This window comes from Suncus etruscus, chromosome 2 (assembly GCF_024139225.1).
Source record: "Suncus etruscus isolate mSunEtr1 chromosome 2, mSunEtr1.pri.cur, whole genome shotgun sequence".
NCBI classification, from domain to species: Eukaryota; Metazoa; Chordata; class Mammalia; order Eulipotyphla; family Soricidae; genus Suncus; species Suncus etruscus.
Genome location: NC_064849.1, coordinates 6,684,876 through 6,755,693, shown reverse-complemented (window position 1 = coordinate 6,755,693; position 70,818 = coordinate 6,684,876). Strand labels below are relative to the sequence as shown.

At 45.0% G+C, this 70,818-nt stretch overlaps 4 protein-coding genes, 4 non-coding genes and 1 pseudogene across 8 annotated transcripts in view; 1 reads left to right on the top strand and 8 right to left on the bottom strand.

The window, feature by feature from the left end:
• Positions 1 to 9,890, top strand: part of ZNF200 (zinc finger protein 200) — a 10,781-nt gene extending 891 nt beyond the window's left edge. Inside the window, exons 2-4 of the mRNA XM_049768492.1 lie at positions 1 to 89; positions 645 to 768; positions 8,614 to 9,890. The exon at positions 1 to 89 is cut by the window's left edge and continues 3 nt beyond it. Of these exons, the coding sequence (XP_049624449.1) occupies positions 1 to 89; positions 645 to 768; positions 8,614 to 9,326 (926 nt within the window). The 3' untranslated portion in view covers positions 9,327 to 9,890. The remainder of the gene's footprint in view (positions 90 to 644; positions 769 to 8,613) is intronic.
• A 9,001-nt stretch (positions 9,891 to 18,891) lies between these two features.
• LOC126001592 (olfactory receptor 1361-like) lies at positions 18,892 to 19,836 on the bottom strand. Its single transcript, XM_049768873.1, has one exon. The coding sequence runs from the start codon at positions 19,834 to 19,836 to the stop codon at positions 18,892 to 18,894; it is 945 nt and encodes a 314-aa protein (XP_049624830.1).
• A 7,857-nt stretch (positions 19,837 to 27,693) lies between these two features.
• On the bottom strand, positions 27,694 to 28,638 carry LOC126001591 (olfactory receptor 1361-like). The gene has a single exon (XM_049768872.1). It carries the CDS (start codon positions 28,636 to 28,638, stop codon positions 27,694 to 27,696), a length of 945 nt encoding a protein of 314 aa, XP_049624829.1.
• A 25,905-nt stretch (positions 28,639 to 54,543) lies between these two features.
• Positions 54,544 to 55,468, bottom strand: LOC126001269 (olfactory receptor 1F1-like; annotated as a pseudogene).
• A 4,314-nt stretch (positions 55,469 to 59,782) lies between these two features.
• TRNAK-CUU (transfer RNA lysine (anticodon CUU)) lies at positions 59,783 to 59,855 on the bottom strand. The gene has a single exon. It is a non-coding gene; the product is annotated as a tRNA-Lys (tRNA).
• A 482-nt stretch (positions 59,856 to 60,337) lies between these two features.
• On the bottom strand, positions 60,338 to 60,410 carry TRNAR-CCU (transfer RNA arginine (anticodon CCU)). The gene has a single exon. It is a non-coding gene; the product is annotated as a tRNA-Arg (tRNA).
• A 1,312-nt stretch (positions 60,411 to 61,722) lies between these two features.
• Positions 61,723 to 61,794, bottom strand: TRNAP-AGG (transfer RNA proline (anticodon AGG)). The gene has a single exon. It is a non-coding gene; the product is annotated as a tRNA-Pro (tRNA).
• Positions 61,795 to 65,436: 3,642 nt separating this feature from the next.
• TRNAR-CCG (transfer RNA arginine (anticodon CCG)) lies at positions 65,437 to 65,509 on the bottom strand. The gene has a single exon. It is a non-coding gene; the product is annotated as a tRNA-Arg (tRNA).
• Positions 65,510 to 68,732: 3,223 nt separating this feature from the next.
• The window catches only part of LOC126001590 (uncharacterized), a 19,283-nt gene continuing 17,197 nt past the window's right edge, over positions 68,733 to 70,818 (bottom strand). Inside the window, exons 11-13 of the mRNA XM_049768870.1 lie at positions 70,672 to 70,757; positions 70,405 to 70,528; positions 68,733 to 69,562 (exon numbers count right to left, since the gene is read on the bottom strand). Of these exons, the coding sequence (XP_049624827.1) occupies positions 68,862 to 69,562; positions 70,405 to 70,528; positions 70,672 to 70,757 (911 nt within the window). The 3' untranslated portion in view covers positions 68,733 to 68,861. The remainder of the gene's footprint in view (positions 69,563 to 70,404; positions 70,529 to 70,671; positions 70,758 to 70,818) is intronic.

The following is a 70,818-nucleotide window of genomic DNA, read 5'->3' as shown; positions in this document are numbered from 1 at the left end:
AATCTCAAACATTAGCGAATCTTGTTCCCAGTGGAGGAATACTAGAGGAACAGGACAAAGAGCCTCTAATACTGAAAGCTGAGTCTGAGGTGGGTTTTCTTTTCCCATTAATTGCTAGGATGCATCATCACCTTCTCTACTTATGATGCTTTCCTCCACTTTGCCAAACCGTGTATGGGAGCACACTCTTGAGATTCAGTTAGAAGAGCAGCCTTCAGGCCAGAGAATGCACCCCAGGTAGACCTTTGCCTTGCACACAGCCAACCCAAAACTTGGTCCTCAGTACCCCATACTGTCCTCATAGCTCACCAGGAGTGGTCCCCTAAGCACAGAGGAAGAAATTAACTCCGAACACAACCAGGTATAGCCCCAAAACCAAACAGAAAGAACATTGTGTGCAGGACAATGTGGTGGCCTGCCCATTACACTTGCACTTCTGCCCCAGAGCAGCCCGATCTTTGTTATGTCCATGGGTGTTTGTCTTCTGCTTCCTCTCACAACTGGCTTTCCTCTCTGCACTACAGGATCCTCCCTTTCTGCACTGCAGTATCATCCTACCCAACCTTTGGGTCTCAATCTTTCTTACCAGCAGGATGTCATAGATATTCTGTGATAAAGATGAAGGGGAACCCTTATTCTTTCAGGGACTAGCAGTCTTTGAGGATTTGAACATATATCATTCCCAAGAAGAATGTGTTAGCCTGGATTCTGCTCATGATCTCCCTGAAGAAAAGGAAGAAGAAAGTGTGGGGGAGATGATGCTTCTAGGTAAGAAATCTAGTCCAAAATATATCCTATTCTTAAAGCACCTACTAAGCCCTAGTGTGCTTTTTTTTTTTATCAAGGCATTGCTTTAAGTACTTTGCATTTATTATGTCAAGTAGTTCTCACAGTAATGTATAGAATATAGGAATTATTACATTTATACCAAAGCGCAGAAAAGTTAAGAAATTTGCCAAAGTTGGATTCTGAGAGAAATGGTCCATCAGGTTGAGTGCTTACTTTGCACATGGCTGACCTTGGTTCAGTCCCCAGTACTGGACATGGCCCCTCAAGGCTTGCCAGGCGTGATGCCTGAGTGTAAAGCCAGTGTAAGCCCTGAGCACCGTGGAGTGTGGCCCCCAAACTGAACACAATTGCAGATAACTGGAACTCGAACCTTGATAAAAGAGCACTACCATAAATATTTATTTATTCCTTAGGTACTTTGAATTCTAAAGTGAATATCCAGGTTCAATATTCTGTTTATTTGTTTGTTTTTGTTTTATTGGATTTTGTTTCTTGGGCCACACCCAGTGGTGCTTGGGTGTGGCCCTGGCAGGCCCTTGCTCCTGGCAGGCGAGGGGAACAGTTTGGGGTGCTGGGGATTGAACCCGGACCAGTCTGTGTGCAAGGTAAATGCTCTACCTCACTATACTATTGCTCTGGCACTAGCCAGAGTTAATATTTAATACAAAGATCCGTAGGGTTCATTTCTCTCCCCTTTTTGAGTTTTCAGTTTGATTTGTAAGACAAATTACGTTGAGAGGTGAGGAGTGTTAATGTAGTAATTAATATCGATCGCCTTAATAACATTCTTTTTAGGGGAACTATGGATTGTACCAGTTGTACTTAGAGCTTAATACTGGTTCTGTGCTTGGGAATCACTCCTGGCAGGGACAATATGGGGTGCTGGGATGAGACTAGATCAGTGAGTGCAAAAAAAAAACAAAAACTGTCTGACATTATGATAGCATAATTCTTGCAGTCGTCACCATCTGTAACATGAAACATGGGAGATTAATCCCACAGAAGTCAGGAATGTGACAGTGAAGTCCACCATCACTGCTGCTGTTTAATACTGTGATTCAGGAATTAGTGAATTAAATGAGGGGAAACTGAATAGATAAGAATTCAAGAGAAAGTCAAACTGTTTACATATGATATAACTATGTAGCCAGAGAACTCTACAGAATGTCTGAAAACTTAACATCATTTAGGAAATAAAATTAGTACGCTGAAAATTACTTTCCTGTATGTAATTAGCTCCATTAGTCATATTTACAAAGTAGAAAATATGAAAATGATTAAATTTCTAGAAATAAATCTAAGAAAGGAGTAAAACGTGGAAAAACACTTTTGGGGTTCACAATAGTATATTTAGATGAAGGAATACTGAGTAGATATCCCAAAGAACTAGAGCACATGCCTTGCATGACGGAGGTCAAGATTCAAGTCCTGGGCCCGGAGAGAAAGCACAGCGGCATTTGCCTTGAAAGCAGCTGATCCAGGACCAAAGGTGGTTGGTTCAAATCCCGATGTCCCATATGGTCCCCCGTGCCTGCCAGGAGTAACCCCTGAGCACCGCTGGGTGTGGCCCAAAAACCAAAAAAAAAAGATTCAATTCCTGCAATCCAGGAGCAGAGTTCTGCTGAGTATGTCCTATAAACAACATTGGCCAGCAGAAGATTTTTTGGGTTTTGTTTGGGTGGGGTCACACCCGCCAGTGCTCAGTGGTTACTCCTGGCTCTATGCTCAGAAATTGCCCCTGGCTGGCACCGGGGACCATATGGAATGCCAGGATACAAACCACCGTCCTTCTGCATGGAAGGCAAACGCCTTACCTTCATGCTATTTCGCCGGCCCCTGTTTCTTTGTTTTGTTATGGTTTTTTTGTTTGTTTTGGGGCCACACCTGATGACGTTCAGGGGTTACTTCTCGCTATGTGCTCAGAAATCTCTCCTGGCTTGGGGGACCATTTGGGATGCTGGGGATCAAACCAAGGTCTGTCCTGGGTCAGCCATGTGCAAGGCAAATGCCCTACTGCTGCGCTATCGCTCTGGCCCCACAAGAGGAGAATTTTAAGAGAAGAAATTCTGCAAGCATCCCTTATTTCTTATCCTTATACCTGCCTCTTGCCTATACTCGTTTATGTATATAATTTGTTTTAATTCAGTGTTATTTCCCTGGATTTTTTCCATTTTATTTTCCTTTTCATTATTTTTGTGGTAATAGGGATCAAACTGTCCTACCATTGAGCTATACTTTGGCTTCTTCTGAAGTGCTGTTTTACTGCCTCTTTAAAAAGTCAGTTCTCGGGCCCGGAGAGATAGCACAGCGGCGTTTGCCTTGCAAGCAGCCGATCCAGGACCAAAGGTGGTTGGTTCGAATCCCGGTGTCCCATATGGTCCCCCATGCCTGCCAGGAGCTATTTCTGAGCAGACAGCCAGGAGTAACCCCTGAGCAACGCTGGTGTGGCCCAAAAACTAAAAAAAAAAAAAAAAAAAAGTCAGTTCTCGTGCCGGAGAGACAGCACAGCGGTAAGGTGTTTGCATTAGATGCAGAAGGACGGTGGTTCGAATCCCAGCATCCCATATGGTCCTCTGAACCTGCCAGGAGCGATTTCTGAATGTAGAGCCAGGAGTGACCCCTGAGCGCTGCCAGGTGTGACCCAAAAACAAAAACAATAAAAAAACAAAATAAAACAAAAGTCAGTTCTCTTGGAATTACTTTATGAAATATTCAGTGTAATTTAACAATTTAATAATATAAATAGGTGGGCCCGGAGAGATAGCACAGCAGCGTTTGCCTTGCAAGCAGCCAATCCAGAACCAAAGGTGGTTGGTTCAAATCCTGGTGTCCCATATGGTCCCCTGTGCAGCCAGGAGCTATTTCTGAGCAGACAGCCAGGAGTAACCCCTGAGCACTGCCGGGTGTGGCCCAAAAACCAAAAAATAAAAAATAATAATAATAATAATATAAATAGGATTTTCTCTCCTAGACAATCAGATCTCAAATTTAAATGGAAAAGTAAGTAAGTAATAAGTTGGGAAATAAAAAAATGGATGGGATGGATTCTTATCCTATGAATGTTAAAGTACCCTGGTAGAGCTGCATCTTTGAAATGATATTGATATATGAGAAGATACACTCAGAGAACAGAGTTTAAAAAGTCCAGAAATAGCCTCAGATATAGGAAATAATAATTAACAAACTACTTTGCAGGGCTAAAATGGTACTATAGAGGGTGGGATATTTTCCTTGCATGCAGCTGATCCAAGTTTAATATCTACAACCACATTTGGTCTCCTGAACTCAGCAGGCGGGATCTCTGAATGTAGAACCAGAAGTAACCACTGAGCATCATCAGGTTTGGCCCAAAAGCCAAAAATAAAACTATCTTGAACTGGGCTGTCCTGGGTTTGATCCCTGACACTCCATTCGGTTCCCCAAATGCAGAGCCAGGACTCAGCCTGGAGCACTGCCAGGTATGGCAACAAACAAACCTATCTTGCTTCATTTTTTAAAACAATAGGGTCATTAAATAATATTTAAAAGCGCTAGAGCAGGGGTCCTCAAACTTTTTAAACAGGGGGCCAGTTCACTGTCCCTCAGACCATCGGAGGGTCTGACTCTAGTAAAAACAAAACTTAGGAACGAATTCTTATGCACACTGCATATATCTTATTTTGCAAGGAAGAAACAAAACAGATACAAATACAGTATGTGGCCCGCGGGCCATAGTTTGAGGACCACTGCTAGAGCAATAGTACAATGGATAGTTTTGCCTTGCACATGGTTAACCCAGGTTCAGTCCCTACATATAGTATGTTCCCCAAGCTCCACTAGGAGTGATTCCTGAACACAGAGCCAGGAGTAAGCTCAGAACACTGTTGGGTATGGCCCAAACACAAAAAGGAAAAGAATTTAAAAAGAGGGGAGGGCCGGAGAGATAGCATGGAGGTAAGGAGTTTTCCTTGCATGCAGAAGGATGGTGGTTCGAATCCTGGCATCCCACATGATCCCCTGTGCCTGCCAGGAGCGATTTCTGAGCATAGAGCCAGAAGTAACCCCTGAGCACTGCCAGGTGTGACCCAAAAACCAAAAAAAGAAAAAGAAAAGAAAAGAAACAATGCAGGACCAGAGAGATAGCACAGCAGTAGGGCGTTTATTTGCCTTGCACACAGCCAATCCAGGATAGTGGTTCAAACCCCAGCATCCTATATGGTCCCCCAAGCCAGCCAGGACCGATTTCTGAGTGCAGAGCCAGGAGTAACCCGAGTGCCGCCGGGTGTGACCCCCCCAAAAAAAAAACAAATAATGCAGTAGTAGGGGACAGAGATAGTACAGGGTTTAGGCCCTTGTATTGCATGTGTCCACACACCATTAAACTGATACCACATGGTCCACTAAGCCACTGGTCAAGGCTCTAGAACACAGCAAGGAGTAGCCCTGAAGCACTTTCATGTGTAATCCAAATATTTCTTTTTTTTTTTTTTTTTTTTTTTTTTTTTTTTTTTTTTGGTTTTTGGTTTTTGGGCCACACCCGGTAATGCTCAGGGGTTACTCCTGGCTATGTGCTCAGAAGTTGCTCCTGGCTTGGGGGACCATATGGGACACCGGGGGATCGAACCGCGGTCCGTCCAAGGCTAGCGCAGGCAAGGCAGGCACCTTACCTTTAGCGCCACCGCCCGGCCCCAAATATTTCTTCTATCACTGTTTTTTCCTCCTAGATGGAACTAAAAAAAAAAAAAAAAAAAAAAGCTAGAGAGATATTATGGGAGATGAGGCATTTGCCTTGCATACTCCTAACCCGAGTTCTATCCCCAGCATCCCAACTGGCCCCTAAGCATCACTGGGAGTGACTCAAAAACGAAAAGTAAGGTAAAAAAAATGAATAAAAAACAGTTTGTCTGGGAGACAAATAGAATATATGAGAGTAAGTCTCAGTGAGCCCTTTCCATATTCTTGAATCATAAATATACACTATAAATTTTTGTTTGCGGTGGGGGCCATAGCTGTGGTACTTAGGAGCTACTCCTGGTTCACAGGCTGCTCCTGTGTTGAGGATTGAACCTGGAAATACTCATAAAACATCGTGCCTAGAAGCAAACCTGGGCCTCCTACATGCAGAGTCCAAGGAAGAAAATAAAAGGTGAATAAATATTAGAAAGGAAAGCGACCAAAATACAATATGTATTTGGGAAACCTTAAAAAAAATAAACCTGAAAGATTGCTTGAAGTCTGGCATTGTAAGCCCCTGAGTTTGCTTCCTGGCACGGTATGCTCCTTCCCTGCACACTGATGGGTTTGGGCCCTCAGAAAAGGAAATAGTCTGACATGGAGTAAATACATAAGAAGCAGTAGCATTCCTCTTTTTTTTTTTTTTAATAGAAGTGTTCGTTGAAAAGGAAAAGAAGGGGCCGGGCGGTGGCGCTAAAGATAAGGTGCCTGCCTTGTAAGCGCTACCAAGGAACGGACCGCGGTTCGATCCCCCGGTGTCCCATATGGTCCCCCCAAGCCAGGGGCGATTTCTGAGCACATAGCCAGGAGTAACCCCTGAGCGTAAACGGGTGTGGCCCAAAAAAAAAAAAAAAGAAAAAAAAGGAAAAGGAACTCCATCGCTATTGAGGAACTTAGTATAGGATTAAATTCATGTGTGGGTTTTTGTTTGGGGGCCTCACCCAGTAGTCCTCAGAACTTATGTATTCCTGGGTATGCTCAAGGGTCATTCCTGGCAGGCTCAGGGAACCATATGGGATGTCAGGGATTGAACTGAGATTGGACCCATGAAAAGCAGCCACCTTCTCTGCACTCTCTCTGGCCGAGCATGTTTAAATTAACTTGAAAACTCATTCAATAGTTATGAAATCAGCACAATATGTGTGGTTGGCAATTATGAAAGAAAATAATGGAAAGAGGCTTGGGGAAAAAAACCTTGTAATGATGGCAATGTTTTCCAAATAAAGTCAAAGTAAGCATTTTAGAAAAAGGTAATTGTCTAGGTAAGACTTTAAGTGCTGTTAAATCTTGCCAGTATTAAAATGTCAGGGCCCGGAGAGATAGCACAGCGGTGTTTGCCTTGCAAGCAGCCGATCCAGGACCTAAGGTGGTTGGTTTGAATCCCGGTGTCCCATATGGTCCCCCGTGCCTGCCAGGAGCTATTTGTGAGCAGACAGCCAGGAGTAACCCCTGAGCACTGCCGCGTGTGGCCCAAAAACCAAAAAAGTCAGAAAGCAAGATAGTGTTAAACTGAACACCAAAAATATTAGAATTCACTATAAAAATAAATTAGTGGTCAGGCAGAGGATAAAGCTTTATCACATATAGAGTTATAAAGGAAGATTTATCTGGAAAGCAGTACGGTAGTTTATATTAGAAGTATGCTGGGGCCAGAGAGATAGCATAGAGGTAAGGCGTTTGCCTTGCATGCAGAAGGCTGGTGGTTTGAATCTCGGCATCTCATATGGTCCCCCGAGCCTGCCAGGAGCGATTTCTGAGCATAGAGCCAGGCGAAACCCATGAGCGTTCTTGGGTGTGACCCCAAAACCAAAAAAGGAAGTATGCTAAAAACTGACAGAAACTCTGGTCAGCATTTTCCTTACTTTCCATATTTTTGAAAAATTTTTAGAAGGAGAAAATTTTCTGTGAAACGACAAAAGCAATTATTTTGCCTTCAAGATCTGCCACGTATGAGTAGATGTTGTAGCCCTTCCAGTAAATTAATTAAACCAGGGGTTCCTTGTCACCCTATTTACTAATAGTGTATCTTTTTTCCACTTTGTTTTTGGTTTGGTGCTATACATGGCAATACTCAAGTCTTAACTTCTGGCTTTGTGCCCAGGGATTGTTGCGAGGGACTTTGGGGAAACCATATAGGGTATGTGGTATTGAACCTGGATTATGTGTATGGTTTGGTTGTTTTGGCTGCTCAGAGGTCACTTACGGGATATGCATGGGACTGTTTGTGGTGTTGGGGACCAAAAAGGAGTTGGTCACCTGTCAAACAAGCATCTTAACCTCTGCACTCTCACTCTGATCTGAGTTCCATTTACATCCCATCTCCCCACTGTGCTGTCTCCCAGTCTGTTTTGCTGTTGGTTTTATTTTTTGTTGGTTTGTTTGTTTTTGGGTTTGAGCCACACCCAGTAAAGCTCAGGGATTACTCCTGGCTATGCGCTCAGAAATTGCTCCTAGCTTAGGGGACCATGTAAGATGCCGGGGATTGACCCAAAGTCCGTCCTGGGTCAGCTGCATTCAAGGATAGTGGCCTACCACTGTGCTGCCACTCAGGCCCCAACCCCAGTCTGTTTTTATCTGGTGACATACAGTCATCTCTTGAATTTCTCATGTAAGATTCCATTATGTGAATTTAATATACTTTAGTTTTGGTTAATTGAATTTCCAATTTTTAATTATACAGGGTACAATATCACCTAATGTGATGTTTACTGTATTGAAAACCCAGAAGTAATTCATCTTACTGTTCACTTAGGCTTCTAAATATTTTAAAATGGTATTTGCCTTGTATGTGGCTGACCTCAGTTTGATCCCTGCACCACATATGGTCTCCAAAACTCTACAGAGCAAGAAATAGAACCCTGAGCACTACTCAGTGTGGTCTTTACCTATCCATCCTCTCATATACACATAAAAAGAGTAAAGCACCTGTAAGCTTTCATGTTGGAGATTAAAACTCTCCGTCATATGGTATACCTTTGGTTTGAGTGAGAAAGGATCTTGGGTAGGACTTAGTCTGTCTCCTCAGATCTTTGACTTAAGGTGACTATTTTATGGAGATCTCTGTTGTTTTTCCTTGCCAAGTTATTTTATATCTTTTAATTTTTTTGACAGCTAGAGACAATAATCCGGATGGTGAAGAAATTGAGAACGAATCTGTAGAGAATGAAGATTACGAAGAAAAATTATCAGATTATGATGAAATAGACTGTACCATGGTCTCCGAGCAGTTTTCAAGTTATAATCAAGAAGAAAAACAAAATGCACCCATTACAAAGGAAAGGAAAATAAGAGATTTTTTAATTACAGTTAAAAATAATACTCCATTAGTGGATCTCTCAAAGTATGTGGATGTCAATATTGCAGCACTGGACCAATGTGAAAATACAAGAGAATGGTACACTTGTTCCCTGTGTGGGAAACAGTTTAATGAAAGTTCTTACCTGATTTCCCACCAGAGAACTCACACTGGAGAAAAACCATATGACTGTAGTCACTGTGGGAAAAGCTTCAATCATAAAACAAACCTTAATAAACATGAACGAATCCATACAGGAGAGAAACCTTATTCATGTTCTCAGTGTGGGAAAAATTTTCGTCAGAATTCTCATAAGAGTCGCCATGAAGGAATTCATATTCGAGTGAAGAGTCATAAATGTCCAGAATGTGGGAAAAGCTTCACGGAGAATGAAGAATTTGTACTTCATCTGGAGAATCATAAAACTGAGAGGCCATACAGTTGCAAAAAATGTGGGAGAAGATTTGGTCGTCTGTCAAACTGTATCCGTCATGAAAAAACAAATTTATTTTGTAAGAAACGTGAGTGAAAAGAGTAATAATTGGAAACCTCATTATAGCCAGAATTGGATAAATATCATTTGGCTCAAACCTCAGACTCTTAGAAAATGAACAAAGAAAATATTGTCAAGGGATGTACCTTAGCATCCAGGCTTTGACTAAACACAAGTAAATGTACAACAATGTATGGAACAGATTGTTTTCCTCAGAAAGGCTTTGGACAGGAAGCCATTTTTCCAGCAAGGTGAGCAGAGCAACTTGTGTGTAATAAGAGCATATCTACATGTTTAGTCACATAGGAAATTCATATTTGAGGAGAGAAATATATACTGATCCTTATCTGGAACCGTATTCTTCTGAAAAAACTAAACTACTAGTTTGTGAAGCTATCAACAATTCATATACCCCTGTGATGATATGCTGTTAAAGTTTGGATGTTTAATGGGATTGTAGGAAAAGTCAGCAGCTGAAGTCAAAGACATTTTAGTTTGTATGTGATTTCATAGTTCATTTTTTAAATATTGTACTTGATGAAAATGACTTCTACAAAAATTTTTTTGTAATGATTAAAAATGTTGACTATTCGTGCTGTATTTTGTTCAAATACTAATCATTCAGACATTTCCCTCTCATGCCTTTTCCTTAGCAAAGAAATGTTTGGGTCATATGAGGCATAGCTACCCAATTCTACTTCATAAAAAATATTGTTCATCGGGGCCGGAGAGATAGCATGGAGGTAAGGCATTTGCCTGCCAGGGGTGATTTCTGAGTATAGAGCTAAGAGTAACCCCTGAGCGCTGCCGGGTGTGACCCAAGAACCAAAAAAGAAATATATGTTTTATATATATAAATATAAAATATATATATATATATATATATTGTTCATCAGATGATATAAGAGCCTGGAGAGGAGGTCCAGAAAGATTTGGACTTGAACCCATAGATAATCAAGATCCTGACCAGTTTAATTTCCCTCTAAGCTTTCATTAAACCTTTAGCAATAGGTGGTCTCTATATCACAAAATAAAGTTTTAAACTTTGTTATTGTGTATCTCATAGAGATTCCAATTAAAATAATTTTTAAAAGGAACATTTTAGAAGTTGTTTCCAACTAGAGCTCACATTAGCCCTCATGAGACAGGATTTCAAAGTTTTCATTACAAGTGGACATCTCTTCCCCACATTTGTGCTGTACATGTCCTCATGGCCAGTTTTGCTCTTTTTTTAGATGTCCCAAAGTTTTGGGGATTTTTTTTTTTAATTTTGGGGAACCACACCCAGCAGCACTTGGGTTACTCCTGGCTCTGTGCTCAGAAACCACTCCTGGCAGGCTCAGGCGACTCATATGGAAATGCCAGGAACCCAGGTTGGATGCTGTACAAGGCAAACACCTTGCCCTCAGTACTATCACTCCTGTCCTTTTGTTAATATTTTTATTGGAATTTATTAATTCTATAAAATATTTCCCATAAAGTTCCAGAAACTTGCCATTTAAGAAATAGGTTTAAGGGACTGGAGTGATAGCACAGCAGAAAGGGCATTTGCCTTGCACACACCTGACCAGGTTCAATCTCCAGCATCTCATGGTCCCCTGAGTGCAGAGCCAGGAGTAAACCCCTGAGCTTCACTGGGTTTGTCCCCTAAACTAAAAAAATATTGAGTTTTTTTGTTTGTTTGTTTGTTTTAGCTTGTAGGCCACACCCAGTGGCTCTTAGGGGTTACTACTGGCTCTGTGTGGTAGGCACGGGAGGGGGGATGGGGGGGGGGCAAATGGGATGCCGAGAATCAAACCGGTTCCATCCTGGGTCAGCCACGTGCAAGGCAAATGCTCTACTGCTATGGTATCTCTCCAGCCCCTAAAAAAAAAAAAAAACAGATTGACTGACTAAAGCAACAATACAGTGGGTAGGGCGCTTGCCATAACAGCTGAACTGATCCTGGTTTGATCCCTGGCACCCCATATGGTACACCCAGCCCACCAAAAATAAGACCTGAGTACCACCGGAATGGCCCAAAAAGCAAAACAAACAAAACGGACCAAAGTGACCACCAGCAACCTTATTCTCTTGATCCTGGAAAGTAGTGAGAAGTTGGCTTGATTTTCACATAAGTGTTGCCACAGAAAATTAAAAAGCAAAGGGGTGGGGAGCAGGGCGATAGCGTATTGGGTAGGCTGTTTGCTTTGCATGTGGCCATGCAGGACGAGCCTGCCAGGAGTGATTTCTGAGCACCAGAGCTAGGGAATAATTCCTTAGCACCACAGGTGTGGCCCAATATCCTTCACACACAAAAAAAGGGGGTTACTTGGCAGGCAGCCAAATAAGGTGCAGGTCATTAAGGCAAGATAGTGCCATCTATTGCCCATATACCCTGGCCAGTCCCCAAGTTCTACCCGTTGGGACCATCAGAACTCAATCCACCTCTCCCACGCAGGGTGCTCAGGACTTAATCCTGGCTCTGAGCTTAGAGATCACTCCTGAAAGGCACAGGGGGGACCAATGAAGTGCTAGGGATCAAACTTGAGTCAGCTACAAGGTAAGCTTCGTATTCACTGTATTATTCTGTCCCTATAATAAAAATATTTTTAAACTAAATAAAAAACAGTGGCTTGAACATAAGCTTTGCCATTCAAGATGCCAATGCTTGATCCCTAGCACCATATTGTCCTACTGAGCACTGTGGTCAACACTGTCAAGTTTGGCCCCCCCAACAAATTTTTCAATAAAAATAAACAGGCTTAAAGGCTAGAGACAGTACAATATTGCCAGGTGTGACTCCTGTGAAAATAAAATTTTTTTTTCTTTTTTTTTGGTTTTTTGGGTCACACCCGGCAGTGCTCAGGGGTTATTCCTGGCTCCAGGCTCAGAAATTGCACCTGGCAGGCACGGGGGACCATATGGGACGCTGGTTTTGAACCGATGACCTCCTGCATGAAAGGCAATGCCCTTACCTCCATGCTATCTCCCTCCGGCCCCCGAAAATAAAATTTTAATGTGCTCAATGAGACAGCTGTGGGATTAAGGACACAGATTTAAAAACCAGCATGGTGAGAGCCTGGAGAGGTAGCACTAGAGGTAAGGTGTCTGCTTGCAAGCGCTAGACAAGGAAGGACTGCGGTTCGATCCCCTGGCGTCCCATATGGTTCCTCCCAAGCCAGGGGCAATTTCTGAGCGCTTAGCCAGGAGTAACCCCTGACATCAAATGGGTGTGGCCCAAAAAAACAAAACAAAAACAACAAAAATAAAAACAGCATGGGGATGGAACACTAGGACAGTGCTAGGGCCTTACACGCAGCCAATCCACGATGGACCTGGGTTTCTATAGCTAGCATCCCGTAGGATCCCCCGAGCCTTCCAGAAGCAATTTCTGAGCACAGAGCTAGGAGTAACCCCTGAGCATAGCAGGTGTGGCCCAAAAAAATTTTTTTGTTTGTTTGTTTACATTTTGGGGCCCACTTCTGTTGGTGTTTAGAAGTTGCTCATGGCTCTGCACTCAGGAATCAGTCACTCTTGGTGCACAGGAGACCATACAGGATATCAAGGATTGATCCAGTATTCAGGTTCTATGTTTAGGGATTAACACCTGGCTGGTTTAGGGGACCATGTGGGATATTGGGATCTAACACAGGACAATCTCATGTGTGGTGATCTCCCTATCTGGAAAGATGTTTTTTTTTTCTTTTTTTTTTTTTTTTGGTCACACCCGGCGGTGCTCAGGGGTTACTCCTGGCTGTCTGCTCAGAAATAGCTTCCTGGCAGGCACGGGGGACCATATGGGACACCGGGATTCAAACCAAGCCACCTTTGGTCCTGAACAGCAGCTTGCAAGGCAAATGCCGCTGTGCTATCTCCTCGGCCCTGGAAAGAGTTTTTTTGATTGGATTTGTATTTTGGACTACACCAGGCAGTGCTCAGAGATTATTCCTGGCTTCCTGCTCAAGAATCACTCCGGTGGCACTTCGACCATATGGACTACCAAAGATCAAATCCAGGTGGCATTGTCAAATGCAAGAGCCTAGCACTATCATTCTGGACCCAGCATGATTTAATCCTGCACAATAAATGGAGACCCTTGCGCACCGACAGGGTAGCCCTGGGAGGCCACTCTAAGCCCTGAAAGCAATGTTCCCCTGCAGGCCCTAATATTTTCATATATTTTTATAACATTCATAAGAACAGTCATTTGACAATCAGAAGTCTTTCAGTCCATGAACATGGGATGTTTTTCCATTTCCTGTTGTCCCAATTTCTTTCCATAGTGACCTGTAGTTTACAGTGTTTAGATCTTTGACATCCTTTGTTGAGTAGATTCCCAAGTATTTGGTATTTTTTACAATATTTTGGGACCACACCCAGCAATCTTCAGGGCTTATTTCTTGGCACTGTCAGGGATCACACCTGACAGGGCTCAGGAGACGATTTAGGGTGTTGTATACAAGGTGTGCTCTATCCACTACTCTCGAGCCCAAAAATACCCTTTAAAACGAAATAGAGGGGCCATAGAGATAGCACAGCAGTAGGGTGTTTGCCTTGCATGCTGCCAACCAGGAGAGACCCAGTTCAATTCCCAGCACCTATATGGTCCCCCAGCCTGACAGGAGTAATTTCTTAGTGCAGAGCCAGGAGTGGCCTCTGAGCACCGCTGGGTATAGCCCAATAACCAATCATTTAATAAATAAAGTTTAAAAAATAAAACAACAAAACGTTACAAGAAAATCAATGGTATGGAGCCAGAGAGATAGCACAGCTTTGGCGGTAAGGCACTTGCCTTACATGAAGAAGGACGGTGGTTCAAATCCCGGCATCCCATATGGTTCCCCAAGTGTTCCCACCCACATAGGGGCCACACACCAGACATGGCTTTTGCCTTCTGGTGCAATGTCTAATTTTTTCCTCCCAAGAATTATTTGCCCAAAGGCCCATTCAGAGGAAGTCAATTATTGTCCCTTTACGTGGATTATTGCTATCATTCTGTGACATTACATTTTCTCTTTATTTGAATTTTGTTCCTTTTCTTGTACAGAAATTCGGCTTTAGCTTCTCTTCACTCACAAAGGAATTCCTGGTACCAAAGCCCGCCAAAAGCTCCCCGCTGGCTAGTCTATTTGTGAATCGTTTTTCTTGTATAAACCTTGGCGCCAGCAGCTTGTTTTTCTGAGTCTAGCTCTATGATGGTAAACATTATTTCTCTCCCCCAAAAAATCTATTTTCCAGCAAAACTATATAAACATCATAAATATTTCTGTCTCTCTCCTCCTGGTTTCTTGTTAAATCTGTTTTTCTGGCTTACCCAAAAACCACTTCCACCCACAAACCTCCAGCAGGTCTCTTTCTCAACATATAGGATAGTCATTTTGATATGTAGATTTTAGGCCTGGTCCCCATTGTGTTGCTTCTCCTACTCTTTGTTTTCCCTGACAACACCCTGCAGACCAGAGCCCGTGCTTAAAATGTCATCAGCTGAAAAATAATTTTGTCTCTCGTCCCTTGGATATGGGTTCCCCATACAATGCATTTTGTGTGGTCTCATTTATTTCATTAATTTCATATTCGGTCGCTTCGTGTTTCCCGCCTATTCCTAGTGGGAATTTATCTAACCCCACTAAGGTTTTTGCTTAGGGAAGCTAAAACGTCCTGCAGCACCCGGGCCTGCCAGGGGGTGATTTCTGAGCACAGAGCCAGAAGTAACCCCTGAGTGCTGCCGGGTGTGACCCAAAAACCAGAAAAATAGAAAGGAAAGGAGAGAGGGAGGGAGGGAGGGAGGGAAGGGAGGGAGGGAGGGAGGGAGGTAGGAAGGGGGGAGGAAGGAAGGAAGGAAGGAAGGAAGGAAGGAAGGACGGAAGTAGGAAGAAGGAAGGAAGGAAGGAAGGAAGGAAGGAAGGGAGGAAGGAAGGAAGGAAGAGAATAGAAGGAAAAGAAAATCAAATGGTACATTTTACAATGATGAAATGATGAAAGAAACCAATCCATCAGGAATGTTTGTAACCATTATGAAACAAATAAATATCCAATATTAGAGCACCAAAAACAGATTTCCTTTCTTTTCTTTCTCAGTGCACAGCAAGTATCTCATAAAAGTTATCCTTCTGCCCCAGTTTTTTTAAACTTTAAAAAAAAAAGTTCAACTGGGCCCGGAGAGATAGCACAGTGGCGTTTGCCTTGCAAGCAGCCGATTCCAGGACCAAAGGTGGTTGGTTCCAATCCCGGTGGTCCCATATGGTCCCGTTCCCCCCGCCCCCGCCCCCCGTGCCTGCCAGGAGCTATTTCTGAGCAGACAGCAGGAGTCACACCCTGGGCCACCGCCGGGTGTGCCCAAAAACCAAAAAAAAAAAAAAGTTCAACTCAGGTGCAGTAGCCAAGTAGTAAAAGCGTTGTCTCAAAAAAAAAAAAAAAAAAAAAAAAAAAAAGTTCTGTTCATATCATTCTTGAACATCTAAATTAATAAATATAGAAAATATAACATATTTTCTTAGACAAATATTTCAGCACAGGCTTGAGATAGCATGGATGGTAAGGTGTTTGCCTTACATGCAGAAGGACAGTGGTTTGACTCCCAGCATCCCATAGGGTACCCCCAAGCCTGCAGGAGCGATTTTCTGAGCGAAGAGCCTTAGTAGTAGCCCGAGTGCTGCCAGGTTTGACCCAAAAACCAAAAACAAACAAAAATTTTCAGCACAGAAACATTAAAAAAGGAAATCACCTGATGAAATGGGTCATATTTTTGACTTCTATCATCTAAACTCTTAAAATATTAAAGACAATCTGCCTGTTTTATTTTTTGTTCCTCAAAATCCAGGGTATCCTTTTCAGTGACATTTTAACCAATTTTATCTCGTTAAAAATCTTGGGGCCAGGGCCCGGAGAGATAGCACAGCGGCATTTGCCTTGCAAGCAGCTGATCCAGGACCAAAGGTGGTTGGTTCAAATCCCGGTGTCCCATATGGTCCCTCGGGCCTGCCAGGAGCTATTTCTGAGCAGACAGCTAGGAGTAACCCCTGAGCACCACCGGATGTGGCCCAAAAACCAAAAAAAAAAAAAAAATCTTGGGGCCGGGCGGTGGCGCTAGAGGTAAGGTGCCTGCCTTGCCTGCACTAGCCTAGGACGGACCTTGGTTCCATCCCCTGGTGTCCCATATGGTCCCCCAAGCCAGGAGCGACTTCTGAGCGCATAGCCAGGAGTAACCCCTGAACGTCACCGAGTGTGGCCCAAAAACCAAAAAAAATTTTTTTCAGGGGCCAGAGAGATAGCATGGAGGTAAGGTGTTTGCCTTGCATGCAGAAAGTCGGTGGTTTGAATCCAAGCATCCCATATGGTCCCCAAGTCTGCCAGGAGCAATTGCTGAGCATAGAGCCAGGAGTAACCCCTGAGCGCTGCCAGGTGTTACCCAAAAACAAAACAAAAACAAAAAATTATTTTTTCAGAGCCATTTTCAAGATCAGCTTTATTTTATATAACAATTGTTGTAGCTTTAAAAAATTACATACATACATCCCAGAAACAATGCAGAAAAGATATCTGCACTCCTTTGTTCATAACAGCAATATCCACAATAGCCAAAATCTGGAAAAACCCAAGCACCCAGAACTGATAAGTGGATAAAGAAACTATGGTATACCTACACCAGGAAATACTGTGTAGTTATTAGGAAAAACAAAGTCATAAAATTTGCTTATACATGGATAAATATGGTGAGTATGATGTTCTGTGAAATGAGACAGAGAGAGGGACAGACATAGAATGATCACAATTATATATAGAATATAACAATAACAGTATGAGAATATGCCCAAAGATAATAACAAGGGCCAGGAGGACTGGTCCATCGTAGGAAGTTTGCAACGAAGAGATTTAGGGAGTGCGTTAGGGCAGAGAAGGGACACTATGACAATAATAGTGTGAAATTATCACTCTGGACAAGAAGCTGGGTGGTTGAAAGGAGGGAAAGTGATTTTCATGACATCACTTCAGTAATAGTATTGCAAATCACAGTACCTAAAAAAGGGGGGGAAGAGAGAGAGAGACAAAGATAGAAGAAAAGCAGAGTGTGTTTGCCATAGAGGTAGGGTAAGGAGGGGGGTGTTGTAGGAGGGAAATGGACACTGATGGTGAGAAGCAGATGCACCAGTAAAGTGGGTGTGTTGGAACATTATATGACAGAAACTCAACCATCAAACAATTTTGCAAACTGCATATCTCAGAGTTGATTCAATTGAAAAGAGAATATGAATGGAAGTTGGAAACAAAACAAAACAAAAATACTAATAAGAGATTTCATAAATTTTTTTTCTTATGGGGCTAGAGCTAGGGCTTAATGGCAGAGCAAGTTCCTTGCATGTACAGAGTCTTGAGTTTGATCCCCTGGACCATGAAAACAAAGTTAGCTACTGCATAAAATATAGGACTGTTTTGATAAAAAAAAAAATAAAGGTTTGGGAAAAATGCTGTTAACTGCCATGGTTAATGCATTGAGATTATAGGAAATCTTTCTTGTTGTTTTCACTTACCCTGCTTATTTCTGTTATAATGTGTCATACTGAAAGCTGATTAGGAAATGAAAATGGCTTGCCTTGAATACATGGCACAACTTGGGTCTCTTGGACCCTAAGTGGCCTCTTGCTCTTCTTGTCCCAACACCATGCAGATGCTTCCCATCAAATGCATTTCTGCCCAGGTCTCTGAGTTGAGAAGGGGAACCAGTACTTAGCCTGGCTCTCAGCTCACTCCTGGTGCTCTCCAGATAATTGAAGATAATGACCGAGAAGCTCATATCACTGAAAGGAAGAAGTCAAAACAAGACCTCTCACTAGTCATGTCTGAGCACAGCAAACTGAAAAATGGTCCACCAGCCTCCCATGGTTGAGATCCAAGGAAGTCTATTTACAGATGCTAAGTACTGTACAGTGTCACTTCCACCTAGTCTGTCCCCTTCTGAGACAAAATAATAATAGGAAGATACCAACAGCTTAAGTTAGTAAGGTAGCAACAGGGATAAAAGTATAAGAACTACCCACACAGGGCACAACCTGTGAAACATAGCAGAGATCCAATTATCAAATTCTCACCAAAATCACCTCACAACAGAGCTATTTATTTTGATGTGCACTGCGAAGCACCTGCCCACAAAGCTGCTCCCAAGGCTGTATATTCACAGAGGTTGCAGAGTAGAGGTTTGTTCCTAATAGATCATTTTTAGGACACTGACATGTGGAAGGCTCAAACCACAAGAAAAATTGTATTCTTAAGAGTCTTGAATTCTGGGCCCGGAGAGATAGCACAGCGGCGTTTGCCTTGCAAGCAGCCGATCCAGGACCAAAGGTGGTTGGTTCGAATCCCAGTGTCCCATATGGTCCCCAGTGCATGCCAGGAGCTATTTCTGAGCAGACAGCCAGGAGTCACCCATGAGCACCGCTGGGTGTGGCCCAAAAACAAAAACAAAACAAAAAAAAAAAGAGTCCTGAATTCTAATTGTGACCTGAAGAGATCATCAAGAGGTTGTTCTTCAAAAATACATGGTAGGTATTAATTACAAAAGACAAATGCAAAGTATCACACAATAGAGACCCAACAAGCCTGTCCCTGAAATGAGCTCCTCATCTCATTGTTGAGTCATTAAGACTTTCATGGCCATCACTTTCCCAAGAGCTCCCTTTATGTCTTTGTTCCTCAGGCTATATATAAAGGGGTTCAGCATGGGCGTTACCACAGTGAACATCACAGCAGCTGCTATGTCAGAATCTGCTGAATGTGAGGATGAAGGGTTGAAATACAGAAATATGATGGTGCCATAGAAGAGGGAGACCACAGACAGGTGGGAGCCACAGGTATAGAAGGCCTTCCATTTGCCCTTCCTGGATGGGATCCGCAACACAGCATAGGTAATAAGAATATAGGACACCAAGATACAAATAAATGGGCCAATTGTGATCAAACTGGCTTCAATCAAAATCAACATCTCATTGATGTATGTATCTGAGCAGGAGAGCATCAAGAGAGGGGTGATATCACAGAAGAAGTGGGGGATGACATTGTCTGCACAGAAGGACAGACGAGCCATCAGCAAAGTATGTGCAAGGACATCCATATTGGAGACAATCCAGGACCCGGTGACCAGCAGGACACAGAGCTGATGGGTCATCTTGGTTGAGTAGTGTAAGGGGTGGCATATGGCCACGTAGCGGTCATAGGCCATCACAGCCAACAGGAAGTTGTCCATGTCCAAAAACAGAAAGAGAAAGTACATCTGCGTGAGGCAGCCAGCAAAGGAGATGGTCTGGGATCCCAGCAGGTGGTCAGTCAGCATCTTGGGGATGGTGGTGGAAGTGAAGCAGATATCCACGAAGGACAGGTTGGAGAGGAGGAAGTACATGGGGGTGTGCAGGCGGGAGTCCACGCTGATGGCCAGGAGGATGAGCAGGTTCCCCAGCACCATGGCCAGGTACATGCTCAGGAAGAGCAGGAAGAGGAGCTGCTGTTGCTGGGGCTGAGTGGAGAGCCCCAGGAGGATGAACTCGGAGACACTCGACTGGTTGGTTCCTCTCATGGGGCTAGTCCCAGAGACAGAGAAAATAGGCGGAAGTCAGAGACCAAGAGAACAATCCAAGCTTTAGCCATGGTACTAACAAAATTCTAGAGAAGAGTCACTTGGCCAGGATCAGCCTCTAGTCTCTAAGATGCTTAAACACTGAATAAAATATAACATAGAACACGCAGGTACTTAAGCTACTTTCATTACATTAGTCTCCTTTAGCACTGCCACACTCTCCCACTTTCTTGTATGTTTTTGTGCCATACCTGGTAGTGCTCAGAAATTACTCCTGGCTCTGCAATCAGGATTACTCTTGAAGACGACAATATCAGGAGAAGATATGAAATGCCCAGAATGAACCCAGGTTGTCACTTTACAAGGCTAGTAAGTGTCTAGTGTCCTAAACACTGTACTGTCTGTATGGCCTCCTTTCTCACTTTTTTACTAGCCCACAGAGAAAAGAGAAATAGCTGATGAGAACTGGATTTTTTTTACAAGCTCCAGCTGACAGATTCAGGATTCAGTTACTCTCTTTTTCTAAGAGCCTTGACTAAAGGGATTTCCCCCAAAGAAATTCACTGATAGCTAAGATTTGAGCATCTCCACTATCACCATCTTACCTGGTACAAGTATGCTGTTGATCTTCACATCAACAAAGAAGTAGCCTCTTTAGTAGGTTTGGAAAGGCTGGGAAATATTGGCAGACCCTGAGCAAGTGAGGAATGGAGGCACACAGCAGTGGCTACTGTCCCAGCTGAATGTTGGGGGGTAATTGAAGTCATATTTACAGTAGCTCTGTGGCCACCGGGACCAGATTCCCTAAGAGCCTTATTAGAGACAAAAGTAATTGGCCCACCTACTCTTCCTTTGTGTCCCTGTGGGGCCCAACATTAATGATGAAATATGTCATCTAACTATTGGGTCGAGAACTTAGAAAGGAAATCCAGGTGGAGATCCAGTCCTGAGAAAATTCCCAGAAACCCCAAATTATAACACATTGCTAAGCTGATCTAGGCTTTTTTTTTTTAATAGATCTGAAACTCTAGTTTCAGTTTCCTGGTAGTCTTATTTCTTCAGCTGGGTTAATGATGGACTGTATAAAGATATGATATCAGGGTTCAAACCTTGTGAGTCCATCTCCATTAGTTCTACAGCACCAAATATGAGCAGTAGTCATGCCTCCTGGTCCAGAAATCTTGGGAACTTATGCAGCAAACCTAAAACTCAGAATTTGCACAGAAATCACCAAGGGTATGACTGAAAATATACAGAAACCAGGAACAAAAGAGAATGTACTGTGAGGAGGTGCTGGCCTTACATTTAGTCAATCTTGGTCCTATTCCTGTATCCTATATGGTTTCTCAAGTCCCATCAGGAGTGAACTCTGAGCACAAATCCAGTGCAACCCTGAGCCTTCTAGGTTTAGACCCAAAACAAACAAATAATATGAAGTTTATGGTACAGGAAAGATTGTACAACGGGTAAGGTGCTTGCCTTACTTGTGTCTGACCCAGGTTCAATCTCAATTGCCACATATGGTCACCTAAATACCACCAACTGTGATTCCTGAGCATAGATCTAGGCCTATATGTCTCATACAAATCTATACAGAAAACAAATTTAAATGAGGAGAGGCTAGATTTTTACACACATAAATGAGGGAAATATGAGGCCAAACCATAACATCACTCTGAACCATAAGCAGAAACACCAATATACTTGATGAACACAGATGTAAAGATCCTTTACAAAATACAAGTAAATAGAATCCAACATGCATCAAGAACATCATACACCATGACCAAATAGGATTCACCCTAGGCATTCAAGGATGGTTTACCATACACAAGTCGATCAACATAATACACCATATCAATAAAATAAAGAATAAAGGGCTGGAGCAATAGCACAGCAGGTCGGTCATTTGTCTTGTACGCAGCTTACCTGGGTTTGAGCCCCGGCATCCCATATGGTTCCCTGAGTCTTCCAGTAGTGATTTCTGAGTGCAGAGCCAGGAGTAACCCCTGAGCATTGCTGGGTGAAGCCCAACCCCCCCCCAATGAAGTTATGGCTCTGCACTCAGGAATCAAACACTCTTGATAGTGCTTGGGGGACCATATGGGAGTCAAGGATTGAACATAGTGCTCAGGCTCTATGTTCAGGGATCACTCCTGGCCAAGTTTAGGTGACCATGTGGGATACTGGGTTCTAACACAGATTGACCTCATGTGTGGTGAGCTCCCTACCTAGAAGGATGTTTTTTGTTTGTTTTTGTATTTTGGATTACACCAGACAGTACTCCGGGATTATTCCTGGCTCTGCTCAAGAATCACTCCTAGTGGCACTTGGAACCATATGAAGTGCCGGAGATTAAATTAGGGACAGTTGTATGCAAGTCGAGCACTATCATTCTGGACCCAGCATGATTCAATTCAGCACAATACATGGACATCCTTGAGCACTGACAGTTCGGCCCTGGGAGGCCCCTCTGAGCCTCAGAAGCAATGTTCCTGCAGGCCTTAATGCTTTCAGCACAACAGTCACTTGACAATGGACAGTCTTCCAGTCCATGAATATGGGATGTTTTTCCATTTCCTGTTGTCCTATTCCTTTCAAAAGTGACCTGTAGGGCCCGGAGAGATAGCACAGTGGCGTTTGCCTTGCAAGCAGCCGATCCAGGACCAAAGGTGGTTGGTTCGAATCCAGGTGTCCCATAGGGTCCCCCATGCCTGCCAGGAGCTATTTCTGAGCAGACAGCCAGGAGTGACCCCTGAGCACCGCTGGGTGTGGCCCCAAAAAAAAAAGTGACCTGTAATTTACAGGTCAACATCATCCTTTGTTGAGTAGATTCCCAAGTTTTTGATATTTATTATATTGGGACCACACCCAGAAATCCTCAGGGTTTATTCTTGGCGCTGCATTTAGGGGATTACTCCTGGCAGGGCCCAGGGGACAATTTTGGATGCTGCATACAAGGATTGCCCTGCATTTTGGGAGTGCCCCAAAATACTCTTTTTGTTTGTTTGTTTTTGTTTTGGGGTCACACCCATCAGTGCTCAGGGGTTACTCCTGGCTCTGTGCTCAGAAATTCTCCTCGCAGGCACAGGAGACCATATGGGATGCTGAGATTTGAACCACCGTCCTTCTGTATGCAAGGCAAATGCCCTACTTCCATGCTATCTCTCCGGCCTCCCAAAAATACTCTTTAAACAAAACAGAACAAAATGTTATAAGAAATCAAAAGGTGGGGCTGGAGAGATAGCATGGAGGTAAGGCGTTTGCCTTTCATGCAGGAGGTCATCGGTTCGAATCCCAGCGTCCCATATGGTCCCCCGTGCCAGCCAGGAGCAATTTCTGAGCCTGGAGCCAGGAATAACCCCTGAGCACTGCCGGGTGTGACCCAAAAACCACAAAAAAAAAAAAAAAAAAAGAAATCAAAAGGTAAGGACCGGAGAGATAGCATGGAGGTAAGGTGTTTGCCTTTCATGCAGAAGGACAGTGGTTTGAATCCCGGCATCCCATATGATCCCCTGTGCCTGCCAGGGGCAATTTCTGAGAGTAGAGCCTCCAGGAGTAACCCCTGAGTGGTGCTGGGTGTGACAAGAAAAGAAAAGAGAAGAGAAGAGAAGAGAAGAAGAGAAGAGAAGAGAAGAGAGAAGAGAAGAGAAGGAAGAGAAGAGAAGAGAAGAGAAGAGAAGAGAAGGAAGAGAAGAAGAAGAGAAGAGAAGAGAGAGAAGAAAGAGAAGAGAAGAGAAGAGAAGAGAAGAGAAGAGAAGAGAAGAGAAGAGAAGAGAAGAGAAGAGAAGAGAAGAGAAGAGAAGAGAGAAGAGAAGAGAAGAGAGAAGAGAAGAGAAGGGAAGGGAAGGGAAGAGAAAAGATACATTTTACAATGATGAAAGAACCAATCCATCAGGAATATTTGTAACCTTTATGAACAAACAAATATCTAATAGTAGGGCACCAAAAGCAAATAGATTTTCTTTCCTTTTTTGTTCTTGCTTTTGTTCCTTTATTCTCAGTGCTAGGGGCTAAACTCAGGCATGGCAAGTCCCTTATAATCAGTTTTTCTACCAATTCCAGATTTTTTAAAACTTTAAAAAATATTCTATCCATATCATTATTGAACATCTCAATTAATAAATATTGAAAATGCTAACATATGTCCTGTTAGACAAATATCTGAGCACAGAAACATTCAAAAAGGAAATCACCTGGGACCAGAGCAATAGCACAGCAATAGGGCTTTTGCCTAGCACTCGGCTAACCCAGGACGAACCTGGATTCAATCCCCAGTTTCCCATATGGTCCCTCGAGGCATGAGCTATATCTGAGTGAATAGAAAGAGTAACCCCTGAGCGTCACCAAAAACCAAAAAGGAAATTACCTCATGAAATGGGTCATATTTCCACCTCTATCATCTGAACTCTCAAAAATTAAGGGAAACTGTCTAGTTTATTTTCTGTTCCTCAAAATCCAGGGCATCCTTTCAGTGACATTTTAACCAGGTTTATCTCATTTAAAATTTTTTCACAACCCTATTGAAAATCAACTTTATTTTTATATAGCAATTGTTATAACCAAAATACAAAATTATTAGTTAGTACATACCACCCAGAAACAATGCAGAATAGATATCTGCACTACTATGTTCATAGCAGCACCATCCACAATAGTCAGAATCTGGAAACACTCAAGCACCCTAGAACTGATAAGTGAATAAAGAAACCATGGTACACCTACACTAGGAAATACTGTACAGCTGTTAGGAAAAATGAAGTCATAAAATTTGCTTATACATGGATAAATATGGCAAGTATGATGCTGTGTAAAATGAGTCAGAGAGAGGGACAGACACAGAATGATCACAATCATATGTAGCATTTAACAATAGTATTATTATAAGAATATGTTTAAAGACTGAAGAGACAAGGACCTGGAGGACTGGTCTATGGTATGACGTTTGTGGCAAAGAGTTGGGGAGTGCAATGAGGGCAGAGAAGGACCCACTATGACAATGACAGTGGGAAATTATCTCTGGACAAGAACTGGGTAGTGAAAAGAGGAAAAGTGATATTTGTGACACCTCTTCAGTAACAGTATTGCAAACCACAGTGCCTGAAAGAAAGGGGAGGGAGGGAGAGAGAAACAGAGAGAGACAGAGACAGAGACAGAGACAGAGAGAGGAGGGAGGGAGAGAGAGAAAGAAGAAAAGCAGAAAAGTGTTTGCCATAGAGGTGTTATAGGAGAAAAATGGGTGGCAGGAAGAATGCAGTGGTAAAGCAATGGTTGTTGGAACATTTTATAATTAAACTCAACCATCAACAATTTTGCAACTACACAGTGCATTCGACTGAAACTACACAGTGATATAATTGAAAAACGAATGTGGGGGCCGGGCGGTGGCGCTAAAGGTAAGGTGCCTGACTTGCCTGCGCTAGCCTTGGACGGACCGCGGTTCGATCCCCCGGTGTCCCATATGGTCCCCCAAGCCAGGAGCAACTTCTGAGCACATAGCCAGGAGTAACCCCTGAGCGTTACCGGGTGTGGCCCAAAAACCAAAAAAAAAAAAAAAAAAGAAAAACGAATGTGAATGGAAACTGGGAATAAAACAGAAAACTTTTTTAAAGTACTAAAAAATGATTTGATGACAATATTTTATTATAGGGCTAGAGCTCAATGGCTTAATGGCAGAACAAGTTCCTTGCAAGTGAAGACTCCTGAGTTTAATTCCTTGGACCATGAAAACAAACTTAGTTACTATATAAAATATTGGAATGTGCTGATAAATTGCAGAAGGTTGAAAAATGCTGTTAACTGCCATGGTTGATGCATTGAAACTATAGGAAATCTTTCTTGTTTTCACTTACCAATATTATTGATGTAATGTGTGACACTGAAAGCTGATTAGGAAATGAAAATGGCTTGCCTTGAATACATGGCAGAACTTGGGTCTCTTGGACCCGAAGTGGCCTCTTGCTCTTCTTGTCCCAACACCACGCAGATGCTTCCCATCAAATGCATTTCTGCCCAGGTCTCTGAGTTGAGAAGGGGGACCAGTACTTAGCCTGGCTCTCAGCTCACTCCTGGTGCTCTCCTGATAATTGGAGAAAATGTCCGAGAAGTTCATATCACTGAAAGGAACAAGTCAGAACGAGACCTCTCAGTAGTCATGTCTGAGCACAGCAAACTGGAAAATGGTCCACCAGCCTCCCATGGCCAAAATCCAGGAAAGCCTGTTTACAGATGTTAAGTACAGCGTCACTTCCACCTAATCTGTCCCCCTCTGAGACAAAATAATAATAGGAAGATACCAACAGCTTAAGTTAGTAAGGTAACAACAGGGATAAAAGTAATAAGAACTTGGGGCCGGAGTGGTGTTGTAAGCCATAAGGCATCTATCTGCCTTTCATGCGCTAGCCTAGGACAGACCATGCTTCGATCCCCTGGCGTCTCATATGGTCCCCCAAATTCTGAGCTCATGGGGTTAGGCTAAGAATTGGAACTTTCCATGCATATGTGGGGAAGTGTGGTACATTCCTAGAAACTTGGAGGCTATTTTGGCTGTGTTCAGGGGTGATCTCTGGTGATACTAAGTAAACTATGTGTAGCGCCAAGGATTTGATCCAGGATTATGACTGATGTGGCTGCATGCAAGACAAGTGTCTCACCTCCTGTAAGTTCTCTTCTCTCCAGACCTATGTTCCTACTTTTATTTTTATGATTTACTGTTTTGTTGGGGTTTTTTTTGGGGGGGGCCACACGCGGCGGTGCTCAGGGGTTACTCCTGGCTATCTGCTCAGAAATAGCTCCTGGCAGGCACGGGGGACCATATGGGACACCGGGATTCGAACCAACCACCTTTGGTCTTAGATCGGCTGCTTGCAAGGCAAATGCTGCTGTGCTATCTCTCCAGGCCCTGATTTACTGTTTTGATTCTATAATTTTGTTGTAGAGTTTGAAGTCAAACATGATACAGCTAATCTTTATTTTTTTAGGATTATCTTGACTAAATTTTAGTACTGCTGGTTCTACTCCCTATGTATTGATAACACTTAGTTTATAATATCTAAATCCTCAAAGATATGTTTATATGTGGGTGGCTAAAGAAACTGTGGTACATGTGCTCAATGGAATACTATGATCAGTTAAAAAAAAGTGAAGTCATAAAATTTGTCTGTGCATGGAAGGATATGGAGACCATTACATTGAGTGAAATAAGTCAGAGGGAGAGAGATAAACAAAGAGTAGTTTCACTCACTGTGGGATTTATAAAAAGTAAAAGACACTATAGTAATAATATCAAAAGACAATAGAGATGAAGGCCTGAAGGATCAGCCCATAATATAAAGTGGTAAGTGTAATTAGAGAAATAACTACACCAACAACTACCATGACAATGAGAGAGAGAGGAATATAATGCCAAGCTCAAAAACAGGCAAAGGATTGGGGAGGAGGAAAATGGGGAACAATGATGGTAGAAAAGTTGCATTGGTGAAGGGGGCTTTGCATTTTATGGCTGAAACCCAATTACAAACATGTTTGTAAGCATGGCTGCTTAAATAAATTTTTTTTTGGATCACACCCGGCGGTGCTCAGGGGTTACTCCTGGCTGTCTGCTCAGAAATAGCTCCTGGCAGGCACGGGGGACCATATGGGACACCGGGATTCAAACCAACCACCTTTGGTCCTGGATGGGCTGCTTGCAAGGCAAACGCCCGCTGTGCTATCTCTCCGGGCCCTAAATAAATTATTTTCATTAAAAAAAGAGTTTGTTCTTCCAAAATACATGGTAGGTATTAATTACAAAAGACAAATGCAAAGTGCCACACAGTAGAGACCCAACAAGCCTGTCCCTGAAATGAGCTCCTCATCTCATTGTTGAGTCATTAAGACTTTCATGGCCATCACTTTCCCAAGAGCTCCCTTTATGTCTTTGTTCCTCAGGCTATATATAAAGGGGTTCAGCATGGGAGTCACCACAGTGAACATCACAGCAGCTGCTATGTCTGAGTCCGTTGAATGTGAAGATGAAGGGTTAAAATATAGAAATATGATGGTGCCATAAAAGAGGAAGACCACGGCTAGGTGGGAGCTGCAAGTAGAGAAGGCCTTCCATTTGCCCTTCCTCGATGGGACGCGCAGCACAGCATGGGTGATAAGAATATAGGACACCAAGATACAAATAAATGGGCCAATTGTGATCAAACTGGCTTCAATCAAAATCAACATCTCATTGATGTATGTATCTGAGCAGGAGAGCATCAAGAGGGGGGTGACATCACAGAAGAAGTGGGGGATGACATTGTCTGCACAGAAGGACAGACGAGCCATTAGCAGAGTATGTGTCAGTACATCCATGTTGGAGACAATCCAGGACCCGGTGACAAGAAGGGCACAGAGCTGATGGGTCATCTTAGTTGAGTAGTGTAAAGGGTGGCATATGGCCACATAGCGGTCATAGGCCATCACAGCCAACAGGAAGTTGTCCATGTCCACAAACAGGAAGAGAAAGTACATCTGCGTGAGGCAGCCAGCAAAGGAGATGGTCTGGGATCCCAGCAGGTGGTCAGTCAGCATCTTGGGGATGGTGGTGGAGGTGAAGCAGATGTCCACGAAGGACAGGTTGGAGAGGAGGAAGTACATGGGGGTGTGCAGGCGGGAGTCCACGCTGATGGCCAGGAGGATGAGCAGGTTCCCCAGCACCGTGGCCAGGTACATGCTCAGGAAGAGCAGGAAGAGGAGCTGCTGTTGCTGGGGCTGAGTGGAGAGCCCCAGGAGGATGAATTCGGAGACACTCGACTGGTTAGTGACTCTCATGAGGCTGGACCTGAGAAAGAGAAAATAGGCAGAAGTCAGAGACCAAGAGAACTAAAGGTCTATATGCAACAATTCAAGCTGCAGCATGGTAAAACAAAATTCTAGAGAAGAGTCACTTGTCCAGGATCAGCCTCTAGTCTCTAAGATGCTTAAACACTGAATAAAATATAACATAGAACATACAGGCACTTAAGCTACTTTCATTATATTAGTTTCCTTTAATTAGTCTGACATTAGTCTGCCACATTTTCTCCCACTTTTTTTGTATGTTTTTGTGCCATACCTGGTGGTGCTCAGAGGTTGACCATGGCTATGTTTTCAGGATTACTCCTGAGTAGGACAATATGAGATGCTGAGAATAGAACCCAAGAACTTACAAGACTAGTGTCCTAAACACTGTCCTATCTCTCTGGCCTCCATTTCCCACTTTTTAGTAGCCCACAGAGAAAAGAGAAATAGCTGATGAGAACTGGATTTCTTACAAGCTCCAGCTGACAGATCCAGGATTCATTTACTCCCTTATTCTAAGAGCCTTGACTAAAGGGATTTCCCCCAAAGAACTTCACTGATAGCTAAGATTTGGATATCTCCACTACCACCATCTTACCTGGGACAAGCTGTGCTGTTAATCTTCACCTGTCAGGAAGTAGCCTGTTTAGTACAAGGTTTGGAAAGACTGGAAAATGTTGGCAGACCCTGAGCAAGTGAGGAACAGAAGCACACAGCAGTGGCTACTGTCCCAGATGAGTGTCGGGGGTAATTGGAGTCAAATATTTACAGTAGCTCTGTGGCCACCGGGACCAGATTCCCTAAGAGCCTTATTAGAGACAAAAATAATTGGCCCACCTACTTCCTGGTCCCTGTGGGCCCAATATTAATGATGAAATGTGCCATCTAACTATTGGGTCAGAACTTAGAAAAGGAAATTCAGGTGGAGATTCATTCCTAAGAAAATTCCCAGAAACCCCAAATTACAACACATTGCTAAGCTAATCTAGGTTTTATTTTATAGATCTGAAACTTTGGTTTTAGTTTTCTGGTTTTCTTATTTTTAAGATGGGGTTAATGCTGGACTATTTTAAAAATTTGATATCAAGGTTCAAACCTTGTGAGTTCATCTCCATTAGCTCTACAGCACCAAATATGGACATTAGCCATGCCTCCTGGTCCAGAAATCTTGAAGAAGTTATGTAGCAAACCTAAAACACAGAATTTGCACAGAAATCACAAAGGGTAAGACTGAAAACATAGAAACCAGGAGCAAGAGAATGTATCATGAGGAGGTGCTGGCCTTACATTAGCCAATCTTGGTCCTATTCCTGTATCCTATATGGTTTCTCAAGTCCCATCAGGAGTGAACCCTGAGCACAAATCCAGGTGCAACTTGAGCTTTCTAGGTTTAGACTCCAAACAAACCAAGAATATAAAATCTATGGTACAGGAAAGATTGTACAATGGGTAAGGTGCTTGCCTTACTTGTGCCTGACCTAGGTTAGGTCACCTAACCACCACCAACTGTAATTCCTGAGCACAGATCTAGGCCTCTATGTATCAAGACAAAAATCTATACACATCTGTACGGGAAACAAACTTAACTGAGAAGATGCTAGATTTTTTACACACCAATAAATCAGAAAAATACAAGGCCAAACTATAACATCACTCTGAACCATAAGCAGAGATACCACCATAAAAGAGAATTATACACTAATATACTTCAAGAACACAGATGCAAAGATCCTTTACAAAATATTAGCAAGTAGAATCCAACATGTTTCAACAATATCATATACCGGGGCCGGAGAGATAGCATGAAAGTAAGGTGTTTGCCTTGCATGCAGAAGGACAGTGGTTCGAATCCCAGCATCTCATATGGTCCCCCAAGCCTGCCAAGAGAGATTTATGAGCATAGGGCCAGGAGGAACCCCTGAGTGCTGCCGGGTGTGACTCAAAAATAAACAAAAAAAATCATATACCATGACTAAATAGGATTCTTCCTGGTCATGCAAGGATGGTTTAACATACTCAAGTCAATCAACATATTACGCCATATCAATAAAATAAAGAATAAGGGGCGGAAGTGATAACACAGCATGTAGGGCATTTGTCTTGCATGAAGTTTACCCGAGTCAATCCCCATAAAACCCTTGAGCCTTCCAGGAGTGATTTCTTTTTTTTTTTTTTTTTTTGGGCCACACCGGTCGTGCTCAGGGGTTACTCCTGGCCATCTCTCAGAAATAGCTCCTGGCAGGCACGGGGGACCATATGGGACACCGGGATTCGAACCAACCACCTTTGGTCCTGGATCGGCTGCTTGCAAGGCAAACACCGCTGTGCTATCTCTCCGGGCCCCTGATTTCTTTTTTTTAATTTAACATGCTTTTATTTTTTTAAATAATATTTTATTTAAACACCTTTGACCACAAACATGGTTGTGGTTGGGTTTCAGTCATGTAAAGAACACCCCCATCACCAGTGCAGCATTCCCATCACCAATGTCCCAAATCTCCCTCCTCCCCACCCTACCCCCACCTGTACTCTAGATGATTTTCTATTTCCCTCATACATTCTCATTGTTAGGATAGTTCTCAATGTAGTTATTTCTCTAACTAAACTCATCACTCTTTGTGGTGAGCTTCATGAAGTGAGCTGTAGCTTCCAGTCCTCTCTTTTGTGTAGGAGTGATTTCTGAGCACAGAACCAGGAGTAACCTCTGAGCGCCACTGTAACCCCACTCCCATTTCTCCTAGGAGGGGTCTTTGGTAGGTAACAAAAAGGTTTGGCCTGAGGGGCAAGGGGGATTTGCATGGATACAGGATGGAGGAGGAAGCAGGAGGAGAGATGGCTGAAAGACAAGTTAGAATACAGGGCTGAATAAGGATCCAGTGTAAATGGTTATGATAGGCCACACATGTTGGCCAGGGCAAATAAAAATGTTATCTCCTGAAGAACCTGCCTGAGAGTAGATTTTCTCCTCGCCACCACCCTGAACCAGTAAACCCGCCAGCTGGTGGGAGTTGGAGACACATGGTGCTGGGATTGCAGAAAAAGGTCCCTTCATCATCATCCAGCTCCATCCAAAGAGCCTTTTTATTATTTTATTCAACAGCCCCCAAACCAAAAATAAAAAATAATAATAAAAATAAAATGAAGAATTAAAAATCATATGATTGTGGGCCAGAGATATAGTATAATGGTAGGGCATTTGCTTTACATGCGACCAACCCAAGACAGACCTCAGCTCAATTCCCAGCAATCCATATGGTTCCCTCCCCCAGCCTGCCAGGAGTAATTCTGAGCACAGAGCCAGTAGTAACTCCTGAGCACCACGGGGTGTGGCCCACAAACCAAAAAAAATTACTTTTTAAATCATATGATTGTGTCAACAGGTACAGATAAAGCATTTAATAAGATCCAGTAACCATTTATAATTAAAAAAAAACTCTCAACAAAGTGAAAATTGAAGGAACTTTCTTCAATATAATCAAAGCTATATAACACAAACCCATGGCAAATATACTCAATGAGTAAAAATAAAAATCTTTCCCTCTGGGGCTGAGCTGGAGTGAGAGCACAATAGTTAGGGTGTTTGCCTAACTATGGCCAATGTATATTCAATCCCAGGCATCTCATATGGTCCTCCGAGTCTGCCAGGGGTAATTTCTGAGCACAGAGGAAGGAGTCACCTTTGAGCTGGTGTGACCCTAAAGGGAAAAAAAAAGCCTTCCCTCTAAGATCAGGTACAATACTAGGTTCCCCACTCTCACCACTTCTATTCCATATACTACTGGAAGCACTTTCCATAGCAATCAGACAAGAAAAAGACACTAAGGGCATTCAGCTAGAAAATAAAGTATTCAATCCCTCACTATTTGCAGAAGGTATGATACTATATTAAAAAAATTTCTATGACTATATAAAGCTTCTAAAAATAATATATCTTACAGTAAAATGGCAGGCTACAAAATTAACAAACAAAATGCCATGACTTTTCCATATACAAATAAGGAAAGAGAAGAAAAATATATTGAGAAAACCAATCCATTCACAATTATACCTCAGAAAATCAAATATCTCCAAATCAACTTAACAGGTGAAAGACCTATACAATGAAACCTACAAAACACTACTTCAAGAAATAAAAATGGTGGAGCCAGAGTAATACTACTGCAGGGAGGGTAATTACCTTGCATACAGCCAAGTTGAGTTTGACTCCTGGCATCCCATATGATTTCTTGAGCTGCCAGGAGCACAGTCAGGAGTAACTCCTGAGCACTGACCATATCAAACAAACAAAATTTTAATAAGTAAATAAAAAAGACAGAAGAAATGAATACACATCCTCTATTCATGAATTGAGATAATTAATATCATTCAAATGTAAATACTCCCCAAAGCATTGTACAGATTCAGTGCAGTTTCTATAAAGATACGTATGACCTTTTTCTTTTTTGGGGGGCCACACCCGTTTGGCGCTCAGGGGATACTCCTGGCTATGCGCTCAGAAATCGCCCCTGGCTTGGGGGGACCATATGGGACGCCGGGGGATCGAACCGCGGTCCGTCCTACGCTAGCGCTTGCAAGGCAGACACCTTACCTCTAGCACCACCTTCCCGGCCCCACGTATGACCTTTTTCAAGGAAATAGATCAGACACACCTGAAAAAATATGGAACAATAAACCCCCAAATAGCTAAAGCATTCCTTGGGAAAGGGAAGATGGGAGACATCACTTTCCCTAACTTCAAACTGTACTACAAGCATCAAAAAAATAATTTTATATGTTTAAGGCACTTTGGAAAAGAGTGAGTTTATGGAGCTGGCCTGATTCGAAGATGGCAACTGCTTTTGTGGGTGTGGTTACAGTTCCCATCAGGAGGATTTTAAAGAGAGAATGAGAATAGTCTGGGCACTAGAAGGGGCTTAAGGTCAGGGGTTTGGCCCAGATGAAACCCTTCTGAGTTTGCCATATACTCTTCCAGAAGGAAGGCTTCTATCTTCCCATAGGACTTGTCTACAGCCTTTTTTGGAACCTTTCTGGGGTTCCTTCTTCACTTAATTTCATCTCTAAAAATTCCCTTTTCCAAATAAAAGCTCATTAATAGATACTAGGATTTAGAACTTGAACATATTTTTGAGGTGAATATACAATGCTGTTTACTCATAAAGCAGAGAATAACTCCCAGGTCTAATTGGTACTTTTTGTTTTCTTTTGGCCACACTGGGCAATGCTCAGGGGTTACTGGGGCACTAAGGATTATTTCTGGCAGTGCATGAGAACTAGATGGGGTGCCAGGAGTCAAACTTGGTGGGCTGCCTGCAAGGCAGGTGCCTTACCCACTATTCTATCACACTGCCCCAGGATTGATAAAGAGGTGACAGAGTGGATATGTGAATCCAGGAGAATGTAATAGTACAACACAGTTGTTTCATTCATTGGCATAGACATAGCATGGCATAGATAGCAATAAAAGGGGTATGTCATATGCTTGTACTTGTTTGGACTGGATTGCTAACAGTGGCAATGGGGTGGAAATATGAAGTGGAAGAAAGTCTAAGAGGTATTTTTATAAATATTCAAAGTGAGGGAGTCTGGACAATTCAGAGTTAAAAGTAGCCAGTACACAGGTGTGTGGTTAAAGACATAAAAGTGAATGCAATTGTCTAGGGAAAGAGTAAGTAAAATATAATAATAAACCAAAAGAACAAAAATACTTGGTAGAAGAGAGTATGAAAATGGTACTGGAGATAGTACAGGGGTTAAGGGACTTGCTGACTCCAGTTCCACATCAAGTACCACATATGATCCCCTAAGCAACACCAGAAATGAGGAAAGAACCAGAAGTAAGGCATGAGCACCACCAGATGTGGTTCTTTGAAACCTTCCCCCAAAAAAGTGTAGTTACATAACTCTACAGCGATGCTCAGAATACTCAGATTACTCCTGGTTCTGCATTCAGGAATTACTCCTGGCAGTTCATGGAGGACCCTATGGGATTCCAGTGATCAAGCATGGGTTGGGAGCAAATAAGGCAGTGTCTTAGCCATTGTACTCTAGCTCCAGCCTCCAAGGAACATATTTTGTGTCATTATTTGTGTGTCAGTGTCTCTGCGTGTGGTAATGGGGATCAGATCCAGGGCTTTACACATGCTAGGCATGCATGCTATACCAAAATGATTGTTTTATTTATTTATTTTTGGTTTTGGGGCCACACCTGGTGATGTTCAGGGGTTACTCCTGGCTATGCTCAGCGCTCAGAAATCGCTCCTGGCTTGGGGGACCATATGGGATGCTGGGGATCCCAGGTCCATCCTGGGTCAGCTGCATGCAAGGCAAATGCCCCACTGCTGCACCATAGCTCCAGCCCCAGGATTATTTTAAAAAGCATTCGGGGCCGGAGAGATAGCATGGAGGTAAGGCGTTTGCCTCTCATGCAGGAGGTCATCGGTTCGAATCCCGGCGTCCCATATATGGTCCTCCCGTGCCTGCCAGGAGCAATTTCTGAGCCTGGAGCCAGGAATAACCCCTGAGCACTGCCGGGTGTGACCCAAAAACCACAAAAAAAAAAAAAAAAAAAAAAAAAGCATTCAAAATGTTATTCTTTTCATGTGAAAGGTTAAAAAAAAACTTCTCAAAAAAACTCAAAAAAGTCCAAATAAAAGAATTACAAGTTATCCCTATATTTTATTTTCTTCCTCTTGTGAAGCAGAAGCTTCGTGCTCAAACCCAATACTTTGGAGAGACACAGGTCTGGAAGCAAACGCCACCGCAGGAAATAATTCACACGTGGTAAAGGGAATAAAACAGGTTCAGGAACTCCAACACACAAGCCTTCCACTCCTAAGAAGCAGATAACTCAGTGGAGGAAAGCCGGAAATGCAAGAAAGCTTTTTCCTGAGACCCGGGGGTCTTGATTAGGAGGTGCCAGACCACACCCTAGGGTGGAGAACAAGTGGTCTAAAGAACCTATCCAAAAGATGCTCCCTTCGAAGGTGTTTCCAACCAACGAGTAATAAGCATATACTGAAAAGGTAGAGATTCAGTTAATCCAACATTCCTGGAGTTTAATATGCCCTAAGGGCTATTGTTAGGCCAAGCACTGGGCATATAAGGCCTACATAGACTTGGGTATGGAGGGACTCATAAAGTGGGGAAGAACGGCATAAAAAAATAACTTTAGAACCAGAAGAGACTCAATGGCACACTAAAGGAGACAGCATAAGGGGCTTCTCCACAGTACAGGACAGGCCTGGTGTCCACACTGAGTAAACAGACATGCACCCTAGATGCCAAGCTGGGCCACTCCCCTCAGCTCAGCTGGCCATTCAGGAGGCTATTTTTAAAAGAAGCACCAAGTGACTGGCTGTACATATGGCCCACTGGAACACAATCCTATGCACTACACATGATTTCACCAAGCATGGCCAAATACATTTAAAAAAAATAAAAACAAAGCACTCACCTGGAGTATTTAAAATTTCAAAAGATTGTAAAAAAGAGAATGATGGCTGCCCATACTTCTCAGGTAGTGTGGTCTTGGCTGATAGCTCTGCGGCATACTCAGAATGGGTGGAAGCAGCTTCCCCTTTCTGCATGAACCACAACAGCGCAGAACCACACAGTATAACCTCCTACATAAATAGCCCAGCTCTGCAACTTATCAAATTGCCACGCCACTAAATTTGTTTCAGATCTATAAATCTTAGGCCGTTCAGCCATTTGTTGTCACCTTAAAACCTTTAACACTTTTATCAATATAAAGTTATAAAAATATAAATAATATATAGTATATTATGTATAATCATATTATATTATGTATTTTATATATAATTATATAAAAATAAAATATAAATATTTTATAGTAGTTTCAGCCCAGTAGGATCCCAAGGAGTCTGGTAGGACAGTTTCATAGAAATCTTCCAAGTTCAGTGTACATAAATGTAACACAGACGTCTCGACTACCATCAGCCCATTAAATTCTCAAACACTGACTTTAGTAGCACCATAGAGAACAATCATTTCGAATTGACCCTTGTTAATCTGTTTTGATAATTCCATTTACCTTTATATTCTAATAAACACTATGAAGTAGATTTGTTTGTGCCTGCAAAGACGCAGTCAATAGTGGTGGGTGGGAAATTGGGGAAACTGATGAAGGGAAGGTCACACTGATGGAGGGATTTGTGTTTGAACATGTAATGCTTGAAAGGAATGTACTATGAACAACTTGGTAAATCACAGTTATAATAAAAATTGATTAAAAAGATTTCATGGAATAAGAATTACCATATTCCGGGGCTGGAGAGATAGCATGGAGGTGAGGTGTTTGTCTTGCATGCAAAAGGACAGTAGTTCAAATCCCAGCATCCCATAAGGTCCCCTGAGCCTGCCAGGAGCAATTCCTGAGCATAGAGCCAGGAATAGCCCCTGAGTGCTGCCAGGTGTGACCCCCCCCCAAGAAAAAAAAAGAAAAAGAATTACCATATTCCAGAGAGATAGTAAGAATACAGGTTAAGGAATTCATCTAGCATGAGGATGAGCTGGGTGGGTTCCATCCCAAGAATGTGAGTAAAAGCTCTCTGAAATATCTTCTATATTAGAGAGTAAAAGTGCCTTCCCAGGGGCCAGAGAGATAGCATCGAGGCAAGGCATTTGCCTTGCATACAGAAGGACAGTGGTTCGAATCCCAGCATCCCATATGGTCCCCGTGCCTGCCAGGAGTGATTTCTGAGCAGAGAGCCAGGAGTAACCCCTGAGCGCCACTGGGTGTGACCCAAAAACCAAAAACCAACCCCCCAAAAAAGTGCCTTCCCCGTGGTGATGTATTTTTCATATAGAAACTTTTCCGGGGCAAATAATTTAACACTCACCACTAGCATTAAACTGGAGAAATCACCATCTGCTAGATCTAGCACCTTGGGCGAGAGACCCATAAGAAAGTGGCTACTTCCCCTTCAGATTTAGGGACTAAACACAGCTTAGTAGAAATGCCAAGGCCTCATGAACACAGCCACTCCTCCCCCACCCATCAGGAAAAACATTCGGCCTCCATTTTATGAGGGCTTGAACATGACCTCACTCAGCAAGTTCAAAAAGGCCCGTACCTCATGTGGACCAACATCTCCATATTGTGTTGAGTTCCTTACTGGATGGATGAGGGTGTTATTTGGACTCAGGATTTTCATACAATAGCTAGGATTTTCCTGAACCCTTCACAGTTTTGCAGTGGAAGATGTGGGTTAGTGATGAGGCTAAGGCTAAACTCCACACCATAGATCATTCTGTGCTCAGAAATCGCTCCTGGCAGGCACAGGGGACCATGTGGGATGCTGGGATTCGAACCACCGTCTGTCCTGGATTAGCTGCTTGTAAAGCAAACTCCCTAGCATTGTGCTATCTCTCCGACCCCATCTCAGAACTCTTAATGAATTTCAAAACTGCTGGGAGACATTAATTGGGTCTGTCCCTCCCGTGGAATTCACAAGTCTGAGCTCAGTAACCTATTTCTCAAATTGGAGTGGAACTCTGCCCTGGATAGCACAAGGCAGTTAACACCAGAAGCTAAAAAGAAATTAGAATTTTTTTTTGGTCTTTCGGGCCATACCCGTTTGATGCTCAGGGGTTACTCCTGACTAAGTGCTTAGAAATTGCCCCTAGCTTGGGGGGACCACATGGGACTCTGGGGGATCGAATCGCGGTCCTTCCTTGGCTAGCGCTTGCAAGGCAGACACCTTACCTTTAGCGCCACCTCGCCGGCCCCAGGAATTAGAATTTTTATGGACCTGCTCCAAAAGTCTTATCTTTTCAGGTTTACTCCTGGAGAAAAGGTATGATTGCTACTCTTTGCTATGCCCCAATCACCAACTACTGCTGTATCCCAATGATCTAACCCATTATAATGGCTCTACTTAAACAATAAACAGCCTTGTATTCTTGTCCCACATTTGCCATTGGTAGCTGCTCTGGTATTTAAAGGGAAACTGCAGGTGCATGCTCTACTGGATTACGACCCCCATGTCATTGTTTTGCCTATTCCAAAAAAGAAAATTGAATCCATTCTGCCTCTCAGTGAAGCCCTTCAAAGAGCCTTGGCTGGTTTCTCAAGAGTGAAATTCCCTCCTACTATCTCGCTGGAAGAGTCTGGAATTTTCAGAAAGACACCTTTTGTAATTTCTTCTATAATTCATTCCTCTTCCATCACTGATGATCCAGTATATTATATAGATACCTCTTCATTAGAGAAAGATGATGTCACTGGCCCCTCACTGACCACAACAGTATCTACAAATTTAAGTCTGCCAAACAAGTGTAATTCTCCTCCTTGATTTCTTTACTTTCTCATGTGTCAGGCTCATGGAATATGGTGAGTGATTCAGCATGTGCGGTCAGCCTTTTCCTTGGAATTGTTACTGCCTCCCTAAATATTCATAACCATGTGCTTCAGGAATTACTTTGGCAACTCCAAACCCTTTTTTTTTTTTTTTTTTTTTTTGGTTTTTGGGCCACACCCGTTTGACACTTAGGGGTTACTCCTGGCTATGTGCTCAGAAATCGCCCCTGGCTTGGGGGGACCATATGGGATGCCGGGGGATCGAACCGCGGTCCTTCCTTGGCTAGCGCTTGCAAGGCAGACACCTTACCTCCAGCGCCACCTACCCGGCCCCTCCAAACCCTTTTAAGACATAATTCTGAACCCATTTTTGTCACCGACATAAGATCTCATTCTGACCTCCCCAGCCTAAGGCTCAAAGAAAAAAAACCTGCTAATCACCTGGTGGTGTCTGATTTTTTTTATATATTTTTTTGTTATAGAAAAGATCATCCCCGGGGCCGGAGAGATAGCATGAAGATAAGGTGTTTGCCTTTCATGCAGAAGATCATTGGTTCGAATCCCGACGTCCCATATGGTCCCCCGTGCCTGCCAGGAGCAATTTCTGAGCATGGAGCCAGGAGTAACCCCTGAGCACTGCCGGGTGTGACCCAAAAACCACAAAAAAAAAGAACACCCCCTTCACCAAGGCAACCTTCCCACCACCAATGTTTCCCATCATTATTCTCTCCCACCCCCTACCTGTATTTTAGACAGGCATTTTATTTCTTTCATTTATTACCATTGTCATGATAGTTGTTAGTGTAGTTATTTCTCTAACTGCTCTCACCACTCTTTGTGGTAAGCTTCATATCTCTGGCCAGTCCTTCCAGTCCTCATCTCTATTTTCTCTGGGTACTGACAGTGCCTGTTTTTACATCACCTGTAGAAGAGTATCAAGTCCTAGACACAGCACTCGCTGCCTTCATGTACATTATCACATTCCATGAAGGCAAACCAGACAAATTGTCAGGGCATATAATATTTGTGCCCCTTTGTACCTGTAGTCAACATGTAGCTGGATCCAACCCCTAAGGTCTGCATATGAATGATTTTTGGCAGATGTATGTTATGCATATGTAAACCTTTTTCCAAACAAGTCTTTTTCATGTAGTAGTTAACACTTATTCTCATTTTATGTGGGCTGTCCTATGACTTTTGAAAGACCTAAGGCTGTTTGTTGCTTTTTACTAAAATGTTTCTCGGTATGGCATTCCCATTATATCAAAACTAATAATGCCCCATTCTACATTAGTAAAGATTTTATTTATTTATTTATTTTAGTAAATATTTTTGATCATTCTGCAAAGAATGGCAAATCAAACACATTACAGGTATCCCTTACAATCCTCAGGGACAAGATACCGTTGAACATGCTCACAAAACCCTCAAAACTCAGTTATTAAAGTACAGGAAATGGGGGGGCCGGTGAGGTGGCACTAGAGGTAAGGTGTCTGCCTTGTAAGCGCTAGCCAAGGAAGGACCGCAGTTCAATCCCCCAGCATCCCATATGTTCCCCCCAAGCCAGGGGCAATTTCTGAGTGCTTAGCCAGGAGTAACCCTGAGCATCAAACGGGTGTGGCATCCCCCCCAAAAAAGTACAGGAAATGGGGCATGCCACAAACTCACCTATTTTTAACACTATTTTCATTAAATTTCTTGAATTTCCCAAAGGAGATCTCCAAACAGCTTCAGAAAGACATTTCAATAAGTTGTACAGGCTTAAAAAACAGTTAACCCATTTATTTGAGTAAAAATTGATAAAGAATGGATAGCTGGTAATTGCCTCATTCAAGGAAAAGAATATGCTTATATTTCTACAGATGGAAGCCCTGCCAAGAAACTGGTGCCACTACATATTATCAGTAGCAGAATTATTATAATGGATGAAACCAAGCTACAGATTTCTGCTAAATGAAACAAGGAACATTCCGAGCTGAAGCACTCCTGCTACTCCCCAAATCCAACACAGACTACCCAAGAGGAAGAGAAAAAATAAGTTGCAACCTCAAAGGTAATCATGACAAAGAGCTGACATAAGAGCCAGGGTGATAGCACAATGGTAGGGCATTTGTCTTGCACACAGCCGACCCGAAATGGATCTGGGTTCAATCCCAAGCATCCCATATGGTAACTCGAGCCTGCCAGGAGCAATTTCTGAGTACAGAGCCAGGAGTAACCCCTAAGCACTGCCAGGTGTGACCCATAAGCCGACATATCACATTAAGACAGAGATCACAGTGATTAGGAGTGATCAGATTCATAATTCCAGTTCTGCTTTTGAGGAAACTGGTTAGACTCTCACTAGACTTCATAGTTTAAGAAACACTTGTTTACATGACTGCAATATTACAGTGCCTGCAAAACACTCCACTTGTTTGTCTGATTATTTTAACCAAAACCATTATGAGGATGTTCTTAACAGGTCAAATTCATTGGGACATAAAGGAAAAAATGGCAGAAGAATTTTGAAAAATTATGAAAGCTCTGAGGGCAGGAGAGCAAGGCATATCAGCCCAAAATACTTTTAAGATAACCATTGGGGACATCAATCATTTATTTGCAGGATTCAACAAGATTCATATAAACTACTTCTATTTTTGATGAATGGTCTTCATGAAGACCTGAATAAAGCTGATAGGCAGAAGAGACATAAAGAAAAAATAATAATCATTTTGATGACTTAAAAGCTGAGGAGCATGCTTGGCAGAGATACAAGTAGCTCATTTAGTTTATTACTGTTATACTTTTTCAAGGCCAGTTCAAATCCACAGTCCAGTGCTTTATCTGTCAGAGTCTCAGACATTTGAGTCTTTCATGAATCTATCTTTGCCATCAGCATCTACAAGTAAATGTACACTAGAGGATTGCCTCAAGTTATTTTCCAAAGAAGAAAAACTGACAGATAATAATAGGTCTTATTGCAGCCACTGCAGAGTATAGTGGATTCTCTTTAAAAAAAAAGGGGGGGGGGCTGGAGAGGTGGCGCTAGAGGTAAGGTGTCTGCCTTGCAAGCACTAGCCAAGGAAGGACCGCAGTTTGATCCCCTGGCGTCCCATATGGTTCCCCCAAGCCAGGGGCAATTTCTGAGCGCTTAGCCAGGAGTAACCCCTGAGCATCAAATGGGTGTGGCCCAAAAAGAACTAAAAAAAAAAAAGATAGAAACTTGGAAATTACCACCTGTATTTTTTGGGGGGGGGGGTCACACCCAGCAGCACTCAGTGGTTCCTCCTGGCTCTATGCTCAGAAATCATTCCTGACAGGCTTTGGGGACCATATGGGATGCTAGGATTCAAACCACATCCTTCTGCATGCAAAGCAAACGCTCTACCTCCATGCTATCTCTCCGGCCCCCTACCTATACTTTTAATACATTTAAACATTTTTCTTACGAGGGTAGGTGGAAAAAACTTACAGACCAAGGACTTCCCCATAGAAAAACTTGTCACAGTATGTTATTGATTCTAAGAATAATGCTGAAAGGTATAAATTATTTTCTGTTTCAAATCAATATGGTAAAATAGACAAAGGTCACTACACGTCCTACTGTAAAAATGCAAGGAGACAATGGTAGTTTAAGTTCAGTGATCATGAAGTTTTGAATATCTTCAACTATTCTGTGAAATCTTCAGAAGTTTATATCCTCTTTTATACTTCAATAAGTCCTATATAATGGATACAGCTGCATACATTAAAGCAGAAGTCTATGAGGAAAGAATTTGGATGCTCCAGACTCGCATCACTATGTCAGTGCTCTTAACTCTTACTACAGTGATCATTATAGGATGCTCAGCAACTTATGAAAAAAATTTTTGTGCTATTAAGACAGGATATGGAAAAGCCAATTGGTTTACTTTGGTATATTCATAATCTGACCTATAACGCTTTTACAGCCTGGGTTTGATCCCCTGCATCCCATATGATCCCCCAAGCCTGCCTGGAGCGATTTCTCTGTGCAGAGTCAGGAGTAACCCCTGAGTGTTTCCTGTTGTGACTCTAAAACCTAAAATAAATAAATAAATAATATGTCCTCATTCCTTACTTGCCAGTTTTATATTTATGAAGCTCTCTGATTCATTAGACTCCCTAGATGGGTCAGTTTTAAAGCTATAACATATCACTCAATCAATTATATAGGTATGTATGTATGTGTGTGGTAGACACCATTATGTTAGCCTAAATTTGTGTTATAATGTCTGTCTGTGTTATACCTCACCTGCTCTAGTCCTATAGTCCAGCACCAGCCAGCCGTAAAGGGTTCTGCCCCTTTAAGTAAGACCCTCCCCCAAAGATTTGGGATGGAGAGGTATTGGCAGTTAGAAGAGACAATTGAAGCAGCAATTTGATTGAACTGTTTCTACCCCAGCTATGGCTTTTCTTCCTGAAGTGGACAGATTTGACTAGCTTTAGCTGTATTCTTTTTCTTTACATGGTAAAGCTGTTGCTTTAACTTGGCCCTCAATCTGACCTTGCCCTGGTCCCAAATCCATCTCTCTCTCTCCATTTCTCTCCCTCCTGGCCAAGGGGTTTGTTATAGGCCCCTGGGTTTCTCTAATAAAAAAGGATTGAGATAATGTCAGACTTTTGCCTGCAAGTTCCCCATGGACACCAGCAGTGCATCTCTGGCAGCTGGGCTCTGACAAGTAGCATATTGAACAGTTAGGACAGTTGATGAACCAAATTTGAAATTAAAACAGATATGTTGGTCTGGCTATTATACATTATTTTCTGGTGGGTTCAGACAACGATCCCATTCTATGTTAAGGCCCTTATCCCAATGTGGGTTCAATCATTTTTGATCTCTTATAGATCAATGATATATATAAATGATATAGATCTGAAGGCAATAATGATCTATTCAATAATAATAATAATTTTGAATATTTATCTCCAGTTTATGTTGAAGAAATATAATAAAATAATAACTGATTTACTGAGAAGCATCACTTCTTCAGTCCCTCTCAAGCCCACTCCACTAGTTAAGGAACCCAAGACAAATATAACAGCTGCTGCCCTTCTTAGAAGACCTTTTCCAAAGCCCAGAACAAAAATAAGTCCACCTGTACTTATAACATTGAATCAGGTGGAGAATGCAACAAAGGAAAATTCTGTTGAACTGACACCAGAACAAGGGAGAGAAATGTTTCTGGTAGAGACCAGGGCTCAATCCATGAAAAAAAAAATTATTACCATAATTGTAATAATTACCATAAATGAAGATATCCAAAAAACCCGCATCTCCCAGACCAGAAATAATCCATAATACACAGATGAAGAGCCTATGAGTACCTACCTGTTCAGGAACATAATTAACTAGTCCAGCCCCATTAAGATCAAAACTAGAGGCCAACAGAAATAGATCCCATGAACTGCCTACATATCAAAGATTAAAAATAAACTCCCTGAGTAGTTTTACAAAAGCCTATGTGGCATATAGGTCAACATCCCCATACTGCTCTGAATATGACAGGCTGGAACAAAAACACACTTTGGACCCCACAGGACCCTCAGACTGTGGCCAAAGTTTGCCGTTTGCCTGAGTCCAGTCCAATACCTGCAAAGGTGAATGTGGCTAAGTGATAAGGCAAAAAGCTACATTATACAGTTTGGAAAATCAGTCAGGAGGCTATCCAGAATCAAAATCACCTTTGATACGTTATTAGGAGAATACCAAAACTCAGGGAAAAAAAAAAAAAAAACAGAAAAAAACAGGGCAGATGACACTTCCGTGAATAGCCCAGAACAATACACTCCAGAGTCTCAGAAGGAATTGGATTGGTTTTGTTTTGTTTTGTTTTGGGCCACATCTGTTTGATGCTCAGGAGTTACTCCTGGCTAGGCACTCAGAAATCGCTCCTGACTTGGGGGACCATATGGGACGCAGGGGATCGAACCGTGTGGTCCGTCCTACGACGCTAGCACTTGCAAGGCAGACGCCTTACCTCTAGCGCCACCGCTCCAGCCCCAGGAATTGGATAGTTTTTTAATGGACCACCTCCAGAAAAGTCCTATCTCACTCACTTTGTCCCCAGAGAGAAGGTATTGCTATTACTATTTGCAACGATAAAATCAACAACAGTTTTCATAGTTCAGTTATTAAGACCTCTGGAATGGGGCCAGAGCGGTGGTGCAAGCAGTAAGGCGTCTGCCTTGCACATGCTAACCTGGGGTCCCATCTGGTCCCGCAAGCCAGGAGTGATTTCTGAGCGCATAGCCAGGAGGAACCCCTGAGCGTCACGGGGTGTGCCCCAAGAAGCAAAAACCAAAAAAAAAAAAAAAAAAAGGAATGGATATATCTTTTTTTTATTTTGTTTGTTTTTTTTGTTTGTTTTTTCGGGCCACACCCATTTGATGCTCAAGGGTTCCTCCTGGCTAAGTGCTCAGAAATTGCCCCTGGCTTGGGGGGACCATATGGGACACCAGGGGATCTAACCGTAGTCCTGATCCTTGGCTAGCGCTTGCAAGGCAGACACCTTACCTCTAGCGCCACCTCGCCGGCCCCGGGAATGGATATATCTTTATAAAAACTACAACATACAATCATACTTAGAACATCTGGGTGGGGGAGATAGATAGCACAGCGGTAGGGCGTTTGCCTTGCATGCAGTCAACCCAGGACAGACGGTGGTTCGATTCCTGGCATCCCTTAAGGTCCCCCGAGCCTGCCAGGCACAATTTTAACCTTGAGCGCCGCCTGGTGTGGCTCAAAAGGAAAAAAAAGAAAGAAATAGGAATCTAATTATAGATAATAAACTCATCTCTTGTTTATTCAACAGTTTACTTATTTGTCTTTGGGCCACACACGGCGATACTCAGGGGTTCCTCCTGGCTCTGCACTCCAAAATCGCCCCTGGCAGGCTGAGGGACCATATGGGATGCCAGGATTGGAACTGGGTCCATCCTGGGGTCGGCGGCATGCAAGGCAAGCGCCCTACCGCTGTGCTATCTTTTCTCTCCGGCCCCAACAAGCTCCTGTCTGCGTGTCCAGCCTACATCTACGAGACAAAGTTTCCATTTTTTCTGTTCCCTTGACAACGGAGCCAAAAAAGGAAACTCAGAACAGGAGCTGCAAAGGGATCCCGAAATCTGTTACCGGTATTTCCGGATTCTCCGGCGCATGCCTGATGACATCATCAGCCGACGCCCTTAGCTACGGAAAGCCAGCTGTGCCCTAATTCCTCTGCGCACACCTGAAGACATGTTCAAACTACAGCCCTTTGGATCTCACCTAATTGGAACTACCTACCTTAAAAACCTTTTTTTGTATTCCCATTCCTACCCTAAAAACTTTTAAATACGAAAAGAAAGGGGGAGATCTAGTTCTACAGGAATACCAGCCAGCCATAAAAGGAGTCTGCCTCTTTAAGGAAAACCCTAATTGTGATTGGCTGGCTGGCTGAGTCTATAACACCCACCCACTTCCGGGGAAGATTGGGGATGAAGAGGTGTTGACATTTAGAAGGAACTGTTGAAGCAGCAATTGGATTGAACTGTTTCTACCCCCTGGCTACTGCTTTTCTCCCTGATTTAGACAGATTTGGCTCTAGCCTTTCACTTTACATAGTATGCCTGTTCCTTTTACCTGGTCTTCTATCTGAATTTACCTTGGTCCCAAACCCTCTCTCCTTTCTCTCCTGGCATAGGGTTTTGTCATAGACTTCTGAAATTCTCTAAAAAAAAATGGATTAAGATATTTGTCAGTCTTGCCTGCAAGTCCCCACCACCACCACCACCACTGTGGATATCAGCAGGGCAGGCCCACCTCTGGCAGCTCAGTCCTGCCTGCCATTCAGCAAAACCTTTTCTATTGTTTCCCTATGCTCACTTATCCCAGACTTGTTGCTTTCCCTGCTACTTTAGCCCCATAGCTCAACACCCCATGCATCTTGGAACACCATCCCATTCCCACACACCCATGCCTCCATATCCTTTTAAACTCTCATCACTGTGGAATGCCACTCATGACAAGAATCTGCTTTTTTTTTTTGGTTTTTGGGTCACACCCGGCGGTGCTCAGGGGTTACTCCTAGCTGTCTGCTCAGAAATAGCTCCTGGCAGGCACAAGGGACCATATGGGACACCGGGATTCGAACCAACCACCTTTGGTCCTGGATCAGCTGTTTGCAAGGCAAACGCCGCTGTGCTATCTCTCCGGGCCCAAGAATCTGCTTTTCAAATGGGTCCTGGCTCAAGGACTGTTCTCAGCCTGTGATTTCAACCAACAGCTACAGGAAATCGTTGACATTTCGATCACCCCCTTGACTACTCTCAGCCAACAGATCACCTCATTAGCTGAAGTAGTTCTCCTGAATTATCCTACCTTGGATTGCTCTCAACAGACTAATGGTGGGTGTGTATATTTCTTGAGAACAATGTTATTGTCTTGGACTTGATTCCACAAACAAAGGGAGGATATATTTCTTTATATATATTTACTGTGAACAATATTATTAGTGTACATATGAATCAAAATGAGTGGACTACAACCTATTCATAGTCCCCTGGCACCACAATATTACCTGTGGCAATATGCTTTTCAACTTTTTTGCATAGTAAGATAGGTAAAATATTATAAAGAGAGGAGTTCCCATCTATTAGGAATAGGAACTTCAAAAAAAAAATTTTTTTTTTGTTTTTTTTTGGGTCACACCCGGCAATGCTCAGGGGTTATTCCTGGCTGTCTGCTCAGAAATAGCTCCTGGCAGGAATGGGGGACCATATGGGACACTGGGATTCGAACCAACCACTTTGGTCCTGGATCGGCTGCTTGCAAGGCAAATGCCGCTGTGCTATCTCTCCGGGCCCACTTCAAAATTTTTATGTTGTAGATGGGCCTTTAACCCTCAACATTTGTCATACTGGCTTGGCTTAAGATTTAGTTGCTCTGAAATTGACCATACACTTCTAAACTTTGGGTACCATCAATGGAACCAGGAGTAGGGTTTGAGCCATTCTGGTAATGAGGGAACCAGAGGCAAGCTTCATGCCACTTTGGAAACTAATTGATAGCCAGCATGCTTCATGACACCTTGGCAATGACTTGTAAATTGTGTCATGTTTCATGATGCCCTGGCAATGATTTAAGGCTTGTGAGAGCCCTAAGGACTCTAGTTCAATGCCTGTCAGTGACAGTCACCAAGGAGAAGATGAAGGAAAGAGGACCTTTTATTTTTCCCCAAGACCTAGAAAAAAGAACCCTCTAGGGTTAGGCAAACTAAAGACTAGCATTTGAAATGAATGACTAGATATTCCTGGGAAAGACCACGCTGATATACATCTAATCTAGGTTAAAAGATTTTATCCCAGCTTTTATTTCACTTATGCAAAATAACATCAACTTTGCTGTAAGCTCTGATCTGGGGTTCCCACCTCTAGTGAAATACATATAGCATGACTTATCTAGCCTTTCTCTATTTTTTGTGCTTAACAAAGCATCTCAATTCTTGTTTAACAAACAGAAAGGGGGGCTGGAATGATAGCACAGTAGTAGGGCATTTGCCTTGCACACAGACAACCTAGGATGGACACAGATTCAGACCCCGGCATTCCATATGGTCCCCTGAGCCTGCCAGGGGCATTTTCTGAGTGCAGAGCCAGGAATCACCTCTGAGCGCTGCTGGGTGTGGCCCAAAAAACACCAAAAAAAAAAAAAAAAAAAAAAAAAGGAGAGAGAGAGAGAAGGGGGAGGGGGGAGATGTAGCTAATCATTTTTTTTTTTTTTTGGTTTTTGGTTTTTGGTTTTTGGGCCACACCCGGCGGTGCTCAGGGTTGACTCCTGGCTGTCTGCTCAGAAATAGCTCCTGGCAGGCACAGGGGACCATATGGGACACCAGGATTCGAACCAACCACCTTTGGTCCTGGATCGGCTGCTTGCAAGGCAAACGCCGCTGTGCTATCTCTCCGGGCCCAGCTAATCATTTTAAGTACATACCCGGTTTGGTTTGGTTTGGTTTTGTGTTTGGACCACACCTTATTATGCTTAAGGGTTACTCCTGGCTATGTGCTCAGAAATCGCTTCTAGCTTGGAGGACCATATGGGATGCTTGTGGATAGAACCTCGGTCCATCCTAAGTTAGTTCATGCAAAGCAAAAACCCTACTGTTGTACCACCGCTCTGGCATCACATACCCTATTTTAACACCCACTTTCCCTACTCCTGCTTTCCCTAATCTTTTATCCTGTCTTCCCTAAACACAGAAGCACACACCTGTGTGTGTGTGTGTTTAATCCCCACTCACAAACTACCTATTGGTTCACAGAGTTCACACCCTACTCTTCCTTAATATAAGTATCCATTTCCCATGTCAATAAACTGAGTTACTCTCACTTTAGCAAAGTGACTGATTGATGCGTCTTTGAGAGTGTTTTACTTGCCCAGGATTTGCCCTCACCAGTGACTTCTACATCTTGGGACCTGAATTCACCAGCATCATTTAGAATAAGGATGCACACAAAGGGGTCGATCATGATTAGGGCACTCTCGGTAAGGATCATTGTCTCAATGAGGGATGTGTCTGAGCAGGAAGAGGAACTGCTGTTGCTGGGGCTGAGTCCAGAGCCCCAGAAGGAGAAAGTTGGAGGCACTCAACTGGTTTGTGCCTCTCATGGGCTTGGCCCAAATTCAGAAATCCTGAAGAGGATGGTGACAATATGACACCTCAGTCTGACTAAGTTGGGGAGTCACTAGCTCACCTACACTTACTATTTCTTTTTGGAGGGGCCACACCCGGTGATGCTCAGGGGTTATTCCTGGCTATGCACTCAGAAATCGCTCCTGACTTGGGGGACTATATAGGACACGGGGGATCTAACCAAGGTCCGTCCTAGGTCAGCCATATGCAAGGCAAACGCCCTACTGCTGTACCACCGCTCCAGTCCCCTACACTTACTATTTCTTTTTTTTGTTTTGTTTTTTTGTTTTTTGGGCCACACCCGGCATTGCTCAGGGGTTACTCCTGGCTGTCTGCTCAGAAATAGCTCCTGGCAGGCACGGGGGACCATATGGGACACCGGGATTCGAACCAACCACCTTTGGTCCTGGATCGGCTGCTTGTAAGGCAAACACCACTGTGCTATCTCTCCGGGCCCTACACTTACTATTTCTAACACTATTCTGGTGTTTTTCTACTGAACTCAAAATTTCTTAGATTCTAATAAAGCAACACACATTTATTTACATCAGAAAACCATATCTGACACCATGGTGATGTTTGTGTGTCTTCTTACACTTTTCCTTTCTTTTTTTTTTTTTTTTTTTTTTGGTTTTTGGGCCACACCCATTTGACGCTCAGGGGTTACTCCTGGCTATGTGCTCAGAAATTACCCCTGGCTTGGGGGACCATATGGGACGCCGGGGGATCGAACCGCGGTCCGTTCCTTGGTAGCGCTTACAAGGCAGACACCTTATCTCTAGCGCCACCTTCCCGGCCCACACTTTTCCTTTCTTCCTTCATGCCCACACTCAGAAAAACAGTTTCTGGAAGGACTTTCACTCAGTTCATCTCAAGCAACATCAATGCCTGGAGAAGTGCTATTAGCATGCTCCTGACGCTGGAAGATACAGCACAGGAGTTCCCTAAGAGACTGCCCATCTCCTTAGTCTGTGCCTCTGCCACCACCATCTTCCTGGAAGGAGGTGAGCAGAGTGGCATGTTTCTCATCTCGCAAAGCTGACTGATGCCTCTTCTCATGGTAGGGAGTTGAGTGTCTCAGAAACATGGGCAGCGCTCAACAAGTGTGTGGTGTCAGTCACTGGTCTTGGGCCTCAGTACTTACTGCAAAGGTAACAGGGCAGTCACAGAGCAGGCATTTACAGCAGATGCACAGCCTCTGGGACCAGATTCCCTGTGAGCCTCATTACACACAGAAGACAATAATTGTCTCCCTCACTTTTTCTGCCCCTTTGGACTAAACTGTGATGTCAAGGTCTACTAGCTCAGATTCAAAGAAAATTCAGAGGTGTCAAACTGAATATTTTAATAAAAGAAGCAACCTTCATGGAGATAACATCCAGACAGAAATTCCAGGGCCCTCCATCCGGGACATCAATGGCTTAGTCACATCAATAGCTATTCGTGTAGAGATTTGCTGGTCCCATTCTTGTTCACCTCATTTCCTCTGTATACAACTAGGAATTAGTCCTAAATTTGATGCAGAACACTTGCTTTTTCTTGCCTGGTTTTCCTGAAGGAAGGCCGGTGGTGCCTTCCATCTCGCATATGGGAACATTGAGGACAGGGCTCTGAACTGAGTATAATCCCCAGCCACATCCTGACGGAAGAGGTGCCTGAGACTCAGGGCACTGGTCTCCCAGAGTGCCCAATATGATGTCAATGACAAATTCAATGACCAGGATAAAATGCGACTCCAAGCATTTTGTTTACCTTGCTTCCATGTGGAACCTCTGACCCACTGTCATGCATGTGCCCCTATTACTTCCTCTCACCAGTCGGCGGGATCAAAGTACTTGGATCTGAGATTGAGTCACATACAGGCCTTTCAACACGAAGTATCATGTCTGATACTCCATGTAAATTCAACTCTCTTCCACCTCTTCATCACTCCACTTGCTCTGAGGAGATGAGCCACAGAAACAACTTATGGAAGAGGCAAGAGTGGGAAAAAAAACTCAATTCAATTCCTGGCTACACTTTATCCCCTCCATTCAGGGCTCAAGTTGGAAAGGATAAACAAAAAAAAACCCAACCAGTAGATGAGGGCCAGAGAGATAGCACAGTGGGTAGGTGCTTGCCTTGCCCAAGGCCAACCTGGGTTGTATGCAGTACCACATATGTTATCCCAAGCACCACCAGGAGTAACCTTGAGTGTTGCCTAATGTGGCCCTAATCCATAGATAGATGGGTGAATCTGACGGGGTTTCACATGTGAGCTAACTAGGGGAGACACAGTGGAGAGAAATCCCAACTGCTCCAACTCCCACAGCCAGAGCCAGATTTCAGAGCATCAAGCACATCTGAGCTCAGATGTCTGTGACCTGAGACATGGTGGGTCTGAGTGCGGTTTCCCTGGGAGGTGGTAGGAACATCAGGGCTCACTGATCGGGCCTCCTACAACCATGCAAGGTCAAGGTTCAAGAATTAGCCTGTGTGCGAGCAACTCAGACCAACAAAGCCATGGGCACGTCAGTCACGCTGTCTCTCTCCATCTGTTGGCGGGGAGAAGCCGCTGCTTACTCATTCAGGTGAGCTTTTGGGCAGTTCCATCTGCAACAGTGGTGCCAGCCCCCCCTAATGGCAATGACAGGTGTCAACACCAGCAATCCTAAGAATGCAGAAAAGCAGTGGCCGTCGTGTTCTTCGAGCAGGAGCAACAGGTCCTGCCACCAACACCTGGGATTAAGGGGCACAGGGAGAGGGTGGCAGACGGAGCCAGGAAGAAAATCAGTTAGACTGGAGTAACAGAGCATACAGGGGTTCAAGACCTGCCTTGCATGTGGCTGCTCCTGGTGTGGTCCCATATGGGTTGTTTGAGCCTCTCCAAGAGTGATCTCTCACACAGAGCCAGGAGTAAACCCTGAGCACCAATAAGAATGACTCTTCCCCCCAAAAAAATTATATGGAGAGCCCGGAGAGATAGCACAGCGGCGTTTGCCTTGCAAGCAGCCGATCCAAGACCAAAGGTGGTTGGTTCGAATTCCGGTGTCCCATATGGTCCCCCATGCCTGCCAGGAGCTATTTCTGAGCAGATAGCCAGGAATAACCCCTGAGCACCGCCTGGTGTGGCCCAAAAAAAACAAACAAAAAAAATTATATGGAATGATCACGCCAATGTGTGAAACTAGACCAATGTGTGAACTACACCAATGTGCGAGCGAAATCTCTGATCAGCTAAGGTTACTTTTATTTTCATCTTCACAACTTCGGGTATTGCACAGAGGGTAGTACTATTATGTATCAAGTAACAAAATAAGTGGTGTTATTTTATTTGTGTGTGTGTGTGTGTGTGTGGTGTAGTGTTGGTGATTAAACTTAAGTCTTCACTCAGCTACATAAACACTCTATTCCATTCAGCTACTTCCCTGATCAAATTATTTTCTTTAAACGGGAAGATTGTTTAAAATATCTAGCTAAGGGGCCAGAGCAATAACACAGCAGTAAGGCATTTGCCTTGCACACATCCAACCCGGCTGGACCCCGGTTTGATTCCTGGCATCCTATATGGCTCCCCAACTCTGCCAGGAGCGATTTCTGAGTGCAGAGACAGGAGTAACTTCTGAGCGCCACTGGGTGTAACCCAAAAAAATCCTTAGGTAAGAAAATCCAAATTAGAGACTGGGGAAATGGCTCAAAGATCTGAATTACATTGTCAGGATTTGGGGGCCCTAGCATGGTCCCTTGACTACAGGCTCAAAATAAAAAGGAAAAATAAAGCCCAAGGGCCGGAGAGATAGCATGGAAGTAGGGCATTTGCCTTGCATGCAGAAGGACAGTGGTTCAAATCCCAATATCCCATATGGTCCCCCGAGCCTGCCAGGAGTGATTTCTGAGCATAGAGCCAGGAATAACCCCTGAGCAAAGCCGAGTGTGACCCAAAAACCAAAAAAGAAGAAAAAGAACGTCCTAATTAAAAAATACTTTTCATCTGTTCCTTTCCTTCGGCCTGAATATTAGTACCCCCTTGGGATGAGCACCTGGGCCAGGCACAGGCCATTGTAGCAATAGTATGTTGTGAACTCAGCTAAGCAGGGAATCATAGAATAAATAATAAGCCCCATCATGTATTAAGCAGTAGGAGAGATCCAGTATCCATACAGGGCAAGCAAGGACTGGCCATGTGTCCAGCTTCTAAGTTCTGACAATCAGTTGATTCCTGGTTATGTCTCCATCATCGCTTTGCACATCCTGCCTGGAACTGACCCACCTGCCTCTAGATCAGCTCCACAGGCTCTTACTGTTTCCCTGGTCTGGTTCTCAAATCCAACTTTTTAATGCCAGAAAAATTTGAAAGGCCCTGACAGGGAACAGATACAGAGAAAGACCAGAGATTCTCCACCCTGATTGCATCTGGAACTCGTCAGAGTCTGCAAGTGTCAATGTCAGCTCCTACCCTGGAGAGTCCGACCTGTTGGACAGTATGTGACCCAGACACCAGTGATTTGTAACAGCTTCCCTCGTTCATCAATATTCAAGAACATGTGCAGTATGTTCCTTATCAAACAGATCATTTAAATAAGGAAGCACTCAATTTGGGTATAAAATAAGGTAGAAGTCTTTCTTAAAAAGAAGTTCCTGGGCCAGAGCAATAGTACAGTGGTTAAGGAGCTTGCATTGCATGTGGCCAACCTTTGTTTGATCCTAGTCCTTCTAAGACCCTCAGCTTTAGCCAAACACCCCCACAATTACTTAGTAGATTTAACAGGGCGATAGGCAAATTAGGTGCTCAAAACAAACAAGAACTAATCACAATCCATCTGCCTTAGCATAGAAGACAATGTCTGGTGCCACTCTTGGGGACACATCTGCTGCCTTCTTTGGTTGGTGACTTTTGTATGGGAATGCTACACAGCTTAAATTTTCTCATTCCTCTGAAAACTTCCTCCTGCCAACCACTTTCTTGAGAGCCCTTTTAAGTCCCTGTTCTCAGGCTGTAGATAAAGGGGTTCAACATGGGGGTCACCACAGTGTAGAGCACAGTCGCTGCAGTGTCCCTTTCTGATGAATGGGAGGACAAAGGGTTAAAATACACAGCAATGATAGTACCATAGAAGAGAGAGACCACGGCCAGGTGGGAGCCACAGGTAGAGAAGGCCTTCCACTGCCCTTCCTGGATGGAACGCGTAGCACAGCACGGGTGATATAGACATAGGAAACCAGATGCACACAAAAGGGGTGATTCATGATCATGTGCACCCTCAGTAAGGATCATCGTCTCATTGAGGATGTGCTGAGCAGGAGAGTTTCAGGAGGGGAGTGATATCACAGAAGAAGTGGGGATGACATTGTCTGCACAGAAGGACAGACGAGCCATTAGCAGAGTATCAAGAGGACATTCATATTGGCAACAACCCATAAGCAGGCAACTAACAGGAACAGAGCTGATGGTCATCTGGTTGAGTAATGTAAAGGGTGGCATATGGCCACTAGCGGTCATAGGCCATCACGGCCAGCAGGAAGTTGTCCATGTCCACAAACATGAAGAGAAAATACATCTGCGTGAGGCAGCCAGCGAAGGAGATGGTTTGGGATCCCAGAAGTAGCAGTCAACATCTTGGGGATGGTGGTGGAGTGAAGCAGATGTCCACGAAGGACAGGTTGGAGAGGAGGAAGTACATGGGGGTGTGCAGGCGGGAGTCCACGCTATGGCCAGGAGGATGAGCAGGTTCCCCAGCACCGTGGCCAGGTACATGCTCAGAAGAGCAGGAAGAGGAGCTGCTGTTGCTGGGGCTGATGGAGAGCCCCAGAGGAGGAACTCCGAGACACTCGACTGGTTGGTTCCTCTCATGGGCTGGGCCCAAAACCGACAAGCAGAAACAAATCTAAGTCCTGGTAAATGATGATGGCTACAGTGGGAAAGACAAACTCACAGAGCCCAGGGCAGTGACTGTGTTTCACTGGGAGAGCTTTGCCGTACAGGCCAGGGTTGGCTCCCTGGTACTCCAGAAAAGCAGCAATACGCCAGAGAATCACCACCTCACATTGGTGAGGTTGAGTAGCTGCTCTCCTAGTTTGGGAGCAACTTGGGCCAGATTTTACATTCCTGGAAACAAAGGAGTTCATTTCTTACACATTTCACCACACCCAACAAGGAAATTTTGTGAGTTGGCTCTGTCTTGTGGGCTGGCATCTCTCATATGCTGAGCTTTCTGCAGAAATATGAAAATTTTTCAAGTGTTATATAACACAGCGTCCCTTGACCTATTAAGAAAGACTGATAACATGTAATAAGTCTAGAGAACAGCATCTAACGGTCCCCACCAAGGATGCCTACACAGCTTCCATGTCACTGCTACCCTTCACAGGATTGCCTTTAAGAAGGAAGGACCCCACCTTCCCACAGCCCCATCTGACATGTTCCCTGTTCCTGTTGCTCTGCTGGCCTCAGCACTCAGTGACTCCCTGTCTCTCTCCCTTCCAGAGCTCTGAACCAGCCATGTCCACTGAACTCCCTAAAGCCTAAATCATATGCAAATGGCTTTGTCCCCAATCTCCCTAGGTATAGATAGTTTCAATTTAGAAGCTGGTTAAGAGTCAGCTGTGATGAGAAAATCCCTGAGCAAGACCCAGGGATCCTCACTCCCTTACCTGGAGCAATAGTCTTCTTAGCCAGAGGAAGAATTGAGGTGGGGGGTGTCTCATCACCAGGACCTGAGATGGTGTCTGAATGCTCAGCCCCAGATATAGCAAGGATCTAGGAAACCCTCAGACCAGCTCTTAACAAGTTGGTGTCTGGCCACTGGGACCATATTCCCCTGAGACTCATAGAGACAAGCAGCAGTAATTGTCCTTGTCCTCCTCTGCTCCTCTGACTCTGAATCCAATAATCTTCACTGTCGTCCAAGCTCTGCACTCCAGGCTTCATGACAGTGACAACTTTGGAAATGAGGTACTCCTAGGAGATCCTTGACAACAAGCAGCCCTTTTGCTAAAAATCACTCATGATCCCAGATTTTCTCCTCACCCCTGCTGGGAGTGTATCCTGTGGCAAAATATGTGACCCTTAGAGGGATTAAGACAAGGAACTTTAAATTCATACAGAGCTGAACTTGGACCTGGGTCCACCAAACCCAGTTATAGGAATGCACAGAAGCTTCAGGATCACAGTATTTCTTCACCATTTATAGGAAGAATAGAGCTGCTACCCCCACAAGAGTCACCCCACTTCCATCCCACACCCTATCAATGCTCTGGGCTCAGACCAGGCCCATTAGGTGAAAGATAATAAGATTCTGTGGATTTACCTTCTCTCCATTCTCATCTGGGTCTAGACAAATAATATTTGAAAATGGGGTCATGGTTTATAGTCTGATGTCAACAGTCCTTGTTATCAGAAGAGAAGAATATTTTTTATTCTGTCATTTTTAATATTGGTTTTGGAGATATAGCATCAGTGCTTGGCCACCAGTGGGATTGGGGGCCAACAAGTTCACCCCCATTAATACTGGGGAGACCACATTGAACTGAGGTTAAGCCCAGGGCTTCTCCCAAGCAAGGTCTGTGCTTTACTATTTGAAACATGCCATATTTCAAATTGGGGGGTGCAGATGAATTAGATTAATGAGTCCCTGCTCCCTTTGGAGTCAAGCATTGCCTCCTGTAGGGGAGAAGAGGACCCCACATTGAAAATGCATCACTTGGGAGCACTTTGCAGGCAAGAGTCGTACCTTCACATTTCTTTAGACTTGGAAATTTTTTTTAAGTAAAGGGATGTAACTAAATAGATTACAGCTATAATATATGCATGTGTGTATACATACATATGTGGGTCCACTTGAATAGGTTCTTCATATGACCAAATTTGAAATAATTTGGGTTTTTTTGGGGGGGGTTTGGGGTTTTTTTTGGGGGGTCACACCCAGCAGCGCTCAGGGGTTCCTCCTGGCTCTAGGCTCAGAAATTGCTCCTGGCAGGCACGGGGGACCATATGGGGGGGGACCATATGGGATGCAGGGATTTGAACCAATGACCTTCTGCATGAAAGGCAAATGCCTCACCTCCATGCTATCTCTCCAGCCCCAAATTTGAAATAATTTGACCATCAAAAGGCATAGCAGAAATCATTTATTCTATTAAAGGAATGTGTCTATAAGGTGACAAATATGTAAAATATCAGGGGTCTGGAGAGATGGTGTAGCAGGTAAGACATAAAATCAATTAATTAAAATAAATCCTCGGCCAAACAAGAGGAAAGAATTTTCTTGTATTTGATTTTGCTTTAGAATTATATCAGATTTTGAAAGATTCACTCTCCCGTACCCCCACCTATGGATTTATTATAAAGATAACTTCTGGGCCAAGAGATAGCATGGAGGTAAAGCGTTTTGCCTTCATGCAGAAGGTCGGTGGTTCAAATCCCGGCATCCCATATGGTCTCCCAAGCCTGCCAGGAGCAATTTCTAAGCAAAGAGCCAGGAGTAACCTAACCTCTGAGGGCTGCCGGGTATGACCCAAAAAAAAATAATAAAAAATTAAAAAATAAAAAATAACTTCTCTCTCATATCTTATATAATGTGTCTCATATTTAACTTAAAATTATCACTAGTGGTGGGAAGCCTGGAAGAAAGCTAACAAAGGACTTCAGTGAATGCTTTGCCTGAGGATGCCTCAGTTTCCATCCCCAACATCCTGGGAGCACTCAGCCAGGAGCATCTCCATCCAAAGTTTCAGCCGCAGGAAAGCCCTGAGCTTGGCTGGTGGGGTACAAAAACAGAACAAAAAAAATCAAGAAAGAATGTCAAAGTGGGGGCCGGGTGGTGGCGCTGGAGGTAAGGTGCCTGCCTTGCCTGCGCTAGCCTAGGACGGACCGCGGTTCGATCCCCCGGCGTCCCATATGGTCCCCCAAAGAAGCCAGGAGCAACTTCTGAGCGCAAAGCCAGGAGTAACCCCTGAGCGTCACAGGGTGTGGCCCAAAAACCAAAAAAAAAAAAAAAAAAAGAATGTCAAAGTGGCCACAAACCAAAACATCAAAACTGAAGTTATTCTGAGGGTTAACCAGAAAAGGTTGAACAAATGTGACGTATACTGTGAAGGCGTTCATGGAACCTGGTTTTCCTTCTTTTTCACTTTTTGGTGGGGGGGACCACACTGCAGTGCTCAGAGATTAAAATTGGAGAAGCTACATGTTTGTAATTATGGTACTTAAATAAAGATAGTAATTAATAAAAATAAATAATAAATAATTAATTTAAAATAATAACTGCATTTAAAAAGCTCATTGTGAAAACAGTAAGATATCCCAGCTACCAATTCAAGTGCCTATATGTTTTTTTTTGTTTGTTTGTTTTGTTTTTTTGGTTTATATAAGGTCACACCGGGCTGTGCTCAGGGTTACTCCTGGCTGTCTGCTCAGAAATAGCTCCTGGCAGGCACGGGGGACCATATGGGACACCGGGATTCGAACCAACCACCTTTGGTCCATGCTTGCAACGCAAACGCCACTGTGCCATCTCTCCGGGCCCCTATATGTTATTTTGTCTTTACTGCATCACAATTGAGTTCCAAAACAGTTCACACAGTTAATCAATATAGCCATTTAAAATTGATCTGTTGTATTCTCTAAATAAAATAAAATCAATAGTAGTCATTTAAAATATTGATCTGTTCTTATTCTCTAAATAAAATAAAATAAATAGTAGTGATTTAAAATATTGATCTGTTCTTATTCTGTAAATACAATAAAATAAAATTGGAGGTCTGGGGCTGGAAAAATATGGATTGCGTGATTCCAGGGGAAGCTCCCAATCTGTGCTCTCTCCAGCCCCACTCTGCCTCCTTTTGTAGTTGCTGGGAGCTAGACAACTCGACCACTTTTGAAGTCTTATTTTTGTTGTTTTTGTTTTGTTTGGGGGGGCCACACGGCGCCATGCTTGGGGGATACTCATTGCTCTACTCTCAGATAAGGCTCCTAGCAGGCTCAGGGGGGGCCCTATGGGATGCCGGGGATTGAACCCGGGTTGGCTGCTTGCAAAGCAAACGCTCTACCTGCTTCTGCTATCGCTCCGGCCCTTATTTTCGTTTTTGGTTTGTTTTTTGTGGAGTCTTGTAAAATGTATGACTCTCAAGAATAGGTAGAACGTGTTGGCCGTGGACCAAAACGTTTCGCCCAACGTGGGGCTCGAACCCACGACCCTGAGATTAAGAGTCTCATGCTCTACCGACTGAGCTAGCCGGGCGGACGAGTGCGAGTCCTGCACACATGCCCAGGTGTTCGGGGCGAGGCCCCAAGTCCCAAGCAGCGCCCCAACTGCCCTAACATTAGTTCTCTCCTTCTTGCCCCTGGAGCTCCGGCTGCAAGACGAGACGAGAGCGGACCGGGTGGGTTCTCGGTGCCGGAGACGGCGGTCGGACCCGAGCAAGTTGCTGCTTTTGTTTGCAATCACTCAGTTTAACTGAGCGCGCGGATCTGGGACCCCTTTTCCCAAGGCCCCCCACCCGGGCGTCCGGGACCGATTCTTGGGTCACTGGGTCGGCTTGGCCCGAGTCTCTATTTTTTTTTTTTAATGAGGTCGAGCAATAAAATAACTGAGCAAGAACTTTGCATGCAAGCTCCTAAGTTTTTGCACTGAAACCTGAAATGCAACACCGTATTTTTCCGCTTTCTTTTCGAGGAGGCAGATTCAAGTCCAACCAAAATGGCAAGCCCTAGGCAAGACCCTACCCCAGGTGGGACTCGAACCCACAATCCCTGGCTTAGGAGGCCAGTGCCTTATCCATTAGGCCACTGGGGCAGCCGACAGGCGAGGGGCCTAGGATGGTTAAGAAGGAAGGGCCGGCTTTTTCCCAATGCAAAGTGGACGCCGGATGTTGGGGGGACTGGACTGGGCAAAGGTCCCCGCCTCCCGCCTCGCTGCCCACAGTCGGACACAGTAAAGACCGCTGGGATTGCAGTGGGGACCCCTGAAAAACCTCTGTCACCGGCCCGTCCAAGCCCAAGTTTCCTCCCAGCCCAGGGCTTTCATCTGCAGGCCTAGCCAGTGTCCAGGCGATCTGCACCCCAACATTCTCCCTGGATTACCCTTTTCAGGGTCTTTGTACCAGCGGGACTTGGATAGGGCTCAGATCAAGTTCTTGGGATGTTTTGGTCTTTTCTCTCCTAAAAATCTCTTCCCTGGCTTTAAGCTTGTGTGTTTTTAATATCCGACAGTTTGCAGCAGTTTAATGTTCCCTTTCATGTCATTGGAAATCATATATTCATATATATATATTCATATGTTATTTAATATAGTTGTGTATAATTTATAATAAATTATCTCTTATAATAATTAAATAATAAATGAATTGCTAACTGTATATAATATTTAATAAAGATTTAGAGAGAGAGAGAGTAAAACTTTTAGGACTGAAGCACCATCTTGAAATCTAAGTGGGCCCTAGGTCTGAAGCCTGAGGCGACTCCACCCCAGTGTGTGTTTGAGAGAGAGAGAGAGAGAGAGAGAGAGAGAGAGAGAGAGAGGGAGGAGAGAGAGAGGGAGGAGGAGAGAGAGAGAGAGAGAGAGAGAGAGAGAGAGAGAGGAGAGGGAGAAAGAGGAGAGAGAGAGAGAGAGAGAGGGAGGGAGAGGAGAGGAAAGAGAGAGAGGAGAGAGGGAGAGAAGAGAGGAGGGAAGAGAGAGAGAGGAAAGGGAGAAGAGAAGAGGGAGAAAGAGGGAGAGAGAGAGAGGAGAGGAGAGAGAGGAAAGGAGAAAGAGGGAGAGAGAGGAGAGAGGGAGAAGAGAGAGAGAGGGAGGGAGGAAGGGAGGAGAGAGAGGGAGGGAGGGAGAGAGAGAGAGAGAAGAGAGAGAGAGAGAGAGAGAGAGAGAGAGAGAGAGAGGAGAGAGAGCTGGTTATCCAAATGACTTTTTTTTCCTTCTCCTTAATTTTTTTGGGGGGTGGGTGGGGCAGGAGGGTCTTGAACCACACCCTGGGAGGCTCAGGGGTTGTCTGCCATGAGAAATTACTCTGGGAAGTTTCGGGGTACCATATGGAATGCCAGGGGTTGAACCCCGATCAACCTTGAGTAAGGCAAATGCCCAGACCACATCGTCTTTTGCAAAAGTAAGCCCAGGGCTCGTCCGGGATTTGAACCCGGGACCTCTGGCACCCTAAGCGAGAATCATACCCCTAGACCAACGAGCCACAGAGGGATGCCACTTGCAGAACTTTCTTCACTCTGTGGCCTCCCGGGGCGGGTTTAGTGGGGCCAACCGGGACTTGAAGAACTGCAGACCAATTCCTTAATCTGTCGCCACCCCAGCGCGGTGGGACTCGGAGTTCCGCCGGCCCCTGGGGCTCGCCCTGGGTCTGCCGGGCAAGCTGAGGCCTGAAGCGACGCCATCAGCAGGGCCGATCCGGGCCCAAGGCTGTCCGGGCTGGCAGAGCTCCACACCCACATCTTGGGAGGTTTGTGGGTTCGAACTCCGTTCTTTGGGACTCACAAACTCCAGCATTTTCCCTGACCCGAAGCACAAGAAAGCCGCCCTGTTCTCCTGCAGGACATGATGAAACACATTTTACAATAAAATACACTTTGCAGGGACCCTGGGGCTGCAAAAGCAAGTCCTTACTTGGGATTCGAACCCGCGACCTCTCGCATCCTAAAAGAGAACCCGGGCCCTACACCACTGAACCAAAGGTAGGGAAACATCAGGTTTTGTCCTTAGAGGCCTGCACTGGTAAGTTGTGATTTGAGGAACAACTTGAGAGAACTTTTCCTCTTGCCTCCTGCAAAATGATAGGGACTTGCCGGCCACCGAGTCCTGCCTGTACCCCAAAGGGCGGCAACCAACCACCAGGCGCAGGAGCGACATCCCCAAGAGGCACAGAGGGCCCTGAGGTGTCTGGCAGCGAACCCCAACCCAGAAATTTCATCCTGAGGGGCAGGCCCTCCAGAAGCCTGGGAACAAGGCTGTTAGGCCCAAAGCACCAAGGACCAGGAACCCCAGTTCAGGAGCTTGGAGCTTGCAAGGGCGCAGGTTGTCTGTTCTTGGCCTCGCCTTTGTACATCTGGCTAATTCAGTGTGTAGAAAATAAAGGTCTTAATCTCAGGCTCAGGGTTGAGGGTTCAAGTCTCATCAGGAGAAAGTCTTATCTTCTCTGCTTTGCCAAATTATATCTTTGGTGAATGTCCTCCTTCCAGTAAATGTCCTTCTCTGAGAGAAGAAATCTTTTTTTCAACACGGTGAAGGAAGGACGTGGCTAATTTTGATCTAAAGTGTGACCCTTGAAAAAATAAAATAAAATAAAATAAAATAAAACGTGATCCTTGGAGATAGCCAGGGCTTCTCCCGAACTCAGGACCCTCACCCCAGAGCTGTGTCCTGTCTAGCTCCTTATGTCTTTCTCCCTTTCCGGACAGACTAGAGGACAGGATTTCTTCCTCCAACCCAACATGCCATGGGTTTGTTTTGTTTTGTTTTTGCTTTCCTGTAAAGCAAACTTTGGAGTTTAATTACAATCAAGACAAAAAATTTTAAATAGCAAATTAAAAAATGTAGATTTAGGGGCCGGAGAGATAGCATGGAGGTAGGGTGTTTGCCTTTCATGCAGGAGGTCATCAGTTCGAATCCCGGCTTCCCATATGGTCCCCTGTGTCTGCCAGGAGCAATTTCTGAGCGTGAAGCCAGGAATAACCCCTGAGCACTGCCGGGTGTGACCCAAAAAAAAAAAAAAAAAAAAAAAAAAACACAAAAAAAAAATGTAGATTTATTTAAGCATCATGATTACAAACATATTTGTAGTCGGGTTTCAGTCGTAAAAATGTACACACCCCCTTTCACCAGTGCAACCTTCCCACCACCAATGCCCCCCCCCTCCATCACAGGCATTCTATTTCTTTTACTCACTACCATTATCATGATAGTTGTTGGTGTAGTTATTTCTCTATCTGTGCTCATCAATCTTTGTGGTAAGCTTCATATCATGGGCTGGTCCTTTCAAACCTCATCTCTATTTTCTCTGGGTATATGACCATACTACCTCTTATTTTTCTTAAATCCCACAGATGAGTGAGACTATTCTGTGTCCATCTCTCTCCCTCTGACTTATTTCACTCAGCATAATAGTTTCCATGTATAGGAAAATTTCATGACTTCATTTTTCCTGACAGCTGCATAGTATTCCATTGTGTGTATGTACCACAGTTTCTTTAGCCATTCATCTGCTGTTGGGCATCTGATTCGTTTCCAGATTCTGGCTTAAAATAGAAAATAAAAATTAAAAATAATAAATAAAGGGCCAGAGCTATAGCAAGTGGCCAACAGAGGACGGACCCAGGTTTTATTCCCAACATCCCATATGGTCTCCTGTGCCTGCCAGGGCAATTTCTGAGAGCAGAGCCAGGAGTAACCATGAGTACTGCCATGTGTGGCCTGAAAAACCAAAGAACAACAACAAAAAAAAAAGTTTAAGTAAATAAAATATTTTCTATTCACTATAGAAAGTGGGGGAAGCAGTTTTGTGGCCTGTTTAGTCCTCCCAATATCAGTGGCTCTCACTTGATCAATACAGGCCCCATGAGGGTTTTTCCCGTGGGAAAGTATGTCCATTTGCTATCAGTAGCCAGACGTTGGGACAATTGTGCCAGCAGTGTATGATGGACGGTAACAGTGAACAGGATAGAGAGTGAAATATTTTCTCCTACTGGAAAGTGATCAATCTAGCTTAATGTCAAAATAAAGTGAAGGTAACCAGGCCTGAATTCAGAGTAGGATCCATAATGTCCACTGACCCTCAAATTGTTCTTGTTTCCACCTCACTTGGCTAGAGAAATTTTACTTTCAAATTTACTTGAAAATCTAAAATACAAAACCTTTTCTTTAGTTAGGGAAATCTTACTCCCCTTACCCAAGGTGGGATTCAAACCCACAAACCCTGGCTTCCAAGACCAATGCTTTACCCACTGGGCCACCAGTGCTAGAAGATAAACTTCTTACCGTCTGACTTCAGCCTGTAGTGTGATTCCAGACCGATTTTCCCACTGCTCGGGTTTGTCTATGTCTGGGTCCTCCCTCCCCACCCCTAGGATACCACAGGACCCCCCCAATCTGCGCCACAAATCCCGGACCCCTGTTCCTCGGGTCCTTCTAGCTGCAAGGAGACATTTGCAGCAAGGAAACGCTTTGCAGCATGTGGAAGCAGTCGTGCTCACAGTTCCCCTGTCCACAGCCTCCAGCTCTGGAAGGGACTCTCGGACCCAGAGCTCAGTGCTAAGGACCCCAGAATCGCTACGATGGTGCTTTGCCGTCCTCCAAAGAATTCTTCCAATGCAAAAAAGGAAAAAGAAAAAAAAAAAAGATTGAAAAAAAAAAAGAAAAAGAAACAAAGAGTCCTTCCAGGGAGTAAAGGGACGCCTTAATTCCGAGCACCCACGTTTCATATCGAAATGTTTAAATCAAAATTCACCTGCATGATGCATTCGCGCTCGTTGCAAGAGAACGAACAGATCTATGACAGGTCTTTTACATTTGAACGCTGTCACTGATGCATATGAATTGCATGCATTGATTAATTAATTAATTGATGCATCTGTAGATGAGGCAGACAGAAAACATGAAAATAGCTCTTTCTAACCCAACAGCTCTATGGGGGTAAGTTACCTTTCCAACACGGTGCATCAAAACCAAATTTCTCAAGGACCTGTCTCTGTCTGTCCCTAGGGGCCAACCCCCGCCCAGCCTCTGCCCTAAATTCTGGGTCCCACATTGGCAGGAGCTGCACGGTGCAAAGGTCTCCAGGCCACACCCCACCGAGGAGCGCAAAAGAAAAAGCAATAGGAAACCACGACCACGAAGGGACTCGAACCCTCAATCTTCTGATCCGGAATCAGACGCCTTATCCATTAGGCCACGCGGCCACGCGGAAAGCGGCTGCGCGGCGCCACTCATAGAGCGCGTTGCGGCGCCTGCGCAGTGCGCTGCTGCATAAGCCCCGCCCTGCGGGTGGCTGTGGGCGGGGCCGGGCCGAGGCGGACGCGGACGCGGAGCCGCTGTTCAAGTCTATGAGTTCGATTCCCGCTGTATCACAGTTCTAGGCTCTGTGCCCTGGCCGGTCTCAGTGGACCCCGAGTAGCCCTTGGCCTGGACTCCTTTCCTGCAGTGATGCCCCCTGGATGTCTAGCCCGGCCCTTGCTGGGTTTTAGTTCTGGACGCTCTGGAAGCTGAACCCAGAGGTCGCCCCCCCCCATTTACAGATGGGGACAGGTGATGGTGCTAGGTCAGTTTGCAAGTGAGCTGCAGATCTCCAGGCAGGCTTTGCTAGGCATTTGGGGCCTAAGACCGTCTGGGCCACAAACAGTCTGTATGTGATCAGGCCCCAGGCTCCCATCCTGGCATGCAAGGAACAGTCTGGGGGAGTTGAATGCTGCTGTGACATCTTTTACTGGGTGGCAAGGCCACCTCCTCAGTCTGATGCTCCCCAGCCAATAAGTGATGACTAGGCCCCAGGGCAGGGACCAGGACGAGCCCATCCTCGTCCCCAACACACCTCATTTAGCTGCTGCATGAGATCCTCCTGGGGCTGTGCCCTGACCATTTCCACCAGTGTCTGGATCAAGTCTGAGCCCCTCTTGCCCCGTAGTTTATATGAGCTAGGCCAAGATCAGAGCCAAAGTGTCAGAGCCTAGTTCCTGCCTCAGCAGGAACAGATTGTTGGGTGAGGCAAAGGAAGAGAAATGTCTTGCTGCAGAATGAGATGTTGCTTGATATCTGCACATCAGGAAATGAGCTGGGATGATTTGCCACTGAACAAGCACCGTGGACCTTAATGCAGGCACTGGGCAGGGACTGGGAGACAGTAGGTAGCTGAGCACAGGAAGACCAAGCTTCAACCATGAGGTTGCCAGGACATAGGCAGTGCTGAAATCTTGTCCTTACCCTCAGTGGCGGATAGTCAGTGTCTTTTTTTTTTCTTTCTTTCATTTTTGGGAGGTGGTAGTGGTGGTGGTTGTTTTGGTGACACACTTGTCAATGCTCAGGCCTTACTGCTTACTTACTCTGTGCTTGAGGGTCACACCTGGTGGGACTTGGGGATCCTAGGCTGCCAGGGATTGAACCCAGATTGGCCACATGCAAGATCAGTGCTCTGCCCGCTATACTATTGTCCCCAACTCACCAAGGGCACTGGCATAGGCCTGAAAGATGTTAGCATGCCATGGGATGGCCAAGGGTGCCTGCACCAGCATGAACATTGGGAAACACCGTGTGTCCCTGTGCCCTGGGGAAGGAGACACAGGCAGGCCATTCACTTGGTAGACACTCAGGGGTGCAGACCCACTGTGGAACTTTGCCAGGCCAGGCCAGGTGCTCCCTGAGTACCAAGTGCAAAAGGTGAAGGACCCTAGTTCCCAAAGAAGTGTAGAGATATTCCAGGGGTGCACCACCTGGAATGGACTCCAAGCCCTGGGGTGGACCCCAAGCCCAACTCACTCCCACAGCAGACCTGAGAAAGAGATCTGGGGTGGCCCCCAAGGCCCTGTAGCAGCTTAGCTCCTGCACTAGGACCCCTGCAGCTGCTCTCAGAGTCCACCACCACCCCCATAGCCATGAAGGTTATAAAGGTACAGCTCATGGCAGCCCCATTGTAATCCAGCTGCTCCCAGAATCTGGAAAGCCTGGGGTGGGGGCTGAGCCACTGCCTCTGTGCCCAATACATGCCCCCACACACACCTGCTTGTTCAGCCTGGACATAGGGGCCACTGTGAAGGAACAAGACCCAGTATCTGTCCATGTTGGTTCTCAGTCAGGACATTGCCCAGGGTAGGGACAGGATATCTGATCCAGAAAAGTACAGAGGGGCTGGAGGCCAAGGGGGCAGAGAAGTAGGGAATATAGGCTGGCCTGTGCGGTGGGCCTGTGCTCACAGTGGTCTCAAAGCCCTGGGCCTGGCACAAGCCTCCTAGTGCCTCCACATCATGCCAGGCCCTGGGTCAGCCCCATGTCATAGCCAAGATGAGGGCAGTCCTGGGCCTTGCCAGCTCATACAGGGCGCCTAGGCCTTCTGGCTGCAGAGCCCATGCAGCTCGCTCAGCTGGGTCAGGGGCAGGATTGGCTCTAACCCCTGTACCTCCAACACAGGACTTAGCGCTTGAGTCCCTGAGGTGCAGCAACACCCGAACACAAAGCATTAGCAGTCACTGTCCCTTTGAGGCCCTATTTGTTCTATCTGGGAGGTGGGATGCAAGACAGGGACTCAGAGATGGGAGAGAAGCTGCCTGAGGAGGGCCCAGAAATCCTTCCCCTTTGAACTCCCCCCAGGATCTACTAACAGAACTGGTATCGACTAGCACAGGAGGAGGACCTGACGCTCCAGCTGCCCTCAGGGCCCAGCTGGCTGTTGTATATGAAAACATTTCCATAAGATTATTCTTTGCCTGTTGTCCCACCTTGACCTTCCAGGTGGGGGCGCTGTTGAGAGCAGAATAAATAGTTTGGGAGCGAGATGTTCCGAGTCTTTTGGGAGAGTTTACTGGCTGGCTCCAGGTGTTTTTTGGAGCTGGCAACAGGCTGACAAAGGACTCTCTGAGCCCAACCTTTTTATCCCTTTACCCTCCTGTCTGTGTGGATTATTTGCTGCGGATAAATAGTACCAAGATCTCCCCTCACAAGGGGATAAGGAGATGGGAATCAATTTCTCATTCTGGGAGCTTTTTGAGGATACACAAATAACCAATAAAGGAGTAAATGGGACCCAACAGCTGACCTGGACGCAAGGGATGGGGGGGGGGCTCTGCCTGGTGACCCTCGACAACCATACCAGCAGGAGCCCAAGAGGCAGAGGCCCAGGGTCCCCCTGCCTTGACAGAATCGAAGCACCTGAGGAAGTTTCCACCTTTATTTGATCTTCAGAGAAGTGCAGTGTGGCACACCGGGGGTAGGAAGGCTCCCCCGGACTGGGGACTGGGCAGTCGAAGGTAGTGAGAAACCCCTTGGCCAGGCCAGGGCTCAACCCCACTAAGTGGGGCAGGGTCTTGTCCCATCAGAGCTGAGACAGAGGGGAGCATTCAAGGCCTGTCCCCACCCCTGCCAAAGGCACAAGGCTTCCAGGGCAGAAGGCCTGGCTGGGAGCAAGGCCCCAAAACAAACCGGGTCCTGTCTTGCCCTCTCACTCCTGCTGTCCAGGGTTTCTCCTGGGGCAAGTCCCCCTCGGAAATGTGCTGGGCTTCTGTTAGCCAGAGAGACTGGGGGGCCACGCAGGTAGGGACAGGGCACTCAGCCCACCAGCTGGGCCATCTTGGCGTGCAGGCTCTGGTGCGCGATGAGGTGGGCGCGCTGCTTGAAGCTCTTGTCGCACTCGCCGCAGCTGAAGGGCCGCTCGCCCGTGTGGACGCGCCGGTGGTCCAGCAGGTAGGAGCGCAGCGAGAAACTCTTGCCGCAGTCGCTGCAGCTGAACGGCTTCTCGCCGGTGTGGATGCGCTGGTGGCTGGCCAGGTAGGCGCTGCGGCTGAAGCTCTTGCCGCAGGCCAGGCAGGAGAAGGGCTTCTGGCCCGTGTGCACGCCCTGGTGGCGGGCCAGGTCCGACGAGCTGCGGAAGCTCTTGTCACACTCCTGGCACTTGTGAGGCTTCTCCCCCGTGTGTGTGCGCTGATGGCGTGCCAAGTCTGAGCCCCAGCGAAAGCGCTTGCCGCACTGGCTGCAGCTGTGTGGCTTCTCGGTGTGGCCACGCCAAGTCCCAGCTGCCCGGGTTCCCGACACCCTCACTGTCCCCATTCTGACCCAGGCCGCCGCCTCCTCCTCCTCCTCCTCCTCCTCCACCGTCTCCACCACCGCAGCTGCTGCCACCTCATCCTCCGAGCGCCAGGACTTCTGCCCATCGTCAGCCATGTCCTCGGCCTTGTCGCCTGCCTGTCCCAAGCGCGTGGACGTTGCTACGTTCAGCCGGGGTCTCTCGATTCGACTCTGGTGCCCCAAACCTGAGGTTCAAGGGAGGCAGCCAGTGAGCCTTAACTGCCCGGATAAGCAGTGTCCCTGCCATCAGGATGTGCTAGTGGGGAGCAACACTGGGGTGGGGTTCCTCCTCCCCTGCTCATACCCCAGATCCCAAAGATTGAATTAACAATCCCTCGTCTGCTCCCAGAAATGGGGCCTCTGGGTCAGGCCAGGTGCTGTTCCAAAGCCAAGTAGATGGACAGCAAGAAACTCTGAGACCCCAGAGAGCCTGGGGGTGCAGGAGGCCTGAGTGTGGTCTCTGCTGGGCTACCCAGAGGCCTCCAATTAGCGTCTGTGCCACCAGCAGCACTGAAGCTAATGGATATCCTGGAGCTAAAAGGGAGCCCTGAAACCAACAAGAGCCCCTGAAGCTAATGGGGACTTGACCTCTAACAGTGACACAGCAGGGCCAGAGTGATAGCATAGCAGTAGGGTATTTGCCTTGCACGCAGATGATCTGGGACGGACCTGGGTTCAATCCCAGCATCCCATATGTCAGGAGTGATTTCTGAGTGCAAAGCAGGAGTAACCCCTATGCACCTCTGAGTATGGCCCAAAAACCACAATAATAATAATAGTAAAAAATAATAGTGACACAGCTCTGCTTGGCCGTGGAGAGCATGCTGGCGCCCCTGCTGGCAAGCTAGATGTGGTGCCTGAGGAGCTTCTAACAGGTTGACACTGAGGAACTGGTCCAGGAGTGCCAGGAAGGAAAAATTCCAGCAGGACAAAGTGGAGCGGTCTGCATGCCCCCTACCCTGCCTTTGAGGATCCCCAGCACCCCACCCCCAGCTCAGGGAGCCAAAGCCCCTTGGGTCCTGCTTACCTAGGACTATGCTCCGGGAGTTCTGCCGCTTTATGTCCCAAAACAGGTCCCTCCGCGCGGGGTCCAGGGACCTCCATTCTTCCCGGGAGAAGTAGAAGGGAATGTCTCCAAAGGTCACAGGCCCCTGGAAGACACCCGAAGGCCGGGGTCAGGCTGCCTGGGGCTGGGGAGCAGCAGGAGCAGCGGGGGCAGGTAGGAGGCCTTGAGAGCCAGCCAGACCACCGCGGGGGTCTCAAAGGGGCCACAGGGACTGTAACTCACGTGTACCCCAGAGGCAAAGCTGGTGTCCATGGCGTCTTGAGGACTCCCCTCTTTAAGGAAAGCAGGACGCAGGGCTGCAGAAAAGGCAGAGTCTAGACTAGACTCCACCCCCAGGGTACCCAAAGGACAGTCCCCCCAAAGCTGCTGCCTTTG

Coding starts and splice junctions, on each gene's coding strand:
- LOC126001591 (XM_049768872.1), bottom strand. CDS start 28,638: ATGAGAGTCACTAACCAGTCGAGTGTCTCCGAATTCATCCTCCTGGGG.
- LOC126001592 (XM_049768873.1), bottom strand. CDS start 19,836: ATGAGAGGAACCAACCAGTCGAGTGTCTCCGAGTTCATCCTCCTGGGG.